The 64,681-nt window shown below is 44.7% G+C and overlaps 1 protein-coding gene across 1 annotated transcript; it reads left to right on the top strand.

Annotated features, from left to right (window-relative positions):
* The first annotated feature begins 5,483 nt into the window (after positions 1-5,483).
* On the top strand, positions 5,484-44,572 carry LOC120841379 (venom metalloproteinase antarease-like TtrivMP_A). Its single transcript, XM_040212268.1, has 14 exons — positions 5,484-5,565; positions 8,057-8,214; positions 9,200-9,292; positions 9,681-9,798; positions 13,860-13,901; positions 14,319-14,446; positions 14,587-14,658; positions 27,588-27,721; positions 33,473-33,528; positions 35,981-36,092; positions 36,325-36,492; positions 41,416-41,548; positions 42,684-42,788; positions 44,525-44,572. Exons 1-14 carry the CDS (start codon positions 5,517-5,519, stop codon positions 44,570-44,572), a joined length of 1,416 nt encoding a protein of 471 aa, XP_040068202.1. The 5' UTR covers positions 5,484-5,516.
* Positions 44,573-64,681: the final 20,109 nt, after the last annotated feature.

Below are 64,681 nucleotides of genomic sequence, written 5' to 3'. Positions count from 1 at the left end.
TGCTCAACCCAAAAAGTGACCCCCAAGCAGGGTTGGACAGAAATGCTCAAAAATGTATTTGGAAATACAAATACTGGGATACATTAAAATAGTAGCTAAAATACTGATACTAAAATATACCTGAAAAAGTGTATCGCAATACGTATCGGAAATACATTTTAAATAAAGGCAAAAAGTATTTGGAAATACAAATACAGGAATACATTTTAGGGAGGGTAGAAATACAGATACAGAAATACTGATACTGCAATACATTTTTCGAATTTGTTTGAGACGCCAATTGAGATGAAGCTCGAAGTTGGAAGTGGAAGTTTTTGATCCTGAAATTACTTTCCCGTAGGGTTGGCACTTTGCCTTTTAGGTAGTGGTTTCAGACAACGAAGAGTCTACAATGAGTTTAAAAAAAAACGTGCCATCAAGGACTGTCCGCGGTCCCTTCCCTGACATCCTGTCTTTCTGACGAGGGATGCGAAAAGACTTCTACCTCTAAATAAATTATATGTCATCCTAAAGCCCATCAAAACGTCACAACGCCCCTGTCCAATGAGGACGACCCTCTCAGCATTGATCAAATGATTTCAACGCGGAATGAACTGGTATTCTTGATCTGCAGGTGGGGCCTTGACCATGAAACTTTACCGCGTTGCTGTATGAAAAGACAATACGTACTTTCGTTGTAGGTTACTTCGTTGAAGATTATGCAGGCGCATTTGGAATTTTCGAGAATAGTGAACCACATGAAAAATTCCGGAACAGATGCCTTATCTTCTGTTACGACTGAAAAAAAAACAATACGGTAGCATCCCTGTTGTGAAGGTCCTTCCTGCCGACCCTCCGCCCCCGACACATGAATCGCAGGCCTCAAGTTTCGCCCAGCATCGTCCAAAGAGAGGCCTCGTGAATTGCGACCTGATATTGCCGGCACAGGTGCGAGCACTTCGATAAACGGCGGGCTCGAGACGAGTCGCAGGTGTACGAAGTCTGGGTCGGCCTGATCTCTATGGGGTCGGCACAGCGATGATTCGTCTGGCCTCCTTTCTGGGTTTTGGATCACCAGAGCAGCGGGTCACATTCACGTCGGCTGATGACGTACCCTTGACCCGTGCAATATTACGGGTGCAGCCGCAGACGCCTTCGAATATGTGTTGAACTTCACTGCGTGCGTCATCCTATTTATTTCAAGTCAACCACCGCCAGGCTCGTGCTGCAACGGACTGTGACTCAGCTACGCCGGCAGGGTGTATTGTGTACGTTAAGGCAAGAGAGGCGGTTAGCCGCGGGCATTGGAGGCCAGCAAACAATGACTCAAGAAATCCCTACCTAAGGACCTGCCGCAGTAGATGCTCTGACTCCACTCCTGGCACGCCACCTGGTTCCAGTCCCCGCCTATGCAACCATTCTCAGAAGAGAGATGTGGACGCATAGGAAAATAGTTCGGAGAATTGGAGGGAACCTCGGTCGGCATGGTAACAATGTAATAGACGCAAAGTATCACGACTGGCATTTCTTCATCGCGTGTATTATTACAACGCTGACCTGAAAAGTCAACTTTTACTTCCGCCCCATAGGATTTTTCCTCGGCATGATCACCGTCATAAAATTAGGCTACCCTTATGTCGCACTAAGCATTTTTCAGAGTCGCCCTTGATCTTGGCTATTCATGAATGGAATGACCTCCCTGAAAGTGTGGTTGATATCTCAGACAGTGCCCAGTTTAGGAGTGTATGTGAAGAATTATTTAAGTCAGTTTAATGTTATACGCTCTCTGGTGTGTAGCTGTTGTGTATATAGTATGCTGGGTATGTGTGCATGATCTGTCGCGTGCTGTTTTCAAAGTTAGTGTTTTCTTGTTTTTGCAGCGAACTTTTTCTTTTGTCTCTCCCCCCCTCATGTAATGCCTCCAGGCGCTTTGAGGGAACAATAAATGAAATGAAATGAAATGAAATGCCCCAGCATCTCCTTGACCTAGCACCTCAAAAGTAAAAAAATAAATAAAAAATAGATGCGTTCACATTTTTTTTTCGGGAAGAGGGGGGGGGGGGGGTATTTCTCAGGAGATGTATCGAAATGCATTTCACTCTGATTGTATTGTGATACACAGAAACATTCTAAATGTATTTCGATACAAGAATACAGATACTGGTGAAAAAACTCTATCCCAATACAGGAAATGCACATACGAAATGTATTTCCGAAATACTATCGCGATACATTTGTATCGCGATACTGCCCAACCCTGCCCCCAAGGGGGAATCCAAGCACAAGCTGATCGGGGCGCGTGGCTATCGTGGGGGTGCACTGATAGACCTAGAAGTCTTTAAGAGGGAGGAGGATGATCATTGTCGGTGTACAAGTACCCTTGCTGGGTAACGCAGGGTTCATCTTTCAGGAAAAGGGTGCATGTGCACCCGATAAACCCGACTGCACCCTTTTTTTCTTAGAGTGAACGAGGTATGACAGAAGCTTTTTAAAATGGACCCTGACGAGTGTTGAAAACTGCAGTGCGTCAACCTGGAAAAGAGTCTGCAGCTCCATTCGCGCGTGGAACTAAGAGCCGCGCCACAAACCGAACAGAACACAATGATTCGCCAATTTTTTTTTTTTTTGTTTTTTTCAAGAAGAAAAAAAAAAACACAACAACAAAAGACAACTTTTTGACGTACCCCGCAAAACGCTTTTCAAGTTAAAGGAAGACTGAAGCGGTTTTTTATTTAAGGAAAAACAACAAAATAGCCTTCAGTTGGCCTCCAAGATTACGAATATCGAGATTAATTTTCGATTTGGCGCGCTAGGGCTGCTGAAATTATTTTAAAATCTAATATCAAAGTGCAAGGGGCGTGGCGTCATACTAGGAGTTTTCGGAATCCCTGCTCTAGCGCATCTTCAGCACCTGTCAAAGCTATGCACGTGCACACTTGCTCTCTTCGAAAAGGTCACAAATAGACGTCACGACTTAAGTCAGTGGGAAAAAATATACCTGGCAAGCTTGCGATTGCACGCGCTGCTCACACGAGGGACACGCGCTTGGCGGCCCAAAGATCCTAGTGTGACGTTACGACTGGTCGGAGGATTTTCAGGTTTTCTCACGTTTGGTATAAATCTTCGTGGAAAATGAACGTAATATTCAAATTCACGGGATAAATATACTCTAAAATTCTCGTCTAACTCGTTTCATTTTCTTTTCAAAAATTATTTCTGTTTCTTTTTAAAGGCTCTCAGCTATTCAGTCTTTTCAATCCGCGCGCCCGCGGATTGAAATAATATTTTATTCTATTGTAGTAATTTCTTCTGCCAAAAACATAAAATGGTCGTTGTTAGTAAATAAGAAAAAATACGAAATATTGTTTAACAACTTATGATCAAAAACGAGGACAAGCGGACTCCCATCATTTCGACCAGCCGCCAGACGTGCCACAATTGATGTCACGGTCCACGTCATTCATGAGCTGGATTTTTCCGCAGTCTAGGGCGTCGCTCTCATCGGCCCCGGAGTGATTGATGGTGGTTCTATTCAATTAATTTGTGCGGCGCGCAAGCGCCATATCGGTCTTAAACTTCGTAAAGATTGCCTGCAAGACACTTGGCGTTCATATCAATCGTTAAACTGAACTTCAGAGTGGTCTTCATGGTCCCATCAAGGTTTTTTTTTTCTTTTTTTAGCAGATTTGCGTTTGAGTAATGACGAATTCCAGTCGTCGTTCTGACACGTTCCGGGATCGACCTTTTTGGAGGGCGCGTTCGCCACTGGTCGTTTGAGATCAAATAAGATGTCTTTCGCACGTCCATTAAGAGCCGCGCCGAATCTTATTTAGTGTTCGGACCGCCCAAATCTCGATCGGCTGATCTTCCCGAAGCCGAGTGGAAGCCGATCTCTAGGAGACGTAACTTCCTGCCTCGCCGAGCATGACGGGAACGGCGGCCGACCGACGCCTGATGGCGCTTTCCGGAAGTGACGATAGCCCAGCGCGATGGGGAATGCCGGAACGACAGTATATCACTCCCGGAAGACTGTCGTCTTCCGCTGGTGGACTCGGAGTCGCGGTGGCTCCGCATGAATCGAATGCTCCGTAGTGGATTTAGGATAGTGATCTAAAACGACCAGGGGAATGGTCGTTTTGACACGACTGCGACCGCTTTTCAACGAGGGAACACAGTGGTGTCATATACCGGGCAGCCCTGGATACCTCCCGATCTTCCTACAGTTTTGGGTGTCATCCTTAGGCATTACTCTATTATCACGGATCAAAAAGTAGGTTCATTTAAAAACTGAAAATAAATGTACAATAAGGTGAACTCGCTCTCCTAACCAAAGCAAAAAGAACAGCGTGCATCCCGGGACGATGACAAGGGACCATGGGCCCAATGTTTCCAAATTCACCTTCTTTTGTACATAGTCTGTATTCTAAAACATTCCGAACAGGAACGAGAGATACGTTACAAGATGAGAGCGTTATAGAAGAGACGGCAAAGATAAAATGTGAAATTTGGCTGGTGGGGTCCTAGTCCTGTGCCCTTCCGTGGGAGACGCGTGCGATGCCAACTCGGTCGTGAATATGTCAATAGATATCACTTGAGTAAACGTAGCCCTCGTGAGCTGTTCTGAGCTTCCCTAGCAGCAAGTAAGATGACGCTAATAAAGTACACGATTGTTTAATCTCAGTTTTACGTGTCCTCACTGTTATTCAGTGTATGAAATCGCACTTTTTTTTCTACCGGAGCGACGATAGATTTGAGGAAGCCATTTGTCGACAACCTCTGGTGTATTTTTCGGCGTCTCCGACGGGCCGGTTTCGTGACATTTGCATGTCTCCTTAACCGCGGCGTTTATATGTGGCCGGCATGTGACGCCATATTACATACTTATTTTCATACAGTGATGTAGAAGCCACGTGCTCAGCAAGCAATGGCCACCAGAATGGCCGCTTATGTGATGTCAGTGGAAGCCATGTTTAGTCTCCACCGCGATAAGCAAACCGCTGGCGTCTCCTTCTTGACACGCTTCAATGGACCCTTTTCAAATGTTAGTGTACCTACCACGTGCAGAGCCAAACTCGACGCTCTAATGGCGGCGCTACGCAGCTTCTGCACCCTTGGAGAGGCGAGCGTCTTTGAAAGCATGCCACAGAGAAGCGGAGAATCCATTCTAACAAGTTGGTCCTTGTAAGTCGCCTCTGATTCACAAAATCGGGAGTGTTTGAAGGTGGACGATCTTGACCTTCTATCACCGTCATTAGTGCGGAGATATTGGAGCTATTGAGACTGCCACGAGATGGCTCTGACGTTTGAAAAGGGTGAGTTGCGGTGTTAATGCTCGTCTCGTGCAAAAGCAGTCTTTAACAACTAACAAATGCAACTTCCTGTGTACGATATTTGACTTGTTATTTTCATTATCTCGCATTTTGTGTAATATTTTAAAGGGCACTTAACCTTTCCACCCTTTAAAAAGGTTCCTGACAGAGCCATCCTCACATTTCCAAGTGTTTTTCTCTCCTTTACGCACGTTTTTACGACGGAAAATGTATTCGGCTACACTCATTATTTTCAGCGTTGCTATTGCTCACGCCGGTGATGTATTGACTCTATTTACGTAGACGCTTCTGCATGGCGTTTTTCTAAGTGACGTAAAATCGAATTTTACTTTTCTGCTGGGCATTAATTTCGGAGTTTTTGGGCACGATAAACATTTATCATAGAACTTCCGAACACAATATTGCAGACGAGAAATGACTTGTATTACGGCATGCACCATACCCCCGAAAGCCGCAGGGTTTAAATAGGCTTGGATAGACATACTCCATTGATTGTATTCATTGATTCCTTCATAGTCGCTGACAAATAAGACGCGCAGGGTGTGGCTTAATATTATAATCTTGATTATTACCTCGTAATTGCTTCTTCCGTGTTCTTATCCTTTAATACCGCAATACTACTGGATGAGAAGAAATAATCAAATGATCGTCAGTCAGCACGCCCTTCACTTAGGTTGTCAACGATTGAAAGAGAGGCCTCTTATAAATATATGCCGCTATATCTCCCGATAACCAGGACGGGTTGATTCGGATACTTTAATACGTTGGTATTCTAACGGGTGTATCAAGTAGTGGCCAGGCTATTTAAATCTACCGCAAAATTCGGTTTCTTAACCCATCGCGCTACGACTTTGTGCAGCGTTGCCCACAGGCGGCGCATATTTTTCTATAAAATTTACAAAGATTGAACTTACCTGAGGAAAAATTAAAGAAAGCAATAGTCTTAATTCTTGTGGAAACCCAGCGAAGCAACCGATCCTCAATCATTGAGGCGCCCTCTTGTTTGAAAACTGGTGACTTCGCTACGTTTCCATAGGAGTTAAGCCTTTTTTTTTACATTTTCCTCAGGTAAGTTTCCTCTTTGCAAATATTATAGAACAAATGCACCACCTGTGAGCAAAGCTGCAGAACATCGTAGCGCGATACGTTAAGAAACCGAATTTTGCTGTGAATTTAAAGAGTCTGGCCGCTACTTGATACACCCGATACTACATCCAAATGTCTTCAAAAACACAAGCAAAATAAAACTGCGACTAGGTTAACGCATACCTAGTGATTATATTTTTTTATAGATGTGACATAGAAGTTGCCAACGTAATTCTTGTACTTTTAACCAAATAAGTTAGTTATTTTTTCTTTTTTTATATAGATTTGTTAAAGCAACTTAGCTTAAGCAGCGTTCTTAAGTACTGCTGGCTCCATAGAATGGTTTGGAGCCAGCAGTACGAAAGCCACGTTCGGCGTTCTAAAAAGTTGTCGGTCTTTTTCCGCGCATTGACGTCATATAAGTTCCATGCCGTCGGCCAGGATCCTGGCGGTGCCGCATCGGTGGTGGTAGGAGCCAAAAGTGCGAGCTTTCCATCGTAATTAAGGCCGGGAATTCTAGCACCAAGCGGAAGGGTTGCGACATCTAACAGCATGACGCTTTGGCTCCTGTGAGGTCGTTAGTGGACACTTCGGGATTACTTTGAAGGTATGGGTGCGATAGGATCTTTAACACACCAGTCACAGACGAGTTCTAAAGGCAACGTACTTCAGAGTTCATCCAGCTAAGGGCGTCACAAATAGGCAGAAAGAGACACCGAGGTCATTATACCGGAAGCAGTTGTTCACGTATTCAACGTCTGAGGTACGTCAGGTCTACGTAAAGACCATGCACTTTGTTCCTCCGCTTATACCTACAAATTAAGAAAGGATGCAAATGTAGCTTGTTAATGCGGAACGCAATTGCATTGTACGTGCACGGAATGCACAATCACGTAATGTTTGTGTTTTGCCGAGTTCCAAACTGCCACAAATCCTTTCACGTTGTTGGGCATTTGGGAAAATAACTGTCAGCGCTTTTCTTAGCCTGTGTTTGTTCAGATTATATGTACCAATCGGGGTTACCAAATAAATGTGACCGTCCCAAAACGATGTTTCATTCATGATGGTGCCGTACAATTAGAGCGATGAAGAGCGAAACGTTTGACAGATATCCAAAAGGTTTTCGGAAGAACAGGAACGTAGGCGTGGTACAAAAGATTAAGATTTTAACCATCATTAACAAAAGCTTAGCAACAAGGTAATCTAGATTCTTCAGTTTCTTTCTTTTATGTGGTATGGCACTTTAATAGCATTTTGAAGTCTAGCGAAGTAGCATATCTTCACATGAGCTGCATATTAAGAAATGCATATGAAAGAATAAATAGTGTTAACGAAACACGATTATAACATGCCCCCCCCCCCCTCCCCCGATTTTCCACATTTGTTCCGTTCGATATATTCACATGAGTATAGGCTTGCTTCCCGTGGTTTTCTTTTATTGTATTACGTTTCCAACGTCTTGTCATTGCAGAAGAGCTTTCTTATTTTTGTTGAGTTAATTGTCCTTTGTTTTTGAAAGAGAACTTTGCTGGGAGATCTCTTTACGATATTTTTTATTAGAAAAACACCGTGACTTGTGACCAACGTTATCTTTTGTCGTCTTTACCGAGAAGTTTGTTGCGAGTATGGAGCGTCGGATAACAGGAGCGGTTACGTTCCAGGTGTCGTGTATCCGGTTCTGATTGAAAGCAGAAGCGGCAACTCAAGAGGCGCTGTTCAACTTTCTAAAGACTACGTCATAGACTTGGAAGAATCCAGTGTTTTAGGGAACCGTCTGTATTTTTCCGAGGCTAGGTATGGAGAGGTGAATCACGAATTGGTAAGGAAAGATTACCTTTTACAAGAAAGCATGCTTCCGCCTCTTTGATTAAAATTCACTTAATTTACTTAGAAAATAAACAATCCACATATTTATTCACTCAAAAGTTACTTGATGTGTCCGCTAGTCCCTTTAGAGGTTTTCGTACTTTTGAATGTGCCATTCAAGCAGAATTGTCTCCACTGATATAACGCAAATAACGCACATTTGTTAAAATGATGTGCCGACTCCCACGATTTCTTTTTTGCATTCTTTGAGAAAGTTTTACTTCCTCGATGATTTATGCAACCATTCACCCCAAAATTCGTTCTGCGTCTCGGTGAAATTCATTGAATATAATCATTTACTGAGTTTTTATCAAATGCCATAGTTTGCAAAAAAAACATGAGCGATTCCAGTCTGTGAAGGTGCATGACCAGCGAAGCTGTTTAGCACACGACACAGACGTGTCAAACAATTTTGAACAAAGGTACGTCCAGATTTATTGTCTTGATCGGTGGTCATCGTGAAGAGCCGGAGGAAAAACGACACCCGCGACGCGACCGCCACCCGGCGGAAAGTAGACACCCGTGACAGGACCGCCAATCCGGGAGAGTGGAAGGAACGGAAACTAGGCTCACAAGCGCTAGGGGCGACTACAAGGAGAGGGCGGTGCGAGAATAGACATAGCTGTAGCGGGTCGGACAGCGCCAAATCTTTGAGAAACATTTATTATCTACCTGAGAGTCTCCTGATCTTTAAAATGGAGCGTATTGATAGCTAATCTACCGAAAATGCATATCCAACTGATGAGACATAAGCTTTTGCATAAAATGAAGCGATTTTGCACCAAATTCGGGTACTGAGTTTTTGTTGACGCACACAAAAAACCCACGAAACCCTAGCCATAAATAGCTTGGCTATAAAAATAACCGTTTAGCATTTCAGCTGCTAGTGTTATGAAGATCACTCCAGAGTAATTTTGCTAATAATATGTTGTTTTCAGATGGATACTACGGACATACGTAATAGTGTTTATGAAAATTCGAAACACAAGGCTTCCTTTACAATTACTAAAACAAATATGGGAATTGAAATGGTATGTACAAATATTTTTGAAGTATATATTTGTATAGGAACAATGCACTTGATTATAGAAATGAACAGGAGTTTATGGAATCGTTACTTATAAATCCTGTATTTGTTAACTACATAGATTTTCGTGAACATTTTATAAACCTGCAGCGCTTTTTTAAGTTTCGCAAAAATGAAAGTTTATTAAGCATGTTGGAAGTACACACCACCGCAGCGTCTAAAAATCATTATTTATGAGAACTTTAAATTATGTATTTAAAATACTTTCTCCATAAATTGCTTCCTCACCAATTGAATTTTTATTAAGGATAAATTATTTGCTTAGCGATTCACAAACGGTATGCAACGGGCAATGCTTGCACTATTCAGAAATCTTTCTCTTTTTTTAACAGGAAGGATACCTAAACTTTACACACGGAATTGAGCCATCGCGAATACATGACAAATCCGGCCGAATCCCTCACAGAATATTTCCGCTCCCGACGCCTGAGGAGGCGATCCACTTGGAAAGTAAGTGACAAAATCAGTCACTACACTAGATATTTCATGAAAATTCGACCTTTAAAGGCTAGACTTAGCGAAGCAAAAATTATTAGAAATTTTGAATGTACGACCGAATTCCTTCCTTCAGCGTTCGCTTCGCGTGTGGTGTCAATACTGGTACGCTCTCAGTTATTTGCCATTTATTCTCTCGATGACTTAATTTACCTGCCGTTCTTTTCTATAACACATTCTGTTTAATGGGTGGCGAAATGAGCGAATTAATTGATTATCTTTGGAAAATAAAAGGTGAAGTGCTTGAAAAGGCGACAGCCCCACAGTATTTCCTTATCTTTTTTTTACTTGCACCATTTCAACGGCTCCTCTATTAGTGATCTGAGTATGTAATCCGATGTTCAGAGTATTCAAAGTATCACAGTATGTATGATCTCAAATCGTACCAATAATTAGCACTTTCTGAGCTAACGGAAGGGGTCACTGGTTTGGCAGTCGGAAAAAAGTTATGATATCCTTATATTCAAGTTAACACACCTTATGTGCGTTCAAAGTTGCCGTTCACTTTTTCCTGAATAATTTAATTGGTAGCACTCAACAGTTCCGAAACAATATGTTTCTACAAATGATTTTTCGGACGCGGAATACACTGACAATTATAACGTCTCTTATGTTTTTACTTAATTATACCGACTTTTTAGGTAACATATAAAACTATCACTTCGTCGTCTTTTCTTTCAAACAAAAATATTATCAACTTCATTTCGGCATGGTTCGGTCTTGAGGTGATGGTATTTAGAAAAACACATGCGCTGGCATCGGATATTGTAACAATTTGAGAAAATTATCTTGAAGATATCTTGTGGTGGGGTTGCCTTGCTGCATGCCCATCCGGGAGGAACGACACGGAGCCGGGGTTTCCAATACAAGAAACTACATTTATTAAAGTAACAGGAATGGATTGTTAGAATCAGGTTCAACGTAAAACATTGCCGGAGCGTTCCAACTGGACGCCTCCGTGGCCACGGTCCGTCCTCTCTTCTCTTTGGGCGTGTGCCTTCTTTTATAGGCTTTTGTGCCTGTCCTATACGTGCGCTATTGCGCGCCTCGGCCGTTGTCCAGTTTGGGCATTCGGCAGCGGCCTCTGGCCGTAGTGGGAGACTTACTCCCACACTTCCCCCCACTTAAGCGTCTGGTATGTCGATGCCAGTGTTATCGTGGTCGTCCTTGGGGGGGGGGGGGGGGGGGGGGGGGTCGTCGTCGAGGGTGTGGACGGCGGCGCTGTATCGGCGTTAGGGCGCGCTCCAGGTCGCGCTTGTCCTCTGGTGGCCGTTTCCGGAATCGCCGGCAGCTGCAGTTTTCGGTGCCTTCTTGCCCACTGGCCGCAGTTCCACAGGGTGGGCCTCGCTGGTTGCTGCCGTGACTGGTACCGCCAGGTGTCCTGGGACCCTGGCGACCAGATGCCCGGGATTGGTAGTGGCGTCGCCGATGATCCACCTTCGTGAATCAGAGCGAGCAATTGCCATGGGTTACTCTCATGTTAACCCCTGGCTCTATGATGCATAAAAAAAAGGTAAAGGATCTGGGGTGGGCACAATCGCGTAATATTTCCCCCTCTCCCCCCTCAGAAAGGCGATCAGACCCATGGGATGATATACGATCGAGTTACAACGCTCGAAACCCAAAAAAAGAAGGGAAAAAAAAAGAATAATCTTGTCCAACCGCTTTAGAACTTCTCTCAGCCGTCACCGACGTCGCAGGTTGTACCGCCTGTGTGGCGGCGAGGGGGGGTCCGGGAACGGGCCGTCGTCGGCATCGGTCTGATCCTGCAAAAAACCATCTTCCGGGTTGTGGAATTGTTTAAGGTCGGTGACATGAGTTGGTCCTGTGGACTCACCACTGAAATGGTGAATTAGCGTGTATGTAAGCGGGGAAAGCTTTTTGCCTACACGATATGGACCATCCCACCTGTTGGCCAGTGAGGCCGTGAAGCCTTTCGCCGCGTCACTCAGGGGGTGAGTGCGCCTGAGCACCAAGTCTCCCACCTCAAACTGCAGGTCTCGGCGTCCCTGGTTGTACTGGTCGGATTGCTGCAGTCTGGCAACGTCAAGGTTCTCCCGGGCTTCCTTGAGGTTGATGGTGAAACGCTTTCGCAGGTCGTCTGCGAACTTTGTGTAGTTGCGGTCCTGTGCCCTGGGTTCTATCGAACGGAGAGTGTTAGTGAGAGGAAAAGCAAGCTCTCTGCCAAAATTGAGCTGGGCAGGGGTGAGCCCGGTTGACCGGTTAACCGTAGTGCGAATGGCGAAGGCCATTTCTGGGAGCTTCGCATCCCAGTCTTTGTGGCGCTCCGTAGGAGCAACAAGCATCATCTTAAGGTTTCGATTCACCCTTTCGGTTATATTTGCCTGGGGATGATACGGCGAAGTCCGTTTATGTTCAATTCCCAGAACCGCGCATGCCTCGACGAACACTTTGCTCGTAAAATACGACGCATTATCCGAAATTAGGCTTGCCGGGAAACCAAAACGCGCGAAAACTTGAAGTAGGCAGTCCCATATTTTCTGCGAATCCAACTTTAGTAAAGGGAACAGCTCCACCCATTTGGTGAAATGGTCTGTTACTACGAACAAGTACTGGTTTCCGCGTGGGCTACGTGGAAATGGACCCATGACGTCACAGCAACAGATCTGCCAAGGGCTCTGGCTTGCGATCGGTTGCATGAGACCCGGGGGTTGACCACCACGTGGCTTCGCTTTCTGGCATGACGGGCAACTACGCGCACACCTCAGTACATCTTGCCGCATGCCGGGCCACGTCGCAATCTGGGACAACTTATCGTAAGTCTTGCTCCCACTGCTGTGCCCGGCTAGGGCAGAGCTGTGCATGTGTCGGATGAAAAGCTTACGTAGCTTGCGGGGTATCACGGTCCGGAATGCTGAATCATCTGGATCGTCGTCGGCCTGGGGGATGTAGCGCAGCAGGAGGCCGTCGTCGCTCATCAAGTAGGAGTCGAACTCCTTGTCACTTGGGCGGTCGACTGGACCGGACGCTGCCAGCCAGGCAGTCACTTGTTGGCACAACCCATCGTCGTGCTGGGCCTTGAGAAGATCCTCTCTTGAGACCAATGTACCCCACCGTGAGTCAGGTGGTCCCTGTGTTGTATTAACGACTGCGACCAGCCCTGGGGATTCCTGCACGTGGTTCTCAGGAAGGGGGGGGGGGGGGGGGCGCGGGAAAGTGCATCAGCAATTTGGTTTGTAGCACCCGGCCTGTATACAATAGTGTAATCGTATTGTTGCAGCGTAAGTGCCCAACGAGCGAGGCGACCAGCGGGGTTCTGAAGTCTTTTCAGCCATGACAATGCTAAATGATCACATTGAATTTGGAATGTTGCGCCATCCAAATACATGTCAAATCGCTTTAACGCATACACTATGGCTAAGCATTCCCTTTCTACAACACTGTAGTTACGCTCTGCGGAATTGAGGGTCTGACTTGCGAAAGCAGCCGGGCGAAGTATACCATCATGTTCCTGCAGTAAAACAGCTCCGACGCCACAATCGCTTGCATCTGTCTGCAAAACGAATGGTTGGTTTAGGTCGGGAAGATGCAGACACGCATTCTCTGTCACTGCCTTTGATAACGCTGCGAATGCGCTTTGTTGTTGTTCGCTCCAACACCATTTGACGCCTTTTCGAAGGAGGTGATTAAGCGGCTGAGAAATCTCAGAGCGTTCCAACTGGACGCCTCCGTGGCCACGGTCCGTCCTCTCTGCTCTTTGGGCGTGTGCCTTCTTTTATAGGCTTTTGTGCCTGTCCTATACGTGCGCTATTGCGCGCCTCGGCCGTTGTCCCGTTTGGGCATTTGGCAGCGGCCTCTGGCCGTGGTGGGAGACTTACTCCCACAATCTTAAGGACGAAAACCGCAAAAATGGGCCAGAAAAAAAGAAAAAAAAAACTAATTGACAGAAACACGAACTGTTCCTCTATAATTTTGCTGAAGAAGCATGCCTTTGAAAAGCTATAACCTTGGACTCTGCTTACTTTTTACATTCAGTATCCCAATGATGTTTACAGTTCCTGTAGAAGACCGTTCGGATGAAAGTCTACTGCCAAAAAGTAAGCTTATTTTGTTTTCAAAACATTTAATATTGCTCAGCAGTCCTCTCAACCAATTGTACAAACACCAAGGAGCGGGTTGCAATTTTAGTTACATGCGCGGCATACATACTTGCCATTTTATAACTATGATGCAATTTTCTTTACACGGTAGAAACCCCAACTTTTCTGCTTCAGGTTTTTGCTTTGAAATAATTCGGTAGACGTCAGCACGTGCTGAGCGAGTAGCTACGATTCGAGACCGCACTTTGATGATATAATGAACTTGAAAACTTCTAATTGGAGAGACTGTTTCACTATCTTGCACAGAAAACAATATCAACTTATATGGCATCGTGCATATTAAAAAAAATGATTACACAGTTAATTCTAAACTTGCGGAGCACTGAGGACATGCCATGATTTGAAACCTTCTAGGTGACACTGCAGAGCCACCCAGCGTGTGGCGACCTGAAATGTACGTCATGTTTGTCAGTGCAATACACAAGTCCCTCAAGGAAAGCAAATATATACAGGCTCGATACATCATAAGGCTAATGAACATCGTGCGTATGGTTTACCTTTGTTTTTGTTCAGAAATAATATAGTAATGTCAGCTTTCTTTGACCAAACAAAAAGTGCTTATTGAGGCTTTCTTGCTCCGAGTTCTGACACCCGTTCGAATGCCTTATTTTTTTCCATGAAGGTGAATGCGATCTTCAAGACGGTTCGCAAGCCCCGAATAAACCTCCAGCTTGTTGGAATATTCCGGTTTCCGGTGCGTATTTTTTGTCGAACCCCCACACGTTGCTATCTTTAAATCTGAAAGCCTTGTTATTGCCGCCAAGAGTGCAACACAATTGTAAACTCAAAATTTTTAGAAGAAAACAAAATTTTTGTCATCTAAACTCGACTTTTTTATTTGAAGCCGTTTGGATGAGATTCCGCTTTGCCAAGGGGACTCGAGTGAGAGGAAAACAATAACTATTTGTTTAACTATAAATTATTGGATTCCTATGATTTAAGTCAGATTCATTTGCGTTATACCAGATTAATTTATTTTAAATTAGCATTTCTATAAAATAATGCATTTGATCACTAGGTATATTTTTGAACACGACAGATTGACTAATACATCCATCCGACCACTGAAGATAATGCGGAAGAAATAATTACTGCAAATTTAACGTGCGGTTTAAGTGACTTTTTTTTAGTAAACTTTGACTTTGTAATGAAAAAATCAGCTTAATATTGTGTGGTTACGATTTGGTCAGACGACTGCTTTATGCTTGATTTCAATGCGTTATGAGATTTTTTGTTTTGATTAGCGTTTCCTTGATTTAAAAAGAAAACAAGTAATATGCAATGCATCGCATGATAGAAAAATAGTAAATTAAAAAAATCTATTTTGGGATTTTTTTTTTTGTAGAAATGTTTTTATTCAAAATATTGTAGTGAAACAGGCATGGATTTAAAGCACTTTTGAAATCATGACAGAAATCACGATTTAAATCGTCCAGACTTTTATTCTCCACCATGCTGTCAACGCTCATGTTTTCTGGGTTGCAAGAATAATGAATTGGTCACCTTGATACAATGTTGTGTTTTTCATATGATAGTGGTGCAGAGCAGGTTTACGCAATTGTACCGGATGCAAAAATATGTTAAATATTGTGATTTATATGATAGGTAAATATTGAAGATAATATTAGTTACTATAGAAACTACCACACGTTTTGCAATTTGTATAAAATGAGAACGGACACGGCAGTAAAATAGATGAAAATATCCGGAAGGTATTTACCCTTCCCACTTAGACGACTTTTTTCCTGAATTCCTGTGAAGGCCACGTGTTACAAAGTCACGGGAAGTCATTTCTTCTTCTAAATTTAGCGGAGAAACTGAATAGGTGTTGAGGTCACGTGGCGTCAAATTTACTGCTAAATCTAGTGGCCAAATTAAAATTTCGTTAAGGTGACGTGACGAAGTCACATGACATCACTTTTTCCGATATATTTAGCTGAGAAACAATATTTTTTTTATAGATCACGTGACATGAATCATGTGACGTAATTTCCCCGCGAAATTCAGAGGGGAAATAGCAGAGGTTGAGCAAAAATCGGGACCCGGAATTCCATTGTTCAGTTTTCTGAGGTGCATCGAGGGCGCTGCAATAGTATTGTAGGCGTTACCGAAAAAAAGTAACGAAATACGTTACTCATTGCAGCAGGTGATATCAAGGCCATACCGATCATAGCTGTCGCCCATCTACTGTGTTCTCCTCTACAGCATACATGTAACATTGCATTAGCAACTAAAGCGCCGTTCACATATATGGGACCGAGTACGACCGAGAGAGACCAGACCGGATTTTAAGCCTTTTGCGACGCCTTAGGGCCAGCCCCGCTGCAGCGGAGCTGGTCCTAAAAAGTCGCAAGATTTTTAAAAACCGGTCTTGTCTCTCTCGGTCGTACTCGGTTGCAAGAGTGTGAACGAGCCTTAATACTTTTCCCCATCGCATGAAAATTCCAAGAGTTGCTGTTTTGCACAAAGCCCAGGCTATTTTGACAACATTAACAACTATAGGCCCATATCCGTACCTCCCTAATGTTTAGAAGTATTAGAACATCTGATAAAAAACGCTTATGCAAATTTTTGAATGAAAGAGATGTCTTTGTAATGCAGCAATACGGTTTTCAAGAAAAAAAATCTACAGAAATGGCGCTACTCAGTATCAAAAAAAAAATTAATCAGCATTTTGAAAATAAACTATTTACCCACTGAAATATTTTTAGACTAGAGAAGAGCGTTTGATCTCATTAAACCTGATATATTGTTTTATGAACTACCGTTTTTTTTAGAATTCGAGGTTTTGCTTTAGATTTTGTACGTAGTTACTTATCTTGTCGGTCGCAATATACGTGTTTTAATGGATACCGGTCCAAGCCAGAAAAAATTTCGTATGGGGTTCTATAGGGGTTTATTTTAGGTTCTCTTTTTTTATTATTTATAATAATAATATTGTACCTATCCTAAGAACTCTTGAAATAGTTTTGAACCCCGACGATACGAGCTTATTTTTTTCTGGTTCATTTTTGCGTCATCTAGAAGTTACTGCTAACACGTGGCTCAATGAATTATCGGACTGGCTTGACTCTAATGAACTTCAGTTAAATGTTACGAAGACAAAATATGAAATTTTTAAGCCACGAGGTAAACCTGACGATCGTGAAATTGTTTTTAAAAATTCCAAGACTCGGTGATCGAGCGTGTAATCGTTTATGAGTTGTCAGGAGAAACTTGAGCTGGACACCACATATTAATAAAATGCATGGAAGCATCTTGAGATCTATTTGTGTTTTATACAAAATTAGATTGCTGGTTCCATGCTGGTTAAAACGTCAGTTGTATTATACTTTAGTTACTTTCATCTTTATTACTGTTTATTAGTTTGGGGTTCAACAACGAAAAAAAATATTGATAGGTTGTTTGTTGTGCGAAAACAAAAGGTATAGGTTGTAAAGAAAACCTTCAGCATACTGACCACACAGCACCGTTCTTTTGGAGCGCAGATCTTAGACTCCCGTTTCTGGCTGGAGCGGCGTCGGCGTCGCCGTCGGCGTAAGAGTAAGGCACGTGACACCCGTGAGGTCACGTGACCCCGGTGACGTACCGTGACCTCCTTGAGGTCACGTGACCCGGGTGGAATCACGTGACCTCCTTGAGGTCACGTGACACCGGTGACGTCACGTCACCTCGTGAGGTAACGTGACCCCAGTGAGGTCAGTTGACCCCGTGAAGTCACGTGATCCCCATGAGGTCACGTGACTCCAGTGAGTTCACGTGACCCCGGCGACGTCACGTCAACCTTGTGAGATAACATGACCGCCGTGAGGTCACGAGGGTCACGTGACCTCACGACCTCACGTGACCTCACGACCTCACGACCTCACGTGACCTCACGGTTACGTCGTTGGCGTCGGCGTCAACGGCGCCATCGGCGTAACCGTGAGGAGTGGCAGGCAGGATGAGGAGGTAAGGAGGAGGAAGGAGTATACGCTCTTCTCAGTACCCTTCCCTCCTCCTCCTTGAGAGCAGCGCACTAATTCGGTTTTACAGGGAGTTGTACACTCTAAAAAAATTCCGTGAGTCTACTTTCCCGCACAACACTCGGAGATCCAATCAGCGCACCTTACGGAGGCAGCTCAGCGAATGATGATACCGAAACATATGTTTAGACCAGAAAAAGGCAGTCTCAGCTGTGACATTAAGCAATGCAATCCTGACCTTTTATATTGAATAATGTCACAACTCAGACTGAATTTTTTGTTCTAAAAATGTGTTTCGGCATCGTCATTCGCTGAGCTGCCTCCGAAAGATGCGGAGAAGAAGCGGGGGGCATGTTCTGACATGCCCCCGATGAGCTCCGCAGTTCTTCGAATATTTCGGCGGTTTCTTCTACGCCACAATTCTAAACCTGGCTCCGACAGATCCGCGAAGTCAGGCGGCACCCGCGGATAACATTTTTGGCTCAGGGAAGCAAATTTTAGGCATTTTACGGCCCTTTTTTGACCGCACCGCGCTGCTATCGTTGCTAAGCCTGATCAGCCTCAGTGCGGACACGGCGCAGCCTGCACCGCCGCCGGCCTTCCCGCCCATGGCTATGCTTGAAGCCGACGCCTCGCCGGTCGACATGGATCTCTCCGGTCCCAGAGCAGCCTATGCGGTCGAGGGAACCACCGTAACCGAAGCCGAACTCCTCGACGGGAGTTGGAACATGCTTTCCCTGCAGAAGAAATTCGGACGCAAGCCGAAGAGTGATAACCAAGGAGCTACGGGAGGGACGCTATTGCCGCCACCTTCCTCCCCACCAGCGACGCAGCCAGCCGCCATTGTGGGGGCTGACGTAACAAAGAAGAGTACGTTATTCATCAACGCAAGCAAAGCGAAGCCCCGCCCGCCGCCCAAGGCGAGAAAGGGACCTATTCCACGGCTGCCGGACGGGGAGTATAAGATTGTGTACCGTCCTCGATGCCCAGTCAAACTCACAGCCTTTGGCGTGGCTCAGATACTGCACGCGGTTTGCACTGTACAGAAAATTGCGGAACCGGTGGCGATCGAAAACGACCAGCTGCGAATCCACCCGGAGAACAATACATTCACCATAAGCACGCCAGACGAGGCGCGAGCCCGAACCTATGCAGCGCTGAAGAGTCTCAGCGTCGGAGAGAACACGTTCGAGATGAATACGTACGTTCCACCGCCAGACGACTCAAGGAGAGGAATCGTCTTCAATGCATACAGCTACGAAACGGACGCGGAAATTTTTGACGAGTTCCGGAAACGCAACCCCAACCTCAACGTGGTCGGCGGACGCCGGCTGGGCAAGTCAAGACACATGATCGTCACGATAGCAGAAAGGGAGCTACCAAGGTGGATTCGGTACTTGGTGAGTGACCTTCGACTTTTTCCCTTTCACGACCGTGTGGAGGCATGTTATAACTGCCGGAAGACGGGGCATCGGACAGATGTGTGCTCGTTACCTCGCCGGAACCTATGTCGCCGTTGTGGTGGTGAGCATCCACCCATGCCGGAAGAGGCGCAGCCTACATGCACCCCCAAGTGCATCATGTGCACCGGGGGCCACAATACCGGCAACAGAAATTTCAAGTATCGCTTCATCAAGCGCAAGTACGGGAGCAGCTTTGATAAAGAGGAGAAGCAAGGGACGGATGGTCGAACGAGAGATCGAGGCAGGTCTAGACCCCGGGACAAGCACCAGCGAGAGAACGGATACAGAAGTCGTTCTTCCTCCTTCCCACCTCTGGTAGAGGATCATGGACGGTCCTCAGCAGAGACGGGCGACCCCTGGAGGAAAAGGAGTTCCAGCCGGGGGAGGAGCCCATCGGTCCGACGCAAATCGGTCAGATGGAAACAAGACGAGGAAATGGAAGCCCTCCGTAAACAGGTGAGGGAGATGTCTAATACCATACTGGATCTGCAGTCCCAGATTAAGGTACACAACACGCAAAAGAAAAAAGCGAGCGAGAAACTTGTGGCAGACTCGCCAGCGGTAGCACTAAAAGCGATAGAGGCCGCAGCCCCCACGATGGGGACGCAGGGTGGCGCCAAGAGTAGAACTCAGAACGCGATGGACACCGAAACGGTGAATACGCTAAAAAGGCAAGCCCCTCCCGAAAACACGGAGGAGGTTGAGCGGAGCGAGCCGAAGAGGAGGCAAGTTCCCTTGGAGGAGGGCAGGCCCACTTTGACGGCTAGATCAGAACTCTTAACGCAGCTGAAGGAACGCATGGACGCTCAAGACGTTAGGATCACCGCCCTAGAGACTAAAATGGAGCGCTTATTTGTGTACATGAACGGAAGATTCGATGAGCTCACGCAGCTTATTTGTCAGAGACTAGAAATTCAGGATGGCGCGCAACAATCAACGCGAACAACAAATTAGGGTGTGGCAATGGAACTGCAGGGGGTTTGGAAAGAAGAAGGGCCACCTGCACCGGCACATCCAAAATGTCGAGGCGAAGCCCGACATTATAGCGCTGCAGGAGAATAGGGGGCTTGTTTCTCTAGCCAACTATAAAACACACCATCAGTTAGACGTGGTGGAAAAGCGGGATTCGCTCACCGCAACCCTAGTTCACAGAAATATCACAGCGATTCAGCATGAGATAGAAGGATCCAAGGCGGATTACACCCTTGTAGAAGTGATTCCCAGTAAAAAGGGGGAACGAAACCTTTTCATCCTTAATTTATACAGCTCTCCTAGGGACAGGAGCTCGGTCGTCCCGGACCTCCTCAGACGAGTGGTAAAACTAGCGGGCAGAGCACAGCTTGTCGTCGCTGGAGACTTTAACGCGCGACATCCGGCGTGGGGATATCTTAAAGGAAATCCAAAGGGTGCGAAGCTTTGGGAAATCATTCAAGACCTGGGCTTAACAATCTTAAACGATGCACAACAACCAACTCGAATAGGCAATAGCGTTAGTAAAGATACGAGCCCCAACCTCATGTTGACAAGGAATGTTCAGGGGGCAGAGTGGCTTAATACAGGAGTGCCATTGGGCAGCGACCACTATGTAGTCTCTATTACCTTCGACACGGCGCAACACAAACGCAGAACACCCCCGGTAAGAATTACTGACTGGGATAAATTCCGCACCACGAGGGAGAAGCGGGCAGACGGCAGTGTTACCGACCTGGACGCCTGGACAAGCGATCTCAAGCGAGACGCAGAGCGGGCCACAGGAGGGGTGGACACCACCGAAGAACACCCGGCGGTAGACAAACGCCTCATGCACATGTGGGAGGCTCACACGTCCCTACTGGGCAGGTGGAAGACGGGCAAAAACAATAGGAAGCTCAGACTTCGCATTTCCAGGTTGGAAAGGGCGATTGAAGATCACGCCAATGAACTGAACAGGCAACAGTGGTGGCAGATATGTGACGGAATAAACGGGCAACTGGGAAATAAGAAATCGTGGTTTCTGCTGCGGCACCTCCTAGACCCGACTACGACCAAATCCGCGGCTCGGACACGCCTGAACCAGATAGTACATCAGTACGATGGGACGGGTGAAGAACTACTTGAGGACTTAAAAGGTAGATACATTAACACGACACAAGATGGGAATAGAGCCCCCGGGTACACTGGAATGGAGAATGAGACACTAGATGCGGACATCAAGGGCACGGAAGTGATGGCTGCGATGGAGAGACTCCGGACGACATCGGCTGCAAGGCCGGACGGAATAAATAACAAAATCCTTAGAAATCTTGATGACAACTCGGTCCAGGCTTTAACAGACTACATGAATAAATGCTGGAAGGGAGGGAACATCCCGCCGGCATGGAAACATGCCAAAGTAACTTTCATACCAAAGCCTGGCAAGAAGTTGGACATCGAGAACCTCCGACCTATCTCCCTCACGTCGTGCCTGGGTAAGCTCATGGAGCACGTAATTTTCACGCGTTTACAGAACCACGTAGAAACCCATCACCTCATGCCATACACGATGATCGGTTTTAGGCCGCACCTGTCCACGCAGGACGTGATGCTACAGCTTTCTAAGGAAATCGTAGACCCGGGAAACGGCCACGGTACGCGGGCCATCCTGGGGTTGGATTTGAAAAAGGCATTTGATAACGTCTCGCATGAGGTGATACTCTGCAACCTCTCGGAACTAAACGTAGGGCGCCATACATACGACTACATAAAGGATTTTTTGTCTAACAGGACTGCGCAACTCACCATAGGGGATCTGAAGTCGGCACACATACCACTGGGAAATAGGAGTACGCCACAGGGGTCGGTGTTATCCCCCTTTCTATTCAACACCGCGCTGATCACGCTCCCTAGGAAGCTTAACGGCATAGAGGGTACTAGACACACCCTATATGCTGATGACGTCACGATTTGGACGAGTCAGGGATCAGACGGGCAAATCGAGACGGCTCTACAAGAGGCGGCGGACATCGTAGACGCCCACGCCCGTTGGGCAGGTCTGGAATGCTCCCCACAAAAGTCGGAACTGCTAGTTATCCGTAATAACGAAAGGGCCTGCAAAACGAAGCCGAACAGGATACAGTTGAAAATTCAGGGAAACGAAATTCCGGAAGTAGACACAATGCGAGTGCTTGGGATGTACATACAATCCAAAAGATGCAACAAGGTAACGCTGGACAGGTTGACGACATCGGTCCAGCAAACTATACGGCTCATTAAGCGCGTGGCGACTAGGCGACAGGGCATGAAAGAGCGCGATGCATGTCGGCTTGTTCAGGCTTTTGTAATCAGTCGGATCGTGTACGCCACTCCTTACCTAGACCTCAAGAAGGCCGAGAGTGAAAAGCTGAATTGTTTGATAAGGCAGGCGTAGAAGGCGGCTCTTGGTCTCCCCAGGAACGCGTCCACCGTGAGACTTCTATCTCTCGGGGTTCACAACACTCTTGAAGAGCTCATTGAGGTACATCTCACATCGCAAGAGCAGCGGCTCAGGCAGACTGAGACGGGGCTCTGCATCCTGAGAAGCTTAGGCACGAGGAGTGGAGATCCTTCAAGCCAGATGACTTTACCGGTAGAGATGCGCGAAATCATTCGTGTCAAACCTCTCCCCAAGAACATGCAAGCGGGTCGTCACGAAGGCCGGAGGAGGGCCAGGGCGAAGACGTTAAGCAAAAAGTATCACGGGGACGATAGTGCCGTGTACGTTGATGCGGCAGAATACAACCTTACTACAGGCCAACATGCTTTCGCTGTGAGTGCGGTGAGCATCTCGCACAGTGTAGCGGCCACGGTGATCACGGGCCGAGTGGAAGAGGCCGAAGAGGCCGCAATAGCACTAGGGATTGTTCAAAAGAGCACCAACACCATTCTAAGTGATTCCAAAACGGCCCTTCCCAATTTCTCGAGGGGACGTATCTCCACGAATGCATACAAAATTCTTAGCACGATGCCAAACGATAGGAAGGAAGTGGATCTGGTATGGGTCCCGGCCCACGTGGGCGTCCCGGGGAACGAGTCCGCTCACCAATATGCTCGAGGTTTTGTCAGCCGAGCAGGTGATGGGGACTTGGGCGTCGGGGCCCCACGAGGTGAGGCGCTGGATACGTATCAAGCCATAACCAACTATTACAGGGAGCTTAGAGTGAGCCTGCCTCCTCCGCACGTTTCGCTCAGCCGAGAACAGGCTACCACGTGGCGGCGGCTGCAAACGCGGTCGCAGCCAAACCCGTGGACATACGCCAATATCTTTCCCGATCTAGTAAACCCGTACTGCCAACTATGCGGCGAGCCTGCCACCTTAGACCACATAATCTGGGACTGCGCGAAGGATCCGCCTCTGGCAGATCTAGTTTCATCTCCCTCACTTGAGCAATAGGAAGCGGTGCTGGCCAGCCCGGACCTGGACGTCCAGTCCCGGGCCTTGGCAAGAGCGCAAGAGGTCGCCGACAGACTTCAACTGCCGACCATGTGGAGCAGCTGAAGGAACCGAAGAAGGTCACCATCTTACTGACAAATAAAGCTTTTTCTCTCTCTCTCTCTCTTGCGGTGATTGGCTCGCCGAGTGTTGTGCGGGAAAGTAGACGTACGGGCTTTTCTTAGAGTGTAAGCGGCTTTCATGTTTAAAAAAAAAGTTTTCGTACCACCTAAAATAATTAGTGACCCCACCCGTTTTTTTTTACACACTTCGTCCTATTAATACACAATACAATCTCCGACACGTCTATCATAGAGTAGTCCAGGACGAATTATGGACATCACCAAATAGCATACTTGATACCTGATTTCTTAAATAAATATCCAGCCGTTAGGAAAATAATCTCAAATTGTGGAACAAAACACATCTTTAAAATTAGTCTACAGCGGTACCTTCTCTCATGTCATGTTGAGTAAATACTTTTAGACTATATTTTCATTGTGTATGAGTTGTATTACCTGTCTCATTTATTTCCAAAGTATCAAGTGCTCTAACGATTGTATAAGCTCTGTACAAAACATGCTGTGTTGATTGTTGCTGATGTGATATTGTATCTTCTTGTAATCTTTAATGATTATTGTTTTTGTTTTCGCTTCTTGAGCATTGTAAGCGGGTGATAGGCTCACGTCAGGCAGAGCTAATCTGCCTTTTGTCCTGTTACCGTAGGCCTAGTGTCTACATAAAGCCAATTCAATTCAATTACTTGAAAATAAAAGGAACGCATTACAGTTACCGATATAAAGTAACGCACATTATCTTGGCGTTACTTTTTTAGTTTTCACGTTAAAGGTATACTTAATCGCTGTATTTCTAGAAACATTATGTCTATGCAGAGAGTTAACATAATTACTTTGTTTTTTTATGGCTTGACACAAACACTCACAAAAAAACGCAAACAAAACTAAAGATCACTTAGCTTGGCGCCTGGAAGCACGAGAAAAATTTTGTGTAACTTAGTTTTAAGATTTAGGAAGTAAATGTAACCAGTAAGGTAAATCCGTCACCCGTTACTCGAACTGCGCAACGTAGATACATTACCCGTTACTGTTTTGAAAAAAGTAACAAGTACGTTACGCGTTACCGAAAACAAGTAACGCGTTAGCGGTAACGTCGTTACTTGTAACGCGTTACCCCAACACTGGCGCTGAGTCATAAAACGCTGGACCGTCTTTGTGTCAAAACACGGAACTCTATGTCCCCCTCGCACTCAAAAAAAAAACATTGCACTCCGAAGTAGAACACGATTCAATCAACAGTGAGACATCAGTCAGGGGCGATGTCCGGGTTTGTATAAAGGAAACGCAGAGAAGAAAAGCGCCTTTACCTTGAAGGTTACATATGTCACAAAGAGCGGCAGAAAGCAAACGGGATGGTTTCGTCCCGTTGCCGTTACAATTCATAAGGATGCGCGGCTTCGATTTTGGCTGAAAAGGACAACGTGAAAAGCAGATCCCGTAAGTTGCTCTATTCGAATTGTGTTTGACGGTCTATTTATGCATGATAGAAACCACTGCTCTTTGTATCGTTTCTTACTTAATCTTACTAGCGCCACCAGGAACATGCTTAAGGGCCGTTAACATGCCATTGCACATTTACGCCCCTTTTACTTATAGGCGTCCATAACCATGCAACAGACGAGCCGAGGATTGTGAGGGACCAGCTGCGCTTGGCGCTGAAAACATCAGCAGCACACAACTCGAATACGCCCATGCCAAGGTTGTTTAACGAGGAACTTCTCCAAACCTGCTCAGCAGTTTACTTCCAAATTATTATATCTATCACGGCTCCGAATTATCAGGCAAAGTTCGCTATACGAAATCACTAAATTTCTTTTAGGCGCCAGATGAAAAAGCAGCAGATGTGCCCACGTTTGCCAGCCTGAAGGATTTGATGTATCGAGAAAGGCGCTCAGCGCAGCCACCGGTTCCTTCATCAGCTGACACTCCGCAAGACAACGACGCCCACAAAAAGAAAAAAACTAGCAGAGCCCTTCTTGATCATCGACGACCGCAGAGACCCTCGTCTTGAATAGTTGTCTTCGCAACACGAGATGGCATGCAACGGCTGTCGTCAGTTAAAATTACTTTTTTTTTTTGCGGACGGGACATTGTTTGTTGTACCTTACATGTGTGACCAACTTGTAACTCTGCAAATTGTAACTGACGGAGTGCCTAGCGCAGCCGTTTGCTTTTTGTTGTCGGGTCGGCTAGCTACAAATTTATGCCCGTGCGTTTGAAAGGCTATAATTACATTCATATCTGCTGGGATTCCTTCCTTGACCCCTGAAAGTTTCGTGATGGATTTTGAGCCGGCGCTTGTTAGTGGTCTGCGCATCGTGTTTCCCCAAGCTGCTTATCGAGGGTGCGATTTTCATTGTTGCGCAAAAAATGTGGGCTTCCGTTCAGAGACTGGTCCTCATAGCGCCTACTCAAGAAACAGCCAGCTAAGGGCGCTCATTCGTAAGCTCGTGGCACTTTCCTTTCTTTCGCCTTCTGAAGTCCCTCGCCCCTGGGCGTTTCTGCGTCGGAGCATATATTTCTCGTATTCCGGAGCTCATTGAATTGCTTGATTACTTTGACGGAACATGGATGAGCACATTTTCCAACTGGAGCGGTGGCACCATCACGGAAAAAGGGGACACAGAACAAACAACCGTATGGGGGCATGGCATGGAAAAATGAACGCGAACCCCTTCGCGTTCGTTGATTTAATCGAGAGAGATGAGGCCCAAACAAGAGTCATCTTGCTTCAAGTTAAAAACGAGGGAGCCGTACGTGCGCGAGCCCGCAAGTGGGCTAAAAATGTCAGAAGAATGGCGGAGATTGAGTACGTTTTCACAGTGGCGTCATTTCCCTTTTTTTAATTTTTAAACTATGCCCAAGCTTCTTTTGAAGTATAGGCATTGCCGAGAGCTTTACCCGGAGAAATAAGTGTGTGAAAAACGTTGCAATCGATTCGTTGTACCAGTGTTTGATGTGTGAGAGATAAAACCAAGATACGTTTGTCGCAAACAGATGGTATCCCTCTAATCGAATGCATAAAAATGGTTCCAAACAAGCCTGAAAGGAGGGGGGCGGGGGAAAGGGGGGGGGTACTAGTGCATGCCTGTGCACATATCTTATATCTGATGGTATGTTGGGGTCCCGAACGAGGTAAGAAAGGAGCGTCGGTCTGTGTTGCGAAGAATGATTCCTATGGTTCGGTGAGGGTAACAAAGAAACCACTTGTTTACGACGTGACCTTGCACTATTTTAATATCGCGATTATATAACACCGTGTAAATGAATAAGAAAACGGACATATGTCTCAAACTGATCGTGCCAATCAACAGCAATAGGGGATTTATCTGTCTAAACCAAAGTTCCAAAATCGCTTCTCTTCGCGCAGTCAAAGCCGTCGGTTTTATTTCGAAGCAGCCATTTGTTTTCTATTTAAATTGTGTACAATATTGATTTTTGTCGCGACAGATGGCGCTGTCAAAACAAAACTAGCTCATTTCTAGTTCGTTTTCGCAAAGGTCCGTATATTTCATTTAGCTTATTTTACATAGTAGACTCAATGCCAAGTATTGCAGATTTTTATGAACAATTAGAGCTAGAGACATTTTTGCATCTAGAAAGTACTACTTTCAGATGATAACGGCGGTCTAATTTGTGATTGAAAAAGTTATAAAATATAAATATTTTCGCTTAATTCTTTATGTTTACAGACGAAAGGAGATGAGTATTTCGTTGTGGAGGAAGATAATGTAGTCTCAGCGCCTGAGTCACTAAAAGCCTTTGGACAATTCACCAAAAACACCACGTTCAAAAGGCCTGCCGATTTCTACCTGATGCTCTTTGGGTAAGCAAGATCGTTTAATTCCCGAGGTCTAGTTGTGCGGTTGAGGCACAGATAACATATCCTAGTTCTTTATTGCGATGCAATGCTCCCGAAGGATATGGGATAGATTAAGGCGGTCGTGCCAAAATTTTCGGGCTTACAATAAATTACGCACCGCTCAGATCAAATCTTTGACTTCCATAACCCCTTAAAACATGGACTGGCTTTTATTTTCCCTCAAAAGCAGTCGTAGAATTTTTTTTTTTTTTTTACTGAAACGAGCGCAGTTAGCTTTTAACTCTTTGCCGGTACAAGTGGCCATATGATCTTCTATTACGGATTCTAGGCAGGCAAGAGGCAAAACCTTGGCGGAGGTCGGAGGAGTATTACTACAGGGTGACTTAAGGAGAGGCCAGGCTCTTTAAATCGACCGCAAAATTAGGTTTCTTAACCTATCGCGCTACGATTTTGTGCAACGCTGCCAAGAGATGGTGCTTTTTTTTTTCTTTCTTTTTGTAAAATTCGGAAAAAGTGATTTTACCTGAGAAAAAATTAAAAAAAGAAAAAGTCTTAGCTCCTATGGAAACACAGCGAAGCCACCGGTCTTCAAACAACACGGTGCCGTATTGAACGGGAGGCAAGAGATGGCGCAAGCGGTCGCGACGCCAACTGCCACCAACAAATGAGCACACGACATCTTTAGCAGAAAAGGAACTGTAGTTCCTTCTTCTTACCGCGCCTGTTTTTGTTTCTGCGACTGTCGCCGCCTGCGGAACGCGCGCCGCTTTTGAGTCGAAATATTGTCTGCTAAAAACGCCGGCTGTCGGCGCCGTATGCTCGTTCGTTGGCGGCGTTCGTTGCGCTATCTCTTGTCTCCCGTGCGAAACGGCGCCGTGTTGTTTGAAGCCCGCTGGCGTCGCTGCGTTCCCATAGCAGCTAAGCCTTTTTCTTTCTTTACTTTTTCCTCAGGTAAATTTGCTCTTTGCAAAGTTTACAAAAAAAAAAAATGCACCATTTGTGGGCAACGCTGCAAAAGTTGTAACGCGATAAGTTAAGAAACCGAATTTTGCGGTCGATTTGAAGAGCCTGGCTTCTCGTTGCATCATAATGTACAGTTGGGCTATTCACTGCCCTGCAGTGATTAGACGCGAACTAATACTGAAATGTTCGTCTAGCTGTTTTTTCTCACTAGCCTAAATCGAGTGATTGCGCACTGCTCGTGTCGAATACTCGAGCTGCCTTCGACACTTTACCCCATATGGTGTGATCCCCGTAACTACGTCGTTAATATTTACGAAGCAGAATAGCATTTTACCAATACAGGGAAGCTTCTGTGCTAGAAGTGTTTCCTGGGAGTACAGTAGGATATATCGAAACGTTTCCCAAATGAATATGAAATGAAAACAAAACCATTTCAAGTTATGGTATTTGAAAACAAAATCCCCTCGAAGATCAACGCACTTGATGCAAGGTCTTTCCAGCTTTTCGCAATTGAATTCCTCTGTTACCTTTTCACTGGGCCGAAATCTCTTTCTAGCCAAAACCGTTTGAGTTTTGGGAAACATATAAAGTGTGAGGGCATGCAAATTTCTGTACTCTTGTGTTTTGTTTTTTTTGTTTTGTTTTTTTTTCCAATCGGAGCATTGCCGATTGATGCAGATCATTAGCTACGCATTAAGAAAATGCGACACCCATCTTGCGGAAAGCTTTCTGTTTTGAATTCAGTTCATTACGTAAAATATTATCTACTGGGTGACAAGAGATGCCCACGGGTTCCTCTATTTTACGCACTTTTATTCGGCGACATGCAAAATGTTTCCTCTACAGTGTCTGATGTGCTGACCGTTTCACTGTGTAGCGAACCTGATTCGTCGCTTAATGTGTGCCATAATGCTGGAGCTTCGAAACCCCCAAAACTCACTTTTGAAAACAAAGGCGATAAATATCAAGGACATCAAAGCTGTATTTATTTTCGCTTTTTTTTCTTTTATATATATATATATATATATATATATATACATATATATATATATATATTTAATGACCACTGGGCCTTTGATTTTAATATCGGCTAGTTCAGTTATTAGGAGGCGGTATCTAGTTACACACATATGTGCTTATATGTGTCTATCCGATATGGGTTCAAGAGAGGACACATGTGCGCCAGGGGCGGCGCCAGAATTTTTTTTCTGGGGGGGCGCTGCATGATTATACTGAATTCGGGGGGGGGGGGGGGGGGGGGGGGAGTAGTGTTTTCGTTGTTTATGTTCACTTTCATAACTCTTTCTGCTGACGAGCAGAAATCTCACCTAAAGTACACTTACGGAATTGTGGAGGGCTTAGCGCTGAATATAGGCATCATCCAACAGAAATTTAGATCGAACGTTTTTATTGGATATAATTTAATCCATATTCTCTCTCTTGTGTACTTAAAATGTCCCTCTTTTGTTTCTTCTGTAATAATTCCCATTGAGTATAATGGGAACCTTATTATTTTTATGGCGTTTTGTCTGTCGCAGTGAATATCCAGATTATTTAAAAAACATTGCAAACTCTAAACGAATGTGTCCTTTAAAAGAAAAATTATCTCGGACGTGCGCAAGTTCGTCAGCGGAAAAACCACGAGGAGGATCGCACTGCGTTTTCAAAACTCAAACTTGTTCGATTCACTCGCCTGGTCCTCTCGACTTCATTTATATGTAGGAAACCCACGAATCTTGACATGACTTATGCGTGACTGAGGTTTCGTGCTTTCTAAAGCCAGATTGTTTGTCCAGAGCTTCACAGATGCCAAACGTGGATTTCTCATTCGCTTTGGTAGAGGGATATCCAAAAACGGAATTAACTTGGATGGTGTATTCTAGCCAAGGAAATAACCTATACCAGTCAGACTGAAAGCTTACAGCCTTTTTTTTTTTTTTTTTACTTTTTTCGGTGGGAAAGAGTGCACTATCGGCTGCCGCGGCGACTCTGTCTTATACTTGGAAATGTCCAACTGACCTGAAAGATCGTCGTTTCCCTCCGATACGGTGCAAATTCGTCTCGTCTCACGCACGAAGAAGAAAACTTGTCGCTTTCACTGTTCCTTGTTCCGACGAAGGATGACGGACGTCGCTAGAAGCGCTGGGAAGGCCATCAGGAAGACTGTACGGCTGGGGATGATCCTTCCGCTGCTGCTCGATCTCCGTCCTGCTTCTTGACGCGCTTGTTAGAAGACGAAAAAAAAAAATCTGCGGTTTATCTTCTTTGCGATTTTGTGTCTCCTTTGGAGTCTTGAAATCGGGCTCAGCTGCACATGTTCGGTTCAGCAGCATAATTGTTGGGGCACTTTTTTCGTGTCCGTCATCCTAGCTGGTAACATTTGGCACCGAGGCTGAAAACTTAGCAGAGCAAGAATGGCCCTTGAAAATAGATCGTTGTGTTGAGACCCGCAGGGCCAGTTTGGTCGAGGTGATAGTTGATGGCCCCGCCCCTGGGACTCTCTTTGTATCCTTCTGAATACTTTCCTAAGATTCTACTGGGGAATCCCAAAAGACAAATAGAAAACCGGCGTTGTTTCCAACGGCCTCGCTTAGAGTCCCGCTCACCTCTTTCCCCCTTGCTTTTGGCCTTTCGTGTTTTGAGCAGCATTGCACTCGAGGCCGCCGCAAGGCAAGCGGTGCGTTCCGCGAGCACTACGGCCGCCGTGTCGCCTCCGATAGGTCGCGCGGCAATGGCACACACCCAAAAGAGGAAGAACCTTCACGTTTCCTAGAACAGATTACATTCCCCAGGAAGTGAGCGGAACGATCGAGGGTCCACTTACACCAAGACAATCCAATTGAAGGAAAGAAATTACGTTGGACGGTAGGATGATACCTACAAGGTTGAACTCCTGGATCCCGCAGCCGCGCTATTGAGTGTGGAAGCCAAGGCATTAGTAAAATCCTTCCAGACGAACAGTCGAACCGGCATCGTCTACCAAGCGAGGTGTCTCTCACCTCTTTCCACCTTGCTTTCGGCTTTTCCCGTTTAAGCAGTCTTGCACATGGTGCCGCCGCGGGGCGGTGTAATCCGCGAGCAACATCAGCGCCGTGCCGCTGCTGAAGGTCAAGCGGCTATGGCACGCACCCAAAAGAGGGAGACGCGTCCGGATTTCGGGAATTCTTCACAAAAACCAGAAAGCTTATTCTCGACGAAGGGGTCCTGCTGGGCCCGCTTCCACCGAAAGAAGTCAAAGTAAGAAAAGTACGCTAGACGGGAGTGGTATGTCTCTTGTAAAGCTGTTTCTTCTAAAAATAGTGTCGTGCTTCTCTATTCTTATATTTTATTTGCCTGCTTTGGCTTCCAAGGACGGATGGCTGGCTTGAAAGGACGGATGCTCCGCGTCCATTGCTAAAGTGCCCGTAATGTGCGACGTTAACTTTTCTTTTGGGAAACCACGACCTTTGCTTTGCGGACTGAACTCCCCAACCCCCCCCCCCCCCCCCCCGGCAGCTTTTTTGGGGGGGCAGGCAGAAATTTAAGGGGGGCGGCTGCCCACCCTTGCCCCCCTGTAGAGCCGCCCCTGATGTGCGCTGATATCTCTTTCCTCTTTGTCTTCGTCTTTTTCTGCGCTGTATTTACCTTACCAAGTGATGAACGAACTCGCCCAGCATCGCCACCTTTGCTAACTTCGTACTTCGGTGCGACTCGCGGCAGCAAGCTTGTGTAAAGAGCATTTCAATTCAAAATCGTAACATGCCCTCTTTTTTATGTGCCGGTTAAATTGACTTGACGGCAAGGTGATTAGAGACTTGTAAAAAAGTTTTGTCCCCTCAAAACGAGCCGTAGAGGTGCATAATTTCGGCTATTACGCGCTGCATGCTACAAGTTATTCATGTAATATTTACGAGGATAGCAAAGCCCTATATTTATGCAAGTCCTAGAGATCTCAAATTGTCAGTATTAGGCTGTCGCAAGCATAGCAGTTTCGGTTTTAGAATTTCCGATCAGCAGACATAAAAACAATTTCCTGGGAACAAAATTTCTCTTGCAAACGTTAATTAAAGTCTTCGATTTTGTCGATTGTTTATGTATAGTAAGTGAGTTTAGCGGATATATAATGTTTCTTCAGGTATCTTAATGTTCTAAATAAAAAAAAACTTATACTTTTCATGATGCACATTCTTTTTCTCTATCTCTACGTTTGGTTCAAAGCGATGGCCCAGAGAAAAACGTGGTAAGGGCCGCGGGTGAATATTACGTTCAAAATCGAGAGTGTTTTTAGATTGGCAGGGCTGGTGATGTGTAAACGCAGACGATTATATTCTCATCTGAGTTTTTGCATCGCCAACCGTGCACCGATTTCACGGGTGGTAACGTCAGCGCGCCATAACCCTTCCCAAATGTTCCAGGATTTTCTAAAATCGACTAGTTTAGTGCGGTAGGGTGGAAAGTTGGTCTAGTTGGTAGTTATTCATCTTGGTTTGTTAAACCAAGATGAATAGTTTAGTGCGTTTTAATGACGCTCAACTACGTTCTGATTAGAATGATATGTTTTTCTTACAAACTAGAACGTTCATTCACAAGTTTTAGTTAATAATCTTACTTATCATGAATGCTCCTCTGTTACGTCCTCATTGCCGTGTAACTCACCTGCCGAGACTACGTACGTGAGCTTTCGTGGCTTTTCTAAAAAAGGAGAAGTAACGCCTAAAAAGCACAAACTATATGCACATACACCGTTTGACGTGATTAATGTTTATTGCAGCAGGGATGCGCATAATTAGTATTTTCATATTTGCATTTCAGGCGCCGCTTAGGGACACGTAACAAGAAGACAAGCAAATTATCTCCCAATCTTCAAGGTAAGAGAGCGGGGTCAGAAGATGCTCCGGACCACACATTTTTGCTGAATCTTAAAAAAATCGGAGTTTAACCAGCTATTTCCGAGAGATGTCTAACGAATAACGAAGGTATTCGCGGTTTCTGCTAGTTGGTAACACGAATTACTGAGTGCGATTTGTCAGTTGGTTTCCGTTTTCACAGAAGGTGGCCTTTACTGAATAAAACTAACATTGCTTGCTTTGAAGCAGTTGGAGAAAGTCAAGTTCAAAATGTCTTTAAACCACGTTTTGGCCACTGAGTTCACAAATAGCACTTGACGAGGAGGATTGTCGTCAGATGATGATGATAAAAATCACGTTCAACGAATATCTCTTGAAAATTTCAAACGCGAAAATCAACAACAAATTATAACTCTACACTTTTATTCTACGTAAAACTGCAAGGCCGGAAGGGTACGTGCGTCCTCAAAAATAGTGTTTTTTTCATGACAATACAGCCTGGGCATTGCCCAACGCTTATGGCGCATTCACACTGGAAGCGGATCCGCGTTCGCGAAGCGGTCGCGGTTCGGTTCGCGAGCGACCCCATGCAGACACACCGAGAGGCGGTTGGCGGTTTCTCGGCGGTCACGCGTGATCTTTTGAGACCTGCGTTTGGCAACCCTGTTTTACAATCCAAAATCCGCTTTAATTCAAGGTCCAAAACCAAACTTTTGCTATTTTGGCACTCGGAATATTTTTCTCCGGGATGTTTGCACGCATCACGAGTTCAGGCAGCGAAAAAAGAAGCATGGACCCGCCAAACTCGCCTGTGATTTCCTCGACTTCGCCCACAAGCAAAGCCCAGCTAGGCGCGCCTTGCTGACTCAGAACAGGATGACCCCAACCTTATCTTCGAAGTGGACCCTTCCCGCATGAATAGCTGATCTTATATTCGGGAAAGACGGCCAGTTTTCCCTCCTCGTTGTTGTTCGCTCTTGAGTCTTATCATTTTCGAAGTTGTCAGCGGTGGGGTGGACCGTGGTGCGGGGAATGTGTTCGGTGCTATCCGGTCGTGGCATCGTTGCTGGCGGACTCTCTCGTCACTCGCTCGTCGATCGAGTCTACTGTTTGTTTGACATTAAGCTCAAATAAACGCCGAGTGGATTACCCCTGCATTGTCTGGTACGTACACTTTATTCCTTGAGTAGGTTCCCTTTATTTATTTTATTGTTAGTAAACTTTACAGGTCGAGCTAGCGCAGGTACCCTGCCCCCTCCGCGGTAGTGCGTTGGCTATGCAATCAAGCTCACGACGTCTCTATCGGCCTTCGTGGTGATCATGCACGGTGTCGAAAGCTTTCAATAGTTCACGCGACTATCTTAGTGGGTAGAAAAGTTGAGATTTTGGTCGATCAGGGGCGGGTTCCGACGTTCTACAGGCAGAGATTAAGAAGGCAGCAAGCTTCGGGCTGTGGCACCAGGAATAATAAACAAACTCTTACCCGAACCAAATCACCGGTGGGAAGCCCGTTAAAATTACGAGTCAATTCTTTTCGCGGCGGATTCAAGTGACGGACGTGAACATCAAGTTTCTCCGCTGATTTGTCCAAACCTAAGACTACAGCGCTAGGACTACAGCGCCTTGGACGCCTCACTAGCGACAGGTGCCATGTTGTTTCGAAAGTCACTGACGTCACGTCAGCGTCGCGTTGTGATTGGTTGCCGCTTTGCGGTTCGTGAAAGCGGTTGGGAGAAATCAGTCTCGAAGCGGTTGGCAAAAACGCGCTCGAACCGCTCGATCCTAGCCGCTTTGCGGTTGAGAACGCCCAGATCCGCTTCGCGAACGCGGATCCGCTTCCAGTGTGAACGCGCCATTAGTGCCCTCCAAACGGAGCTCTAACGGTACAACCTGATGCCAAAGCTTTAAAACTCACGTTTGCAGATTCAAAAGTTAGAAGCAATTTTTTAATTTTACTCTGGCAAAATGAGTCCCGTTTTCGGTAGCCGACGACACTCATTTGCATGCATTGCTGGACTTCGTCGACTGCCTTCGTCTTATCGTGAATTTCCCAAAAACTGTTCACAATTTTTGAGTCAGCAAGTTCTGAAACTTTGGCATCAGGTTCGAGCACCGAGCGCTACATTTGACCAAAGACTGGGTGTGTAGTTTTTCGTTATTTAGCTTTGCGCTGAAAAAAGTAACTCTTGATGTTTGTTTGTGCATTTGTTTTCCTTGTACCTTTCTGAAGAAACTTTTCCCTGTAAGCACACCGCCAAACTTCTAGATACGGCTTGTTTCCTTGGCATTCGAGACTTTAGCACAAGCGGTCACGCCTCGGGTAATTTTAATTATTAGTGGCTGAACGTCTCATAATTATAAATAGCTGCTTTTTCAAAGAGGGGGATTTTCACATCACACTGCAGCGTTTTTTTACAGCTTGAAAAAAACGTTATTGAATGTCTTTGGTAAGCAACAAATGGATTATTTTCAGGTAGCGCCTATTCCGGAATGGTCTGCGTGAAAGGCGCTAATGTGGGAATTTCCGAGGAAGTACCTCCCCTGTACATTAGATTTACCACAATAGCCCACGAAATTGGGCATTTGTAAGTATCTCGTCGCTTCCTTTATAAACATATGTGCTCAGCGTTTCACCCGGGAGAAGCTTTTTTAGTCACCGTTAGTGAATCCCATGGCTTTTATCATCGCGATTGACAATGCGATATGGGCCGATAAGAAGCGTGACTATAATGAGCCTTGCTTTGCGTATCTTAATCTGTCACTTATTACAGTGTTGAGCATTAGATGGTCTTCTTAGCATGAACAATATTTGCGCAGGCTCGGGAGCGCGCACGATGGAAGTGGTCCCTTGAGAAATGTCAAGAATCACCCTGGTGCTCTTGACTGCAAGTCCAAAGTCAAATACATTATGAACTCTGGAGGGCCTCTTGGACCGCCTTTCGCGTTTTCGAATTGTAGTGAGAAGGGTATGGAATTTGTATTGAAGTAAGTATTTGCTTAACCTTTCTTAGGCGCTGGCATCATCGAACCTTTATTCTTCTTTTGACCCGTGACATTTCCTATGCCATTATTTCAGCCTAATTTTGTATGTATCGTTTGCCAGTTGACCGGGATGTTACTTCCAATCGTAGTTACTTAAATCGTAGTTCACTTAAAAGGTAGCTGAATCCATCAAAAGAACGACGACGCTAAAAGCTTTTCCATAATACGGGCACATGTTCCTTCAGCTGTCATCAATAGTTGAAAGGAACTTGCAACTCACCTGTCATTGGAGAGGCAACGAGGCTACAAGTTCACAGCAATAATACATTGTATTGTGGTTGTGCTGTTATTCTCACTATAAACTAATTATGGCCATTATATCGAACTGAAGAAACATCAAAGCGTTCACCAAAACGTAGCTGAATCCTTTAAACGTGACAAATAACTTTTCTTTTTAGAGTCCTAGTACGTCCGTCGTTTGTTTAGTGCAAACGAACTGAACCGAAAGAAACATTACAAGGTTGATTGATGCAACGCTCTTAAGGCCCGGTCACACTGAGCCAACAGTCGGACAACTCTATTCGGCAACACGAGATGACGCGCTTCCGGTGACCCTCTCACATCGCGGCAACAAGAACAGCAGGGCCACATGTTGCAGTCCCCCGGAATCCGTGTTGGCCGATTTGTTGTCCGACCACCCTATCACACAGCGCTGACGGCGGGCCCAACGCTTGGAACGCTCCACGACCTTGATTGTTTACCTTCGTTCGTGTGTGGCGAGGCGTCGCTGGGAATGCGACTCTTCAATGTGCTAGAGCATTCGAAGGTCCGGAAATTGCCACGGAACGACATCAACTAGTGACTGTGGTTAGAAAACTTGACACGGGGAGTATTTTCCACCCTTTATATTATGAAGATGTTTTTCATTCGCTGACAACGATATAGCCCTATACGAGGAAGATGAAATTGCCGATATATGTTAGGAATCTTCGACATCGAATAGGTGTTTCTGTTCAGTTTTTTTTTTTTCTCTCGTGCAATTCCTATTTCTACTGTAAAATTGAGTTAGCGCCTGCAGTTCCCTAAAGCGTATTTTGTAGCCTGGTGTTGAGCTGAACTGACAGTGCTTAAAAACTGCGACGCCGACATGATCGGCCTTCATAAGAATAGGTAAAATGAATATTTTTCCACGCTGTATACTTGATTCCGCCTACTATGTGATCGCTTCATTCCCCCGAAACGATCTGGGTATTTTAGAATAAATTCAGTTGTCTGGTAGCGCCTGTTTCCTAATGCCAAGAGAGCAGGCTAAAATATCGCGTTCTTCGATTGCATTTGTAAGGTACGACGAAATCAACCAAATGTGTGTAAATGAACTAAAGAAAGCGAAAGATTCGATCTTTATTGAAGACCTACGCGGCCTTATAAAGACTGACTCGAATAATTTGGAATGCAGTTAACCCCAAGCACACTTCCAACCCCTTCCACTTTACTGATTCTTCGGGAAACAAGCTGGATGCTGTTGACGTCTGTGAAGAGTGGGCAATTGCTTTAGTGAAATGTTTTCTGATTAGTGAAATGTTTTCTGACGAGACCTTTCCGTTGCTAGTTTTTTGCCTGAAGATAGTATACTGACTCATATGGCTCCGATCGCTATGTGTGCGACTGGTATTCAGAAACTGATAGAATATCTTCGACCAAGTTGAGCTCCAGTCCCTGGTATAATTTCAACGAAAGTGCTTAGGCCCTGTAAATAAGAAGCTTCCTCTCTTCTGTGTTTACTTTTCCAACAATCCTTACCTACTGGTAAAATTCCTGCAAACTGAAGAGAAGCAAAAGCCACCCTACTTTTTAAGACCGGTCAAAAGAATGAGTTGACGAATTATAGACCAATCTCTCTCGCAAGTGTACCTAGTAAGCCTATGAAGCATGAGATTTTCTGGAATATTACGGATCATTTGTCGGACAACAACTTTCTCTTCCTAAATTAGCACAGTTTCCCGCGGTATCATTCTTGCGAAACCCAACTCTTTGAATTTGTCACAGACCTTCATCACAAACTTAGGCTAAAAGAGAAACCCATGCACTGTTATGGACATTAAAAAAAACATTTAACAGGGTACCACATCAACGACTTCTTAAATTACGCGCTTTGCAAATAGAACCGTCTGTCATACAGAGTAATTGAACTTCCTCGTCGACCGCTCGCAAAGTGTCCGCTATGAACGCGAATCCTCATGTCATCGGAAAGTAAACTTAGCAGTACCACAGGGAACCCTGCTGGGCCCACTACTTTCCTTTTGTACGTAAACGACTTGCCCCCTATTATCCACTCCACCATCCATTTTTACGCCAATTATTGTGTGATTTATAGAAAATCATCTAGCATTCATGATTGTATTGAACTTCAGAACGACTTATTTACAATTAAAACATGGTGTCTAATGTGGCAAAAGAAGATGAATATTTCCAAAAACGAAATGTCAAAAGTTTAGTTCTAAGCGAAGTGCGGCAGAGTTTTACACACACTCTCTTCGATTGGGTTCTTGAACATGTGCGTACATATAAATATCTTTTGGCTCATTTCACATCAAACTTGTCTTGAGAAGCCCACATCAATCACATAAGTGTAAAAGCAAATCAAAGCCTCGGTTTTCTAAGTCAAAATTTTCACATGGCCAACTGGGAAGCAAAGCAAATAGCATCTACCACCCTCATTCGATCTGAACTTGATTGCGCTTCTTTATTATAAAATAAAACCACATCAGTTTTATTTGACAAGAAAGACTAGAATAAGTTCGAAATGGAGCCACACGCTTCATTCTTAAAAACTACACGCGCACAAGCATCACCTCACTAAAGGAAAAACTCGGAGTACCAACTCTTGCACACAGAAGGAAAAGCTCAAGACTTGCAACATTGCATACTTTGCACTACCACTGCCCATAGAAGAGAGAACTATTTTGCCGGGCTGCACCACATATTTCTACGCGTACTGACAATTCGAAAAAAACTTCATTTGGTCACTCCACGAACGAACCTTTTTAAATTATCCCCATTACAGTTGGCGACATACGAATGCAACTCCTTTTTTGATAATATTGTAATCATCCAAGAATCCTTTGGTTTCAAAGATTCTCTTACCACTTACTTAAACGCATATCAAATGTAACACCTGTTTTCTTGTTTCCTTATATCCTTAAGGCGCCGATGGGCGCCTTAAGGATATAATAAATAAAATGAAATAAAATAAAAAATCATTATCATAGCGGTCGTTTTAATGCTTTTATTTTTTAACCTTTGCTTTCTTGCGTTATTTTAATAATACTTTATCACCAGGCGAGTATAGACATGCCATTTTTTTCACTAGCAGTAATGTAAGCTGGTCTCTTGGTAGTTCCAATATCACCACTAGTTTGAACGTTCACGACCGCCTCTGTGACCTTTTCGACAAGCACTTGCCATAATTATGCAGTAAAAACATTCATAAAATTTTTTTAGCTGCACGACAGCCTTAATTATTGTTTGATTACATTTTCCAAGCCTCTATTTCAGTAAGCTCATAAGAAAACGACGTTGATAGGAAACTAGCTCTGCACTTAAAGCTATATGTGTAGTCTTGTTGTCGGCCCGAAATTCGCTCAGCAAGTCATCAGAGCTGTTTTTTTGTGTTTTTTTTTTTTGCTTCAGAAACAGAAGCATCAAAGTTGCTTCTGTTTTGTTGGTTTTTTTTGCCGAAAGCTTTCATACCAAGGTAACTTTTTCATTCTCATCCATGTTGTGCGACTGTTGCCGCGATGTGACAGGGTTGTCGGACAACATCGGAAAGGAGCAACAGGTTGCACGATTGTTGGACAACATGTTTTGTTGGTGTTGCCGCCGTGTTGCCTCAGTGTTTCAGGGCCCTTAGAATTTTCGAAAGGCACGCATTTCGGATAATTACTCTAATTAAAGATGCATTAGTATATCGGCTGCCTACTGCTAGCGGAAGGATACTTTTTTTTTGTTTCTTCGTGTGCGTTCAGTAAAGATTTAAATGTTGTATTATTAATCTAATATCATGAATCAGAAAAACATTCGGTATGAAAATATTCCCTTTAGAAGACGAACAAGGGGAACAGAGGACAAACGGATATCTCCAAACACAGTTAATTTCTCCTAGCTGTGTTGAGTTTTGTGTTTGTACTTTGTCCCTTTGTTCATTTTTCTACAGCGATTATTTTCATCATGCTTTTCCAGCTCGCTTTCACCTTTGCATTATTTTCATTACCATAATAGCCTTAATATGCAGGCCATTCACCCTTCCGTATTGACAAATCTCATTTGCATGAGAACTTTTTGCGTTCAATAAGCACATAGGAATCATACAAGATATATAATAAGATATAAGAACTATATAAGAAGTATAAAAAACTTGTGAAAAGTTTCTCATATGTTCTCATATGTCTTATATTTTTTTACGGTTCTTATATGGTTCTTATATGTTCTTATATATCTTGTATAATTCATATGTGCGAATATGGCACAAGAAATTCCTTATACAAATGGCATTTTCTCTAGGGTTGTTGGAGCTCGACCGGCGGCAGCTGATAAAACCCCTTTGCTCTACTGACGCCTAACTCCTGATTAGCTCAGTTGGTAGAGAGCTCCCCTAGAAATAGAGATGTCCCTGATTCGATACCAGGACCAGGCGGATATTTTCTGTCGCGCACCAGTCACCTAGCTGTGTTTGGAGATTGCTGTTTGTCCTTTGTCCCCGTTGTTCCTCTTCTCCAGGGAATATTTTCATCGTTCTAGTGCAGCTCGCTTGCACCTTTGGATTAATTGAATTATCAGAAAAACATCCGTATTTCTCCCATTGCACACACCTATATTTCGATATATTGTTCCTTTAAAACATATTGATCGATTCTTGCTTATTTCCAGGCTACGTGGAGAGCAATGCTGGAAAACACAATCCGACTATGACTTTTCTAACGTCACCAAGGATGTTGCGGGCCGTTTCATCACACCGGAGACGTTTTGTCGACTCATTAACCCGGAGGAATTTTCTTCGGGCGTGAGCATCACTCCCCTTCCCCTTTGTATGCCTTTCCTGTCCCTGAAATCCGCTCCCCAACCTCTCGGCAATGCGCGCAGCATGCTGAAGGTCTGTCCAAACAGGACACGTTTAGTGCAGCCACACCATTTGCTCTCGCTGCAAATGAATGGTTTCCTCCCGTCCCAGTCCGCTTCCAAACTTTTTTTTTTTTTACTTTTTTTTTCCGCTGGGGAAATGCTATTCACGACTTGGGTTCTTGGAGAGAGGTTTTAAGGGTGCTCATCACGTAGATCCGGAGCCACACGCCTTGCTGGCTGTCGTCAAGACCTCACTGTTGTTGGCAATCGCCAATCTTCTGAACGATAGTAAACGATAGTCGGGAGGCGAGGAGGAAAGGCGTGCTGTTTCTATGGTTGATGCCCTCGCTGAAAACGTAGGCCCGCGCAGCAACCTTCACGCCCTTTAGAACCGTGCACACTTTTCTTATTTTTTGCTGTGCACGGAATTTTTTTTTCTGTTTGGACAACCCTTGAGTCGTGCGCTAACAAAGAGGTTTTCAATAAGAAAAGCTACCTTTCAAGTAATGCCGATTATGTCTGTGCTGAGTCATGAACATACGTCACAGCTCAGGCTGGCATAGAGCTACGCACTTTATGGTTGGAAAAGAACAGTCTCGGTTTTTTGTCTGTGTAAAAAAGAACAAAGCCTTTTTTTTAATTTGTTTATTCACATTAATTCAAATGCCTCTTAGGTATTGCATATATAAGGACTAGACCGTTGGATATAAAACCTGGACGTAAATGGACGTGAAATCGCTAAAGATGTACCGGAAATAGAACCTATTGCACAATGCATTATCTACCACAAAAAATAATATAAGTACAACTTAAGTTTAATATTTTCACTCAGTTATTGATCTCAAAATCCATAGGCATAAAATATGTCAACACCTCCTTATTCGCTGACCATCTGTCCCAATTGAAAAAGCCATCGCTTTCGGAGGCCCTTAGACATTTGCTGTAGTGTCTGTGGTTATGTGCTCATGTGTTCTACAGAATTTGATATCTAAATTAATATTGAAAAAGTAATCAAACTTTTTGTCCCACAGCAAATATTTGAAGTTAACTACTTTTCTTGCTACAAATACTTTCAGAGTATGAAGGACTGCGTCATAACGTGCAGTAATTCGGACTTTTGGTCCGTAACGGAGAACACCTACTTCGCTCCATTTGGCTACCCATGCGGGAGTAATGGCGAGGTAGGATATCCCAAAATACTTCATTTTTTTTAGTTTTCAAGCAGCTTGGGGGGCATGGGTGTTTCTGATGAGTGCAGGGAAGAGAACCTGTCAGTTAGGGCAGTTAGAGTACCAACAATGTAAGAAACGCATTAAGTGCCGGGTACTGAACATCTTACCATTGCTCGGTAGCCAATAAGATCTCGGCATCAGTGGTTAAGAACGTCGAAGAGCCGATCACGCTCTCAGAATCAAGACCATAATGGTCCACACCCTGCGATCTTTCAGCTGACAGCTACTCTATGTGTGCTTCAACAACGGCTTACCAGTATATCATCTCATAGCGAACACTAGGTAGACAAATAATGTTATATATATTTTTAGTTAGCTCAACTCTTTAGAGGTGCAAGTAATATCCGGCTCCAATCAATCTTCAGTGGTACACAGCCTGCTCTTTTAGGCTTTTTAGATTTGTTTTCAAAAAGGCCGTGATTGCTACACTAATGCAGTCTGCCATCTTTAATGGTGCAAAAATATAATGTCGCCCCAGCGACCTACCAAGTACACCTAAGTCACCCAGGGTGGATAGATTGGACAAAAAAAAGCCGAACTTCTCTTTGTTGCACCATCAGAGGAAGATAAGCTCCTCTACTCTTGATTATAAGAGGTTTCCTTTTTTCCACTCTCCTCTTCTCTGGAGTTCCCTCTGGCATTGTGGAAAGAGTGAAGAAGTTCGTGAGAGGAGCTTATTGTGCAATTTTTTTTTTAAATCTACCTTTCTCCGAACCATTTTCGAAATATTACTTAGGCCCTTTTTTTTTGTAAAGGGTTATGGGCGGGTTCACCAAAAAGATGGTTTCGAATTTATGATAAAAATCGGACAGTTAAAATTCGGCATCGAATGTAACGAGATAACTGAGCCTCTCACAGTTTTACAATGCTAGCAGTACATCAATGATTTTATTTTTTTTAGAACTGAGATAAAAATTTGTATTTCACATGTAGCTTGAAAGAAAGACACAGACACTCAAACGTTTCCCTAAGATACTATTGGGATACATGTGCACCGCGACACTCCCCAGTTCTGTGTATCTGCGATTTCACATTGAACAGAGAGGATCGCCAGCAAGAGCAGTCTTTCGAACTGCGTAGAAGATAAAAAAGACAGCAGATTGACCAGGCGCAGCTTACCCATTTCAAGCATTCTTAGTCTGATGTTAATTACCAACAACTCTTTGACGTGAAGCTCAAATTATTTGGAACTGTGCTATCTAATGGCTCGTTCAAAGCAACCAAACCCATTCGGCATGCCACATGTTGCTCGCACACACATTATAACCGGACGGAAAACAAATAAGGAGAGTTCGTCACAAATAGCGAACAGCTCAAACCTACTTAAAGGTGATATTGACGCAGGACGCGCTTTTTCTATGCCAGTATATAGTGCGTATACGCGTATGTTTGTTTTGCCTTAAGTTGTTCGCACATGTATACACCAGTGTACTACAACTATATGTTTTCAGACATCTTCTTGCTAACCTTGTGCGATTTTCGGTGAATGCTTATTTTTAACGTATATTATGCTCCAAAAACCGAAACCAGGCCAGTACGCGTAATAAAGAGATCCTACGTTAAAACTTCTGCGTGGTGCTTAGAATCGCGTAGCAAGCATAAATTGACGGCTGGTTAATATTCCTCGGTGTCTCGCCACGACGAATTTGAGAAATCTGAGATTAAAATTGTTCCCTCTTTTTCAGCGGTGCTGGTTCGGAAAGTGCAAAAATATTGATAGTGAGGTGTCTTGAACAGTTACAAGGCGGAAATTGCGCTCCCAAATATCCATGCCTCTGAAGAAGTATAAATAAAAGCGTTTTCTTTGACTTTCGCATACAGCGTTATATGAGAAAATAATCACAATCAATGTATGTGTTTACAATATCTTTTTAGAATAAAATGCATATTAGAACGTTTTATGAACTTCATTTAGCTTTATCTGCAAAAATAACACGAAAAACGAGATACAGAGACTTGACCTAACGGGTCGTTTATCTTTAATTTTAGTAGAATCTAAAAGATTCTTCGCGGCAGTCATTAGTCCAGGTTTTGATATCTGCCTTGCTACATATCGATGAAGAGCGAAAGCACTGTAGCAACCTGTATCAGATCAATCGAAGCAAATCAATTTTATTTATGAATTGCCACACAATGCACAACAGCATACACATATCAAGCCTTTGTTTTAGTAGGGCAGTATAGCTTTCTGGTTATCGCGTATCTTCTCGCACATGTCAGCATATTTCGTCGCCATTGCAACCCAACGTCTTCATCACGTGACAAAAATATGAAGTGAGCAAGCAGTAAATCAAAGGAAATCTTGTCTCATTTGAAGGAGTCATGGGTAAATTTAAAATACAAAGTTAGTTCTAGAAAATAAAACCGGTTTTTTTCTTTTTGCACAATAAAACTACGTATCTCAGAAATTTAGAACTTCGTTAATAAAGCGAATTCAAACGCATTTAGACGCCGCAGTATGTAGGAACCTTATTTTTGTCGACACCGTTTATTGCCTTTCACCTTGTGAGCGGGGCTGTCACATTACGAAGATCACTAATCGTTACGTGTCGCTGTAGCGCCCCAAGTGAGACCGAACACTGTGAGAGACTGAACGCAGAGTTCAATCAGCTTTGCTAGCCCAAGACATGAAACAAGTGTGGTCCTGCCCGAGGAGGTTTGGCGTGAAAGAAACGCAGTCTTGGGCTCGCGCAGGGACGTGTACCAATGTTTCAGTGCACCACAGGCGCAGAAGGGTCTCGGATGAAAACCTGGATGGACGTGAAGGAAAGATCGTTGCGTGCGAGACGAGGTCTGACAGAAGCTTTTCGACATGAACGCGGAGGAGTACCGGAAACTGCACGCGTCAACCTAGAACAGTTTCTGCAGCTCCCTTCCCGCCTGTAACCTAGAATTGCACGACAAACCGGACAAAACACAACGATTCTCCAGTTTTGTTTTTCTCAACAGAAAACAAAAACAACAACAACACGACCTTATGTTGATACCACACTAAATGCTTTTCGAGTTACACGCCTCTCGGCTCTTCAGTATTTTTCCTCTGCGCGCCCGTGAACTGAAATAATATTTTATTTTATAGTAGAAATTCGTTTTGCCAAAAAACGAAATTTTCGTTGTACTAAATAAAAAAGGCACGAAATTTTTTAGAGAACTTACAATCGAAAAAGAGGAGGAGCGGACTACGCTCATTTCGGCCAATCACCGGACGAGCCTCGATTAATGTCATTGTCCACCCACATGCTGGATTTTTTTGCAGTCTAGTGCGCCAATCTCATGGGTCCCGGTGTGATTGTTGCTGTTTTTGTTAAATTAATTTGTGCGATGCGCAAGAGCGACATCGTGCTAAAACGTCGTTAAAGTTATACACTCTAAAAAAAAGGGGAGGGCGACTTAGTCCCAGAGGGGAGCAAGTGCGTTGCCACCACTATTAGTCCCCTCAGGGAGTAACGGGAAGAGGAGTAACTGTGGCACCCCTCCTTTAGTCTCTCGCATTAGCACCGTTGGGGCTAACTGTAACACCGTTTCAATTATACCTTGAGGAACAACTGTTAGGCGCTTGCACCTGGTTCTTTGGGACCAACTGTTGCACCGCTTCAATTGAACCCCGAGGACGAACTGTTGGGCCCTTGCACTCCGACCCCTGGGACTAACTGTTACACCGTTTCAAATGAACCCCGAGGACCAACTGTTCGGCCCTTGCACTTGGACTCCTAGGTCTAAACGTTGCGTCCGTGGATTTAGACCCCTGGGACTAAAGATTTATCCTTTACATTCGGTCCCGAGCCCCAATTCTCCGAAACGAAATTGTGCAGTTCAGGTTAAACGAAGCTTTATTGCCTCGTAGGTACATATCGCATTCAAGGATGACTGAAGTCGAAGTTCCTGAGCGGTAGAATCCACAATAAGGCCAAAACCTTCCTGCCTGTTTGCGAGGAATTTTGGAGTATTAGCAACAGAGGCAGCGTGAGATACCCGATCACATCAGCAAAAGTATGAGTTATAACATGCACGTGATAAAAAATCAAATAGGCTACAAAAGTGGTACAATGGGTTACATCTAACATGCGATCTGTTGACAGCAGACCAGCGCAACATTATACTTTAAGTAGACCGAAAGTCTGTACAATCGAATGAATGTCTCCATTAAAGCCGGTTCTCACGGGCAGCGAAGCGCTGAAGTAGCGCTGCTCACGTGTCGTGAGCTGCTTTTCGTCTGCCATGACCAAGAGTTTTGACGGTGCGATACAAAGCTGGTGAAAGCTCCCGTCAGCACGCGCTTAGCGCTAGGTCAGTGCTATGCTTCTAGCTCTCTGGAGCATGTGTGAACAGGCCGTTATGGTAAAGCGATCCTGCCAGGGTCTGCAAAAAGCAAAAAAATAAGCCATCGGTAGAACTGGCGTTTTGCTCAATACGATTGAATATTAGGTCTCTGTTCGGCATAACAAAATAAGCAACCATGGTGCCAAAAAGAATAGAGCTTGGCGCGCGCTTTGGAAGCTAGAGAACGCGCTCGAAAAAGAACACTTCCTGAAGTCGCAGTTAATTAATATACGATAAAAAGAAGTACTTTGACATTCCTTAATCAGGTTCCCATGTCTTGTGACTTCGGCAGTGTTGCAGCACCGCGAATCCAAACCGGATCCCGCAATGGTCGGAGACGACCAACTTCTAAGTTCTGACGAAGGCTATTTTCAAACAAAGACCCATTCCCATTTTCCCGACGAACCCTGTCTGGCCCATTTGCCCAACCCCCGCGTGTACGAGGAGCGCAAGAAAAAACGCGGAGTAGGTTGTTGGTGGGAGGGGGAAGGGCGCGCACACGGAAATCTCTTTTCCCCCTCCCTCTGCACACAACGCACATGGACACTGCAATGCTTCAAGGATGGGAGAAGGTCAAAGGTCGCCATTTTCAACACGCCGGTCAAGTGACGAACAAGCAAACGCGTTTTTTTTTTTCTCGCTTTCTCTCTTTTTTCAGTTTTCTCGGCGGCTTTTTTTAGTTCGAATTTGTTTTGTATTGGCACTGTGTTGCCATGGATGACGATCCGGGCACGGGTTGTTCTTCGTTGTTCATCTGGAATGTTATCTGAAACAGCGACGACGATCGTATGAAGGCGTCTAGATACTGCCCCTGAATGTGCTTTTTAAGTGGAACGCGCCGTGCATCAAGTGTGTCGTTGCGGATTTTGAGTTCCACATTGGACTCCCAAGGAAAAGTTGGTTACTATAGACGCAGAGACCAGGCTTGACCCTTTCTCAGTAAGTAAAGTTTTAACGATTGAAGTGACCATTTATTCTGACTGCGAGACTCCGGTGTTGAAAGCGCGTCTTCTACAAACTCTAAAGTTTTATTTAAGGAAAAAAAAGTGTTAGTGTTTAGAGGTGTTGCGTTTGGATAAATGCTCATTTTTTGCGCGAAGGCAAATTACGGGAATGGAACTTGTGCAATGTCAACAGATAATTTTTGACAAGATAGTTGGAAGAAGTAAAGTCAACGCATTCGTTAAAGGCCGACGTACAACCTCGGTTTTCTGCGGGGAAGATAATCCTCTTAGAATTCCCCCTTTCCTAAGCTGTGAGGGGAGCCAAGTTGGGGCAATGTAAAAAGTCGAGAGGGTATAGGAAAGGAGGGGGGGGGGGGAAAGTGGAAAGCGCGAAGTGTACGTCGGCCTTTAAGTCGCATTCGCACTACGCGCGAAGCTCTACCATGTGATGTCTGAACGTTCGTGGCACGTTAAGCAAATTCGCCAGTTTCGTCCGAGTTTTGTCAACACTTTCAGCCGTGCTGGGCTGAGTCTCGCCGATCCCCAAGACAAGCGAAATATCATCCGTCCTCCTGGCGAACATTCCGTTTGCCTTCGGGGACTAAATCATACTGATGCACCCTGTCTGAGGGCTACTAATGGCTGCTTTTGCTCGCGCACGCCTATCGGTTAGTCCCCGTCGAGCGCAGTTAGTCTCCATCTTTTGCGCAGGTACCTAGCTTGAACCAGATGGTCCTTTCGGGGAGCAACTGGGAGTTCAGAGGACCGAATGCTGCCGTTAGTCCCTTGACGCCAACTTTTTTCTTGGAGTGTACCTGCCAGATGCGGAGTTCCGGAGAGCCAAGAGGGGGGGGGGGGAAGCATCGGAGAAGTCGCCGATACACGTCCTATCTGTTTCCCGGTCACCGGACGAGTCCCTTTCCCGCAAGCGGGAAAACAAGAGGCCGAACCTCCTCGCCTCTCAGCATTGACTCGCGTCCGAGGGGGGGAACGGAAAAAGGTCCCCCCGGGCCCCGGGAGAGAGTGAAGAGGAGAGCCCCCCAAGCCAGGTAGCCCTTTGCCTCACGAACAGGTAGGGGCCCACGGCGAAGGCGGCCGAGCGTTCCGTCCCACGGTCGTTATCACAGCCACCGGGGGAGACCACAGGAATCACCTCAGATACTAGCAAACAATGACTCATGAAATTCCTACCTAGGGACCTGCGGCAGGAGACGCTTCGACTCCACTCTTCCCTATTGAAAATTCCATCAAGCTACGTAATTTGGGACACTGACTGCCAGTCAGCAGCGTTGGTGGAACGTGATGGACCATCAGACGTCATCTGATGGTCGGTCAGATGACGTCTGACTGCCACTGCCAAGGGAATTTCATCAACAAGGGCAGCATTTATATAAGAGTAAAACTAAACGCACTCATAAATATCGCCAAATGCCTCGATAAAACAAAATGTACGAGAAAAAACAAGAAAAGAAAAGAAGCAGCACCATCGCGCATCGAACCCGCGACCACATGCATACAAATCGGATACCTTAACCGCTATGCTACGACACCGTTAGGGACACTCGATTTGACTATTCGTTTTATACGAAATGCTTTGGCTGCAAATGCAGTTCAGCTGTCAGCATGTTATGCAAAGCACTCTTACATCACTCGCCGTACTTCAGTTCTACTCACCTGCCATGTAGAGTACTTTCGCGTTGTAGAACGATCCTTTTTTTCGCGCATCACCGGCCCAGTAGACCTGGTACACCCTCTCGTCTTCAACTACACCGCTAAAGTCCCTTACATCGTCGGAACTCACAACAGGCTGGGTCTTGTCGAGCAGAAAATCTACTAAAACATAAGACATTGTAGAGCCCGGGCAGGATCGACAGGTTGGAGCGAGCGGGCAAACAAAATGAGTCGAGAGCGATCGTTCATGAAAGCTCGGCGAAGCCTCTATGGGCGAAGCGAAGTGCGGAGTGTCGTGTTCGGCGCTACGGCGGACTTCTGATCAAGGTTGTCGGTCGGTTGCGTGTCATATCTCTAACGTCAGCGGTTTTATGGGCTCACGTCCCAAAATCGTTTTCTCGTGCATAGATTACTTTTCGTATTCATAGATTTGACGAAATAGTGGTATCCGAACGAACTTTACGTCCTTTGACCGTACGTCTGTCTGCACGTCAAAGCTTTCTGACGTACAGTCAGAGACAATTGATGTACTGTCAGAATCACCACCAAGACATCCTGATGGCATTTCGCGGCGGCCGACTGCCACCAGGAAACCATCAGAAAGCCGACAAGCGGGGTCTGACTGGAGTTTGACTGTCGGTCGGAGTAACTTGTTGGCCAATCAGACATGCTTGACGTACAGTCAGGCACAGTCAGCGGTCCACTAGAAAACATTGACTGCCAAACAGGCTTACATTGATGGATTTTTCCTTCGGGTTGGAACGCTACCTGGTTTGAGTCCCCGACAACGCAACACTTCTCAGAAGAAAAAAATATTTCGGAGAATCGGAAGGAACCTTGGTCAGTATAGTAACAATGCCCCAGCATAGCCTTGACCGTGGTGCCATAAGAACTTAAAAAAAGGCGTGCGAACTTACGTTTTGTTTCTCGGGGCGAAGAGTGTTTCTCAAGAAATGTAAAAGAATACACTTCATCGTGATTGTATTGCAATACAAAGAAACATTTCAAAGTAGTTTATGCAGGAATACAAATACTGGTGAAAAAACTGTATCGCGATACAGAAATACAGATCCAAAATGTATTTCTGAAAGACTATCGCGATACATTTGTATCGCGATACTGCCCAGCCCTTGTCCATTCACACAGTTGCCTTTCAATGCGTTTGAATGGGTTGACTGCGTTGCGGCGACAAGGAACCGCCAGTCATTCACGCTACCTGTGAAACGTGGCCACCTTTCCAAGGAGTAGCTTGGCAAGCTGAACACGAAGGCACAAATCTCCTGGCTCGCAGTCGTAACACGGTACAACGCTCTCAAACTAATAAGTGTCGCTACAGCTCACCACGTCATCTAAGTTCATGACTGCTAATTTTTTGCCAAAACCGAAGGTTCAAAGTTGACGTCACCTCCGACTTCAGGGAGGCTGTATGTTGGTGAAACCGAACATCGGTTTCGGTTTCGGTGATTTATTTTATACGAAATAATAGACTTTATAAAATTTCATATAAAGATTGAGCATACTGCCAAGTCCCCAAGGAGCCAGAAAACACCCTTTCCTAAAGAAAATTTCAAAATAGTTTTAATGGTCCTTTAAGCAGCAGTTTGCCGTGTTGTACCCGGCACCGTTTGAACCAGAGCGGATTGGAGAATGCCGAGGAAGTGACAACTTTTTCCAGTAATAATATGTAAATATTGCCACGGGGTAAGGCGAAGAGGCGATAAATTTTGAACTCAAAAGAAAGGTTTAATCGGCGAATTTGTGCCAAACAATAAAAAGAAAGGGCGGCGAGGCAGCAGAAAACCGTGCGGCGATTTAGCGGCGTAACAGGAGGCGAGAGCGAGACTGACTCGACAAGGTGGCGGGCCGCTCCTTATCTAGTATGCGTCGGCATTGCGAAAATTTGGCCGACAAATTTCGAGCATCGAGCATTCAAGGTGAGAATGCACAGGCCCTTTTGAGAACAAGAAACTAGGGTGAAATGATAAAAATTACGGCTTGACTAAGAATAAACGTGAAACTTCTAGAATGCCGTGACCGGGCGCTGCTTGACCGGCCCATCGCGCGGCAATATACAGGGAACGATTGATAAAATGAAAGCGTGTTGTTCGTCTCGTATGAATGGACTACCCATCGTAGGAGGCTGAAGCTCTGCGGGAATGTGACGCTACCAGTGGTGACAATATGCGAGTGTGGGCAAGTGGCTTCACCTGTATCAGAAGATACTAAAGAAAAACAATATCTCTCTGTGAGTCGATGTCAGCCTACACCAGATATTCATCAAAAGGAGATTTCCGATTCTGGGCGGCACTGTAGCATATATATCAGTAAAAACAACTTATCAGTATGAGAATGACAATGATGTTTTATCTTGCTGTCAACTGGCCTAAATGCTACATTCGCGTACGGACTCAAATTTTATTTTGTCGAGTATTAGACAGGTAAACGTCGCCTCATAAAGAATTTTTTTTTATTTAGTTAACGCTATATGCTCAAAATTTGACATTGCACCACCACTCTCTTGCGTCATATTCTTACCGAGTTTCAGCATACCGTAATGCGTTGCTTTTCTATGCGAGCCAAAAATCTGGATTTCACTTTCTCGATCGATGCCTATATTTCGCATCTATATTTTAACTTTCAAAACACACTTCTCCGTTTTTTTTGTTTTTTTTTCGTGTATCTTTTCAGAAATCACCTAGGAAATTTCAAACCATGTATCATTACATGGTATCTTTAATATCTTATATTAGAGTGGGCAACTACAGCAGCCCTAAAACAAAAGGAAATTCAAGTGCTTCGGCTAGCTTTATTTTATTTGGGGAGTTCGATTAGGAGGTCAATTTATTCCTTAGGCATATGTTATAGTGAGCAGGGAAACCTTAACACTCGGAGCCGTGGGAAAGTGTGTAGCTCTTTCCGTTCCAGTGTGTAGCTCGTTCCCGTTCCAGTTCCAGCCATGCAAAGTGCAACGGCAGCGTTCCTTCGTTCCTCCTAAAAGGAACGCCGTTCCGTGTAACACTGCTTGCGCCAAAGAAGTGTGAAACACTGTCTAACGCATATTGTCCGCAATAGCATGCAAAAGCAATTTCATATAAGGTAAAGCAAAAAAAATTAAACAATTGTTGCACGCTCTGCTGCACACTGCCTGACATCAGGAATACCGAGCGGTGCAACTGAGATACGGAACGTCTCACTTTAGTTGTACACGACGAAGAGGCCTAACTCGCAACAAGGTCAAGAATCGCACCAGTTGAAATACTATTTAGACATTATGAGTTGAAGCAGGCCTTCATGCTTTTTAACGTAGATACTTGTCCGTTTTTGAGAGAGCTATAGGGTCTAAGATAGTAATGGGCTCTATATATGTTTCGGAGCTTGTGGGGACCGTAGCAAAAAAGAAATATTGGATCGGGCGTTTCAACCTCATATTGTTTACGTGGGTACATTAAGAAGCAGGATGAATATCCGACCGCGTTGAAGAACGAAGTTTCAGGGATAACCCTTACAAGACAAAGCAGGCGCTGCCTCGCAAAAGAAGTTTTTACACGCAAGGTAAAAATGGTAGAAACAACGCACAAGATGCAGGCGAGCTGGTGAACATTCAACATCTTGGACACCCGATACTAGGAACAAAGGACGAATAACACACACACACAAAAAGGTCTCTTTGTGTGTTGCCCACTATTTGGTTCCTAGTGTCGGGTGGTCATGATGTGCAGAGGATGATTTAGGCAGTTTAATAAAAGACGGATTCTATTTCCGCACTGCTTTTCTACGGGCTTGGTCGAAGTGCGCCTTGTTTTTATGCCTAGCCAAACGTCGCGGTCTCTCTAATCCGGTCTCTCTTTGGCACGTCCAGCTCGGTCACACTCAACATGTCACCGCTAGTGTTCAAATATACTGATGTGGGTGGTTTCATTTGAATTCGGCCACCCTTGTCGAGGTGGGTTCTCAGAATTATCTGTAAAAGATATATGTAAAATCCAAATCCCTGTGATGAACAAAACTTTCTTTAAGAACAAAAAAAAAAAATGCAGTTTGAAAGGAAAAAAATAATAAATATATATATATATATGTATGTGTGTGAAACGCTGCCGGGTGGGATGCATGAAAATCGTAATGGGATTTCGGCTCACGTCTAGATGGTCTTTGCGAAGTATTGACTTTTTACTTAGTCATAACAATTTTTACACTATAAGAATGCAATTCGTGTTGTTTTTAGAGAAAAATTGTTGTCTTTTACCATTTTTGTTTATTTTCACATAAAAGCGCCATCATGCAACCAGGAGCAAGCTTAACTAATATTGAGATAGTTATATCAAACGAACGAAACGTAGGTATGTCATAAGAGATATATCGATACGTAGCTATTTATATAGGCTAACGATTCGTATTTGTTTCTGGTTTATCGAACTTATCGAACTTAAAGCAAGTTTGAGTTTGCCCCAAATGTCTACAAAAATTAAAAATATGCAAATAGAGGCCAATGTTTAAAAAGAAAACAAAACATTTTTTAGTTTTTTTAACTTGTAGTTCAGGGCCCATTAGGCTCAGGAACAGAGTATTTAAGTCTTCGGTGTAGTATCTTTGCTATATTTTGGTGACAAAAAGTTAAATGACCAAATTTTAAGCCCTCCAGTGAATCCTTGGTTCAACTATGCTGGCTTCACCGCAATGGTACTGGCGACATCATTAATACCAGATGGTTTAGGAAGCCAGTTTAGCGTTAAAAGTTTCCTCTTAAATATGCTCATGACAACTCCTGGGACATCTGAGGCATGGTACGGAGGGCAAAATAAAGCATTCAAGTTAACAGTGATTCAACCTGCAGTCTGAGTGCGGCACGTGCTAGATATTATATTTCGAGATTTGGCGAGCGAGTCTTTTACCGAATAAATCACTGAAAATGAGTGAACTTGCATATGGGAAACTTATTCTTTTTACGGTGGCCTTGTTTCTGAAAACAATCTAATACCTTATTGCAAGAGCCGTTACAGATAGAGAGAACAATGATTAAAATTTTATATGTATAATTTCGCCTTAAATTTTAGGGTTCGAGGAAGCTTCTCGACATCCCCTTTACTATAAAACACAAACAGGAGCGAAGCTGGTAGTAAAAACCTAAAGCTTCCGAAAGCAGCCGCCGACGCTTCACCAAGAAAGTTGGATATCTGGTTGTAATTTGCTTACGTGGTTCAACAAATCACAAACAAAAGATTTCTGACAGTAACGTAATGCTTTCTTCAAAATAAAAAAAAAATTAAATAGACAGTTCTATTTTGCACCAAACGGGGTATAAACGTTCATGTTGTAAGTAGCACCCTGTTGTTAATCGAACTGTCTCAAACGCTGGTTCCTTTTGTTCAGCGCGAGGGAGATCAATGATGGTTTCAGACTACGCCCTACGATGAGCTTTGTTGCCCTCATGCCTCCGACCGAGGCTGTGTACCGGACCGGGTTCGCCTTCTTCAACCATCCTCCTCTCACCATAGAACCTCACTGCGCAAACTTTGCCTGGCTCTGTTTAGTCAAGGTTGTCTAGAGGAGGAGACAAACAGAGCCGACATTTGACTTTATCATGCAGATCTCATGAATGCCCGGAACCTTATTCAGGCATGGGTCGCAATGCATATGTCGCCATAACCGCTATGTATATTGACAGTTCCCTGCGAAACCGCTGTCTCGGGCACGCAAGCGCCACACCAAAGAGGAACCCTTTGTCGGCGTTATCTCGTTTAAGTTCGTCTATCTCATTTTGTACGTTTCCTATAAATTTTGCTGCCCTAGTTTATCCTCCGATTTTAATAAATATTATTTATTACTTCTGTTCTTTTTAAGGGGCCACAAAAAAGAAAACAACCTTTTTTTTTAACAATCTGCCGCTGTCAGTATTGCTCTAAATTTTCCTGCGTAAACTTTATTTTTTGACACACGTGTCCCAATCAGATTGCTTAATTTTTTTTCAAGTTTTTTTTTTCAGAAGAAAAGTTATACCGCGCTTTTCTTCTGCATGATGCTTTTCAGCTATAAAATTCACAAAATTGTCGATACTAAATCCAAAGGAAGTCAAACATAGTAAAAGAGAGATAACAAGCACGCAAAACAACGCGGCAAGAAATAACACATAGGTTTGAAATGGGAAGTAGGTGGTCACTCGTATTTCGCACGTCCACACTTCAGTCGTGGCTGCCGTTTTTAGCTTTAAAAGGAAGTACTGCGCCGACTACTTCGAAAGACATAAGCGTGTGATTTACCGCAACCGATATTTTCGGCCCGTAACCGACCTCAACGTAGATGCATTGGAAAGAATCCTGCCTCCGACCAAAGCTGCTACTGTTCCGTCGACGGATATGCTCTGCCAGAACTGTTTTTGACGCACCGGTGAGCGACGTTCTGCCTGTATAATGAGTGACCCATCTTCACGCTCTCCGGCAAGCTTCACCGAAGAACATAAAGTAGTAGATGAAATTAATGAAGAAATATATGAAGGAGGGCTTGAGACAACTCCCTTGCGGATGCCGTCTGCCTTTAAATCAAAGAGCCATCATCCTTAAGTGGCAAGAAAACAGCGGGAAATTAAGGGTCGTGCAGCAGACCGCAAAACGTTGGCTACGACAGATAGCCCGGCAACGAGTGAATCAAACTCTGTCACTGAACGCTTCTGCCTTGTCTGTGACGAGTGGTGAGCAAACCTCAGAAAAGCCTTTGTCAAGGCGCCGTCTTATCAGGAGAGATGCCAGCTGCTCACGCTCGTCCCTGCAAGCGTAATTGTTAACGAGGTTAAACGTGTAATCCCGGATGCATTGAGCTATTGCCTAAAAAGGTCCAAATGACTTCGTGAACGTTTTGGCGTATAATAGTGTCTCGAGCCATACAAATTCGCTAAGATAGACGAGGACATCGCGCAGTCAGCCACGCGGTTTTACAACGACAATTATTTCAACTATTCCCAGCAGAGCCCCAACAAAAAGGACGTTGTAATCATTATGAAGGGTGGGAAACAACAAGCCTTTGTCACGCGCTAATGACCAGTTTCATGATTTTTCATCCGAGAAGCCTTCCAGCTGTTTAAGAAAGCTAACCGGGACTCCAAATTAGGACTGACCCAATTTTATTCGCTGCGACCAAAATGGGTTAAGCTGAACACCGGCCAAACCGTGCGTGGATGCGTGTTCTGCACAAAATTCATCTGTGCTTATCTTCCCTCAACAGCGTACGCGAGGAAAAAGACAACAGCTGAAAATATTGTTGTTTTGTGCCTTTGCCTTGACCCAACGCTCAATCGTTTACGGGGTGAATGCGAGAAATTCCCTAGTATTGATCGACTCTCCTCACAAGAATTAAAATAGACCAATCTCATTATAGTACTCTGTCTCACTAAAACTGCGCAGTAGAGTGGAAGGTACGACGTGTCAACAGGCTCGCGCAGTCCGCACCAGAACATAGTGTTAAGTTGTAGTCGGGTTTTCTCTCGATATTTTTCGGTGTCTGACAATTTAGGCGCGCAAAAATATTAAAAAAATCTATTTTTAAAATGATCTTAACTTTTTTTTTTATTTAATAACGTGTTAATTGTCTCAATATTGTTTTTCGTTAAAGACTATAGTTCTGCTGCTAAGTGACCAATTCGTCGCCGACGTTGGGATCTGCGCAAGCCTTTGAGCGCGGGTTCAAAGGATACGTCCCAAAAACGCAAAAGAATATTTCTTGAAGGGGATATACCCCAAGATAGATATCCGTCGACGGACCGTGTTGAGGGCGCCGCGAAAGACACATTTCGTTGTGTTCCTCACCGCCATGGCTGCCGTGGCTGACATCGGCTCTCCCCCGAGCCCTTATCGCCGAAAAGCATCTTTTTATCCCACGCCAGCCAAGCAGACAGCTTTAAACGTGCTAAGTAAGCTAAAGGAAGAGCGTGAAAAGTGCTGGCACCAATTCCATCATCGGAAGGGCGGCAGCGGTGAGCGGTGTCTGCAGGCGAGCACTCTACAAATGGCCTAGTGAGTAGAACGCGAGGGGCAAGGCGTCTCACCAACAAAATGATCTCGGACAGCGACGGGCTGCGCGAGAAAAACGAAATTTTACGATTTTGACCTCGGAGTTCTAAGAAGAATAGTTCACGGGTTTTTCCTTGGTAATGAAATTTCGACGGTCGAGAAGATTAAGCGGAGGTTCGGCGACGACGGAAACCTACAAAGTGTGTCCAAAGAAACCCACCAACGGATCCTCAAAAAGCTAGGCTTTAGATTTAAGCGCCGCTTTCTCAACTGCCATCTGATCGAGACAGCGAACATTGTGCTGTGGCGGTGCAAGTACCTGCCACAGATACACGTGTTTAGACGGAAGGGGCGGTTTATTTTCTACACTGACGATACGTGGGTGAACGCCGGGCACACCCACTCGAGAGTCTGGGCCGACGTGACCGTGATATCCGGTGGAGACTCCGGAGCGCTTGGCCTCAAGCGCACCGCTTGGGGCCAAGCGCTCCGGTCACACCACCGGGTTGAAAAACCCCAGTGGCAAAGTTGGGAGGCTGATCGTCACTCATGTTGTCAACGAGAACGGGTTTATTGACGGTGCGGGGGAAGTTTACCGCGCACGAAGGGTAAGCAGTGACTGCCATGAGAATATGGACGAATAGCACTGCGAAAGGTGGTTTGTCGACACACTACTCCACTTCCTACCTCTAGCGAGTGTGGTAGTGATGGATTAAGCGCTCCCTACCATTCGGTGAAGCTGGAGAAAGTGCCGAGGATGTCAACTCTCAAGAAAGACATTCAGGCGTAGCATTCAGCAAAAGGGGAGGCGTGGAGCTCGGCCTGGAGCCGTTTTACCCTTTCCAACTTCGACGTCTGCACAGACATCAAACACGGCGCCGTACCCCTTCCTTTCGCGGGTTCACAACTGGCGTAACAAACGATGTAGCCTCGCGCGAGGGGTCGAATTCTTTTTTTTTTTAATGGCCCCTAATGGATCCTAGTACCTTTCTGAGGCACAGCTGAAAACCGCCCGGCGCGAGGCTGAGAGAATTGTCTTCGAGGGTAGGGACGACGCTTTTTTTGGTTTACTTGTCTGGGCATGGAGGTCGAGTCCACTCCTCAGTTTACAGTCAACTGTCGACATAAAGGGGGGGAGGGGGGGTTAGGCCATCTAAGTAGCCCTGACAGAGAGACAGAGAGTGAACCTGTAAAAGTGATCTGATCTTTTATTGTTTTCTGAGACCGATGGCCACCGCGTCTCTTGCTCTCTCTGCCCTCCCCTCCCCTGTTATCCATGAATATTGGTATGAAAGTGAGAACTGATGAATGCTCGATAACCCGCAACCGCCACTTTTTTCCTGACTGGTCGAGTTTTCGGTCATGGAGTGTCCGTCGTCTTCATGGCCATCTCATAATGAGATGTTCCAAATTCATGGCATTACGGATAACGGAAACCTAGAGTTTCAGAGCATACTTTGCTCGCCAATAAAACACAGATTGTCATCAGCAAGAACAACGAACTACTGTACGGAAACACATCAAGGTAAGCTGGCACACATGCATTCTGAATCGGCTATACATTGTATCGTTACAACCAAGCTTCTCTTTATTTCAGAATGACAGGCGAAACATCCGAGTCAAAATGGACGTTTCGTAGATCGCTTCTTTAGCTCCGAATCTCGTAGCGGAGGTTCACGCTGGTACTGAACATGCGCACCAATTGCTTTGTCTGCGAAATTCCGGGGATCATTTCTGTAGGCCGTAAGCTAGCGGGATGATGGTTGCAGCTTTCGGTGCCTTGTCAGCTTACAGGTAAACGGAGTGCGCCTACACTCATTCTCCTAAATACAATGTTTTATTTTTACAAACACTACCATAATACTGGCGTATGAGAAATGAAAAGAAGTGTTGCGGAACATTTTGAAAAATGTCAAAATTGTTTCTATTGTTTTCTGGATAAGTGTACGGAAAAAGTAAAGCGAAAGTAATTTGTAACGTGTCGAGTAAAGCAATCCGTACTTTTCAGCGAAAGTAGCTGGTATCAGTAATACATTACATTTGAAGCTCGGTAATTTGTAATTGTAATCTATTACATTTTTCAAGTAACGAGCACAAGTCTAGGCGAGACGCTTACGTGACCTCGCTTGGCTCTAAGCTGCAGCATTACGGCCGCTAATGTCAGCAGAGAGAGGGAGAGGAAGCGTACTTCGAAACAGCACACGGGAACCTATACGGCACCCCGAATTACGTCACTAGGAGTGCGACCAGGTATGTCCCTGAAGACTGTGAGTGAATAAAGGGGTGACCGAAATGTCAATAGTTGTCTTTTTTTTTTTCTACATAACAACTAGAAGACGCAGGCGACATCGGTTTTCTGTTCTGTACTTCAGAAGTGTCAGAGGGCAACGTCCACAAGTTTTTTTATTTGAGACCGGAAATCGTTGCACTCCCCTAGTATAAGCTGAAATGGTATTGGAATACTGCTTCCGGTTTCCGTGTTGCCCGCCACAGTTAACAATTTGTTGATTAAGTGTTGCATTTAAATGTCAGCGCATTCATGATAGTATCGCCAATGAATGCATACTAGCTATTAAACTCTCCGTTTTGCAGAGAAATTAAAGGCACCTTACATCCAATTGCAGCTCCTTCAGGAGCTTTGTGGTATGAAGCACCTTATGGCTGCAACCTCTGAGCGGATCTTGTTCTGTGATGTGCGCAGGCCCATTGCAGGAAGTCAATCTGAGAGCATCACCAGAGTTTCCTGTCCGTTGTCATTAGTTTCATTTCATTTCGTTTATTGTACCCTTATATCGCCCTCAGGGGGCTTTAGATAAGGGGGGACAAACAGCAATATATATATTAAAACTCACAAAGAAAACACACAAACACAAAAACAGTTTAGGTTAATTACGTGTAAAGAGTGGCAAGTGCGGCTCGAAATGTACTGGGCTCTTCTATTTTTACAATGTTATCGGGGAGTAAATTCCAGTCGGTAATAGACAGCTGTAAAGGGGAAAACTTATAGATGCTAGTCCTAGGAGCGGTGACATGAAGTTTCCGCATGTGGTCTGTGCGTGAGGAGATGTGGATGGCGGCTCTAATATACTCATCTTTTTTGGATGGCGAATGGTAGTACAGCTGGTGCAAGGCAATCAACCGTGACATTTTCCAACGGTCTGCAAGAAGGGGAACCTTAAGTTGCAGTTTTAATGCTGTAATGCTTGTGCGGGTGTAGTTACTAAGTATGAAGCGAGTAGCTCGGTTTTGTATGGCTTCTAATTTATCGATTAGACTGATGAGGATTCTAGATGACAGATGCATATTCAAGCTTGGGTCAAATGAGTGATGAATATGCGATCAGTTTAGTGTCCCGTTTTGCAAGGTAGAGGTGTGGCTTCAGGAAACCGAGGGTTTGGTTAGCTTTTGCAGTAATGTAATTAATGTGAGGCTCCCCTTGAAAGATTGCAAGTGAAGTGAACCCCAAGATATTTGTATGTTCGAGCATTTTCAATGGACGACTTGCATATAGTGTAGTTGAACTGGGTTGATGTACGTTTGGCATTAAAGTTGAGAAATTTTATTTCGGAAACATTAATCCTCACTTGCCACTCTTCACACCATGTTTCGAGACATGTCAAGTCGCCCTACAAAAGTGCACAGTCATCTAGCCTTTCTATTTTTCGATAAATCACGCAATCATCGGCATATAACCTAATTGTGGACCGAATACAATTTGGTAAGTCATTTACATATATTAGAAGAAGCAAAGGACCCAGCACGGTTCCCTGGGGCACACCCGATTTGACATTTTGTTGTGAAGAAATTTTATCGTTATAATGAACGCTTTTTGTACGGTTACAAATAAAAGGTGAGACCTATTCGATAACAAAAGGATCTATTTTCAATGAACGTATCTTTAACATGAGGTGGTGGTGAGGCACTTTGTCGAACGCTTTCTGGCAATCAATGAGGATGGCATGTGTTTCAGTGCGAGAGTGCTGGTTTTCATGGATATCATTAGTGAACTCAAAAAGCTGTGTTTCGCAAGAGTGGGACCTCCGGAAACCGTGCTGGTTTACAAAGAAGTAGTTGTGCGAGCATAAGTGGTTCATTGTGTTTGGAAATATAATGTGTTCCATGAGTTTACTGGGTACACTTGTTAGAGATTTTGGGCTATAGTTATAGAATTCATTCTTTGAACCACTTTTATAGATTGGACTCACCTGAGCATGCTTGCAGTCGTCGGGTATTTCACCGGAGTCCAGCGATTGTTCATAAATCAAGGAAGGAAGAAATGAACACTCATTTTTACAAAGTTTGAGTAGCTTTGATGTTATTTTCTCAGTGCCTGGTGCCGAGTTCGATGGTAGGTCGTCAATCGGTTTCATAACGCCAGATGCGTAGGTAGAGAAAGGGGCCATTCCTTTATAACTATTATGGTCTGAATCAAAGTCTGGTAGAGGAAACTGGTCCTCGGAAAAAAAAAAAAATCCTTGAAATACTGACTGAACTGATCGCATGTCTCAGCAGTGGTCATCTCATTTCCGGATGCATCAGAGAAAGGGAAACATTCTTTGCCTTGTTTTGGGTAAACAGCGGTCCAGAACCTTTTGGGTTTGGCTCTCATAGGTTTACTAAGATCCTCATTGTAAAATTTCTTTTTCGCGCTTTTATTTTGAATTTAGACGTTTGTTGAAATTGGTTGCATTTTTCCCATGCATCCACAGACTGAGAAAGCTTGGCAGTCCTGTAGAGCTGCTGTTTTTTATTCAGTAGTCTCATCAACCGTGCCGAAAACCAAGGCTTTTCAACATAGGTATGAATGGTTATTTTGGGAATGTATGAATTTGCTATTTCATGTAATTTTTATTTAAGTAACGACCAATTTTCGTTTAACCGATATACACCCATGTCAGCTAGGTCCAGATCCGAAAATGATGTTAAATTCATGCAGATTTCATCACCATTTGCTTTTGAATAATTCAAGATGGTTTTGATGAAAGGAATTTGCTTCTGCGTAGGGATGGCCATTTCAACATTAATAGAAACATGATCACTCAATGGTTTCATAAAAAGAACACTCATTACGCGCTCATGTTTCGACATAAAGAACAAATCTAAAACAGCAGAGCCGCGAGTTGGCTCACTAATAATTTGACAAAGTGAGAACGCGCGCGTTACATCCACAAAATCTCGACTTTGTTTAGGAAGAGTAAACCAGCTTTCAAAGGGCATAGAGGAGGGAAAAGTCGGCCAAACAATGTCAGGAAAATTAAAGTCTTCTGCCAACACAAACATATCATTCCGGTAAGTTCTAACAAGCAGTTCCATAAACTCGTGAAGTAAAGGGGAAAAATCTAGAAGGCCGAAAGCTTGTAACAGGCAATCACTATAACAGAAACACCATGCGTTTTTATTCTGACACACACGCCTTCAAACTTTGGAATGATATCAGAGTTTTTAACACGCAAGCACTTTTTTATCGCGATCAAATCACCTCCCCCTCTACGCTCAGTGCGGTCTCTCCGAACAACAGAAAAATCGACGTTCAAAATTAATTCAGAGTTCTGGATATCTGCTGTGAGCCCCGTTTCACTGACAACAACCACGTCAGCTGTACATGATTGAGCAGCGGAAAGTAGCTCTTCTTTTTTAGAGTACAAACTTCTGGCGTTTGCGATAAAGAAATTTGAAGTTGAGGAAGGCGGCGGTTGAAGCACTTGGGCTGACGGGGGTGACTTGGATTTTTTCAATAGCTATGTTGGGTTCGGTTTCACCCAACCGGTCTCGGTGTCAAAATAATAACGTGAGGTTCCCATGATAAGCTTATCAAGTCGTTGTTTAAAGGTCTTTCTTTGAGTCTTTGCGAAGGCAATGAGTTCTTTCCTTGCCTTTCGAACTTCTTCAGTGAAATCTTCACTCAAGCGATACTCTGCTCCCTTCAGTTTAGGTGCTTTTGAAAGGACAAGTTCCTTTTCTTCGAAGGAGTTAAATTTAACAATGATTGGCCTGCATGAGTTACGTTCATCTTTGTAATAACCAAACTCGATGGGCACGTTCAATCGAGCAAGCTTCTACCTTAACGCCAAGCATTTCTTCGCAGAACGCAAGGACGTTCTCCTCAGACCGTTTCCACGTCTCAATTCTGTTATCTTCGATATTGAAAAACAGCAGATTATTACGTCTCGACTGACTTTCAAGCTCTTGGCACCTTTTCGCCATTTTCTCAAGCGCGAAGCTGTTTCGCGATGTAGCCGCTGAAATGGCAGTTACGTCCGCCTTGATTGCTTTGAAGCTCACAACCTCCCTATCAATGTCGTCAATTTTGGTTTTCAGGGTCGGTTTTTGCTTGTCTTAATTGTAGGGACTTGATTTCAGTCATTATTGCTGCCTGGCCAGCAGTAAGCTTGTTTAAAAGGGCAAGCATTTGGTCCAATGGGGCGTTAGAATCATGGGTATCCGTAACAGGGCCAGGGCTAGATTCCACGTTCCCTGATAAGAGAAGTAGCTTAATTGAAAGGTTTATGTCCAGAGACACTTTCGATGCTACGGCGGCAAACTTCGACCGAACAGTGAGCAAGCTTTCATATACGGTGGGTGGGCACGATACCGCAGTCACGAACACATTGTCGTCTCGGTCGCTACATGGTAAGGCACCAACCTGTGAATGGGCGGGAAGTGAGTTACACATCCTAGCAGCGACATCATGCCCAAGGTGCGTCGTCTCTTGTGGCCACTTTTGTAGTCGCGCTTCCTGATGATGCCGTGGTAGCGGTTGCCAGGCTCGCGGTGGAGATTCTGCCGATGTTGACGAAAAGGCAGAAGGGTGAAGCGCACACGGTCCGAGTGGTCCAGGCGTCGATGTAAAGAACGAGTGCTCTCCGATGTGCAGAGTCAGCGTGCCGTAAGGCAGCGACACGCTGACTTC

The sequence above is a fragment of the Ixodes scapularis genome, unplaced genomic scaffold (genome assembly GCF_016920785.2).
Source record: "Ixodes scapularis isolate PalLabHiFi unplaced genomic scaffold, ASM1692078v2 PGA_scaffold6__148_contigs__length_123643588, whole genome shotgun sequence".
NCBI lineage: Eukaryota > Metazoa > Arthropoda > Arachnida > Ixodida > Ixodidae > Ixodes > Ixodes scapularis.
Note: the sequence above shows the minus strand (reverse complement) of the source record. Positions and strands in the feature narration are given on the sequence as shown.

What these genes read in the sequence shown, in the direction of transcription:
- LOC120841379 (XM_040212268.1), top strand. Translation starts at nt 5,517, where the DNA reads ATGTATTCGGCTACACTCATTATTTTCAGCGTTGCTATTGCTCACGCC. An exon ending in ATTATCTCCCAATCTTCAAG is followed by an intron (nt 33,529 to 35,980) that starts GTAAGAGAGCGG and finishes GATTATTTTCAG; the next exon opens with GTAGCGCCTATTCCGGAATG. An exon ending in GCCCACGAAATTGGGCATTT is followed by an intron (nt 36,093 to 36,324) that starts GTAAGTATCTCG and finishes ATATTTGCGCAG; the next exon opens with GCTCGGGAGCGCGCACGATG.